General features: G+C 42.1%; 1 protein-coding gene across 1 annotated transcript; it reads left to right on the top strand.

The window, feature by feature from the left end:
- Window positions 1-17781: 17781 nt before the first annotated feature.
- On the top strand, window positions 17782-30054 carry THOC3 (THO complex subunit 3). The gene is made up of 6 exons (XM_068965731.1): window positions 17782-18068; window positions 18802-18958; window positions 20307-20511; window positions 27873-28034; window positions 28152-28252; window positions 29574-30054. Exons 1-6 carry the CDS (start codon window positions 17802-17804, stop codon window positions 29735-29737), a joined length of 1056 nt encoding a protein of 351 aa, XP_068821832.1. The 5' UTR covers window positions 17782-17801; the 3' UTR covers window positions 29738-30054.
- Window positions 30055-72089: the final 42035 nt, after the last annotated feature.

Below are 72089 nucleotides of genomic sequence, written 5' to 3'. Positions count from 1 at the left end.
GATTCTTTCAGGTCTAACTCTCAAGATTTGTTAGGTGTGATAGAAGTAGTATTTTTTCTAGGGCTAATCAGTCTCCATTACTGAGGCAAGACCTTTTTACTTATACTACCCAGGGCCCCATGAATTGTTAGGTTTTCTAATCTGACCGGTAGGATCAGGTACTCTTCTCAGCCCTCTGTGAACTCAGGTACTGTTCTCACTCTTCCTTTTAGACAATTTCTCTTTCATCTCTGGTACTTTCCTTATACATGTGCAACTGGTCAGTTCTCTGCCTTATTCCCAAGACAGACACTCCACAGATGTCTGGGGATTTCTTTCTAGCTTTGTCCTGTCTGTTATTCTGTCTTGTGAGCACTACCTGCTTTTGTCTCCCCAGCTACTCAACTCTGTCTCCTCAACTCTAAGAGTCCAACTATTCCTTCTTGTTTCCTTCTCCCTGTGCCTGGACAGTGCTCAAGGCAGTAAGCTAGGGCAGTCATAGAGCTCACCTTGACTGTTTTCTGTCTTACCTGGTTCATTACCATTATTGCCTGAGGTCCACTCTCTTGAAAACTATTGTTTCATACTTTTTCTGTTGTTCTTTTCTGTTGTGTCAGATGGAATCTGTTCCATTGCTTCATCTGGCTGGAAGCAGAAGTGTCCATTACCTTTTTATTCTGTTATTCTTCTTTTAAAACTCACCGTAGTAGCAATCTTTCTCTGTAAAACCCAACAGCTTGACAAAGTGTATTCCATAACCCTTTGATTACTTTGCTTCTCAAAGCAAAGCATTGCTTTGCTTCTCAAAGCAGGTTCTTCTCAAAGAACTGATTGGTTGCACACATATAGGGAAACTACCAGAGATGAAAGAAATTGCCTAAAAGGAAGAGTGAGAACAGTACCCGAGTTCACAGAGGGCTGAGCAGAGTACCTGATCCTACCTGATGATCTGAGGTGTTGTCAGATCATCCCCATTTTACAGATATGGGAACCAAGCCTCAGAGAGGTTAAGGGACTTGTCCAAAGTCACGTGGTCTATAAATGAGTAAGCCTATGTCCCCACCACACTGTGTTGCCCTTGTAGTTCCCAGGAGGGTCAATAGAGCCCCATGAAGTAAGGCTTGTCTTTGTTATATATTTTTTTAAGTGTTTGGTGGGAGAGATAAATAGATGGACTCAGAATAATATTTTCCAGATCACAGAGCTAATGAGCCTGGTACTTAGAGAGCATTAAAGGTCTCAGTGAGTCATCTTCTAACTGCACTTAACCTTGACTCACTTCCAAGGAAGGGAGTATGTCTTCTAGCCAGATAGGAGAACTGGACTTTTCTAAAGAGCTGTAGAATTGGGGGTCTAAACCCTCTAGAAAAAGAGAACGTTACTGACTGCTCAGTAGCAGGGTGTGTGTGGGTGAAGGGAAGGCAGGAGCACCAGATGGCCAAGCATAGACTTGTGAAAGCTGTGGGTTGAGGGTGCTGAAGTGGGGGTTATAGGTGCAGCTGGCTCCCTATCCCTTTCCACCCATCTCCTGGCTTGCATGATTCTCGCTGCTTCTCCCCTTCTTCTGAGTGAAAAAGGTAGGGAATAAAATAATGAAACCACGAGTAGGTGAGGTGTTAGGGAGACAGCTTGCTAGGGTGGGCAGCACAAATGCCTGGAGGGTGGGGAGGGAGGTGATAGGAGCAAATGTGCATATCTGAGCTCTGAGAAACTGGGTGATGGGGGGTCAGCCTGGGTGTGCAGAGTTGCAGGTGGGGGCACTGGATGGTGATATCCCCGGGACAAATGCTCCTTGGGAAGAAGGCTATATAACCTGTTCCTGGTCATAGGGGAGACTTTGGAACATTCTCATGTTGTTTCTTTAAAGTGAGGTTCTTCTTAGAATCTTTTAAAGTATGGAATGGAGTGGAATGTGATAGTTTTCATTTATTCAGTGCCTATAGTATGCTCAGAACCCGTTTCACATGCATCATTCCATTTCACATCACATTATACTAGCTGCTATTTATTCCATTTCACAGATACAGAATTTGAGGGTCAAGCAGGTGGTGGCTCACTCAAGCATCCTATGCTCTGTTTTTCTTTTAATGTGAGCGACGTAGGAGCTGGAGCCTCATTGAATCACACTCATGTTGCTGGGGTGGGGGGGCGGGTGTCTGTCCTCAGCTTGGCAGATTTGGAGAGGGATGAGAGAAGAGAACAAAGTATTGAAGACTGACATCAAACACAATATTGGATACTCTATCTTATGCATTATGATTGTTTTGACTATGCAATAGCAACTCCCCTTCCCCATGGGAAGCTGGAGCTTTGATTTGCATGTGAACATTCCCAATTTATTTACTTTTTATTTTAAAATTGGAGTATAATTGCTTTACAATGTTGTGTTAGTTTCTGCTGTTATAACAACATGAATCAGCTATATGTATAAATATATCCCCTGCTTCTTAAGCTTCCCTCCCATTTCTTCCCCTGCCACCCACCCCCCATCCCTCTAGGTCATTACAGCACTCCAAGCTGAGCTCCTTGTGCTATACAGCAGTTTCCCACTAGCTATCTATTTTGCACATGGTGGTGTATATATGTCAGCGCTACTCTCTCGATTCTTCCCAACCTCTTCTTGCCCACACTTTGTCCACAAATCTATTCTCTACATCCCTGTCTCTATCCTGCCCTGCAAATAGGTTCATCAGTACTGTTTTTCTAGATTCCATATATAAGCCGTAATATACGATATTTGGTTTTCTTTCTGACTTACTTTATTCTGTATGACAGACTCTAGGTTCATCCATATCACTACAAGTGATCCAACAGTGTTCCCTTTTGTGGCTGAGTAATATTCCATTGTGTGTGTATATATATATATATATGTGTGTGTGTGTGTGTGTGTGTGTGTGTGTGTGTGTGTGTGTATACATATCACCTCTTCTTTTTCCATTCATCTGTTGATGGACATTTATGTTGTTTCCATGTCTTGGCTATTGCTGTTTACAATAAACTGAGATAAACACTGGGGTACATGTGTCTTTTTTTTTTTTTTTAATCTTTATTGAACTTGTTACAATATTGCTGCTGTTGTTTATGTTTTGGTATTTTGGCCATTTGGCATGTGGGCTCCTAGTTCCTGAACCATGGATCGAACTTGCACCCCCTCCATTGGAAGACAAGTCTTAACCACTGGATGCCAATGAAGTCCCACATGTGTCTTTGTGAATTATGGTTTTCTCAGGGTATATGCCCAGTAGTGGGATTGCTAGGTCATATGGTAGTTTTATCTTTAGTTTTTTAGGGAACCTCCATACTGTTCTCCATAGTGGTGTTATCAATTTACATTCCCAACAACAGTGCAGGAGGGATTCCTTTTCTCCACATCCTCTCCAGCATTTATTTTTTGTAGGTTTTTTGATGATGGCCGTTCTGATCAATGTGAGGTGATACCTCATTGTGGTTTTGATTTTGATCTGCATTTCTCTAATAATGAGCAATATGAGCATTTCATGTCTTTGTTGGCCATTTATATGTCTTCTTTGGATAAATATGTCTTCCGCCTGTTGAAAAAAATTATATATCTGGCTATGCTGGGTCTTTGTTGAGGCATACAGGATCTTTAGTTGCAGCATGTGGGATCTAGTTCTCTGACCAGGGATCAAACCCAAGCCCTTTGCACTGGGGGCTTGGAGTCTTACCTACTGGACTACCAGGGAAGTCCCTGTCCAGTTTTGTTTTTTTTTTAGTTGAGCTACATGAGCTGCTTGTATATTTTGGAGATTAATCTTTTGTCAATTGCTTTGTTTGCAAATATTTTCTCTAATATAATGTCCTTCTTTATCTCTATGACCTTTTTCAAAAAATTTAAAGTCTATTTTCTGTGATATTAATATAGTTACCCTTACTTTCTTTTGGTTATTTGCATGGGATATCTTTACCAATCCTTTCACTTTCAATCTATTTTGGTCTTTGGCTGTAAACTATCTTACAGATGGCATAGAGTTGGCACATGTGTTTTGATCCATTTTGCTAGTCTTTGTCTTTTGCTTGGATAGTTTAGTCCATTTGCATCTGAAGTAATTATTTAGAAGAAGGGATTACTTGTGTCATTATGTTATTTATTTTCTATATGTGTTATCCCCTTTTAACCCCTCGATTCCGGCATTACTGTCTTTTTTGTTTAGACAATTTTTGCAGTAAAATGTTTAAATTCCTTTCTAATTTTCTTTCTTTTTCTTTTTGGTATCAGTTGAGTTCAGTTTAGTCACTCAGTTGTGTTTGACTCTTTGCGACCCCGTGAACCGCAGCATGCCAGGCCTCCCTGTCCATCACCAACTGCCGGAGTTCAACCAAACCCATGTCCGTTGAGTTGCTGATGCCATCTAACCATCTCATCCTCTGTCATCCCCTTCTCCTCCTGCCCTCAGTCTTTCCCAGCATCAGGGTCTTTTCAAATGAGTCAACTCTTCGCATCAGATGGCCAAAGTATTGAAGTTTCAGCTTCAACATCAGTCCTTCCAGTGAACACCCAGGACTGATCTCCTTTAGGATGGACTGGTTGGATCTCCTTGCAGTCCAAGGGACTGTCAAGAGTCTTCTCCAACACCACATTTCAAAAGCATGAATTCTTCTGCACTCAACTTTCTTTATAGTCCAACTCTCACATCCATACATGACTACTGGAAAAACTATAGCCTTGACTAGATGGACTTTTGTTGGCAAAGTAGTGTCTCTGCTTTTTAATATGCTGTCTAGGTTGGTCATTACTTTCTTTCCAAGGAGTAAGCATCTTTTAATTTCATGGCTGGAATCACCATCTGCAGTGATTTTTGAGCCCCCCAAAAATAAAGTCTGACACTGTTTCCACTGTTTCCCCATCTATATGCCATAAGGTGATGAGATCAGATGCCATGATCTTAAGTTTTCTGAATGTTGAGCTTTAAGCCAACTTTTTCACTCTCCTCTTTCACTTCCATCAAAAGGCTCTTTAGTTCTTCTTCACTTTCTGCCATAAGGGTGGTGTCATCTGCATATCTGAAGTTATTGATATTTCTCCCGGCAGTCTTGATTCCAACTTGTGCTTCATCCAACCCAGCGTTTCTCATGATGTACTCTGCATAGAAGTTAAATAAGCAGGGTGACAATATACAGCCTTGATGTACTCCTTTTCCTTTTTGGAACCAGTTCTAACTGTTGTTTCCTGACCTGCATGCAGGTTTCTCAAGAGGCAGGTCAGGTGGTCTGGTATTCCCATCTCTTTCAGAATTTTCCACAGTTTATTGTGATCTACACAGTCAAAAGCGTTGGCATAGTCAATAAGGCAGAAATAGATGTTTTTCTGGAATTCTCTTGCTTTTTTTGATGATCCAGTGGATGTTGGCAATTTGATCTCTGGTTCCTCTGCCTTTTCTAAAACCAGCTTGAACATTTGGAAGTTCACGTATTGTTGAAGCCTGACTTGGAGAATTTTGAGCATTACTTTACTAGCGTGTGAGATAAGTGCAATTGTGTGGTAGTTTGAGCATTCTTTGGCATTGCCTTTCTTTGGGATTGGAATGAAAACTGACCTTTTCCAGTCCTGTGGCCACTGCTGAGTTTTCCAAATTTGCTGGCATATTGAGTGTAGCACTTTCACAGCATCATCTTCTAGGATTTGAAATAGCTCCACTGGAATTCCATCACCTCCACTAGCTTTGTTCATAGGGATGCTTTCTAAGGTCCACTTGACTTCGCATTCCATGATGTCTGGCTGTAGGTGAGTGATCACACCATCGTGATTATCTAGGTTGGGAAGATCTTTTTTTGTACAGTTCTTCTGTGTATTCTTGCCACCTCTTCTTAATATCTTCTGCTTCTGTTAGGTCCATACAATTTCTGTCCTTTATTAAGTCCATCTTTGCATGAAATGTTTCCTTGGTATCTCTAATTTTCTTGAAGAGATCTCTAGTCTTTCCCATTCTGTTGTTTTCCTCTATTTCTTTGCGTTGATCACTGAGGAAGGCTTTCTTATCTCTTCTTACTATTCTTTGGAACTCTGCATTCAGATGCTCATATCTTTCCTTTTCTCCTTTGCTTTCACTTTTCTTCTTTTCACAGCTATTTGTAAGGCCTCCTCAGACAGACATTTTGCTTTTTTGCATTTCTTTTCCATGGGGATGGTCTTGATCCCTGTCTCCTGTACAGTGTCACAAACCTCGGTCCATAGTTCATCAGGCACTCTATTTATCAGATCTAGTCCTTTAAATTTATTTCTCACCCCCACTGTATAATCAAAAGGGATTTGATTTAGGTCATACCTGATTGGTCTAGTTGTTTTCCCCACTTTCTTCAATTTAAGTCTGAATTTGGCAATAAGGAGTTCATGATCTGACCCATAGTCAGCTCCCCGTCTTGTTTTTACTGAATGTATAGAGCTTTTCCATCTTTGGCTGCAAAGAATATAATCAATATGATTTTGGTGTTGGCCATCTGGTGATGTCCATGTGTAGTCTTCTCTTGTGTTGTTGGAAGAGGGTGTTTGCTATGACCAGTGTATTCTCTTGGCAAAACTCTATTAATCTTTGCCCTGTGTCATTCTGTATTCCAAGGCCAAATTTGCCTGTTACCCCAGGTGTTTCTTGACTTCTTACTTTTGCATTCCAGTCCCCTATAATGAAAAGGATATCTTTTTTGGGTGTTAGTTCTAAAAGGTCTTGTAGGTCTTCATAGAACTGTTCAACTTCAGCTTCTTCAGCATTACTAGTCAGGGCATAGACTTGGATTACCATGATATTGAATGCCTTGCCTTGGAAACGAACAGAGATCATTCTGTCATTTTTGAGACTGCATCCAAGTAATGCATTTCAGACTCTTTTGTTGACTATGATGGCTATTTCATATCTTCTAAGGGATTCTTGCCCACAGTAGTAGATATAATGGTCATCTGGTTAAATTCACCCATTCCAGTCCAGTTTAGTTCTCTGATTCCTAGAATGTCGACGTTCACCCTTGCCATCTCTTGTTTGACCACTTCCAGTTTGCCTTGATTCATGGACCTAACATTCCAGGTTCCTATGCAATATTACTCATTACAGCATCAGACCTTGCTTCTATCACCAGTCACATCTACAACTGGATGTTGTTTTTACTTTGGCTCCATCCCTTCATTCTTTCTGGAGTTATTTCTGCACTGATCTCCAGTAGCATATTGGGCACCTACCGACCTGGGGAGTTCATCTTTCAGTGTCCTATCTTTTTGCCTTTCATGCTGTTTATGGGGTTCTCAAGGCAAGAATACTGAAGTGGTTTGCCATTCCTTTCTCCAGTGGACCACATTCTGTCAGACATCTCCACCATGACCCACCCATCATGGGTGGCCCCACACGGCATGGCTTAGTTTCATTGAGTTAGACAAGGCTGTGGTCTGTGTGATCAGATTGGCTAGGTTTCTGTGAATGTGGTTTCAGTGTGTCTGCCCTCTGATGCCCTCTCTCAGCTCCTACCATCTTACTTGGGTTTCTTTTACCTTGGACATGGGGCACGTCTTCACGGCTGCTCCAGGAAAGCACAGCTGCTGCTCCTGACCTTGGTAGCTCCTCTCTGCCCCTCCTGAGTTGCACAGCCGCTGCTCCTACACTGTTCTATAGCTATTTTCTTTGTGAGTACTGTGGGAATTACATTTAAAATCCTAAAATTATAACACATTAATTGGAATTTATACCAATTTATCCTCAGTAACATATAAAAAATTTCTCCTTTAGTGTTAATAGCTTTGTCCTCATCCCCTTTAGTTGTTGATTTTACAAAATTACATCATTATACATTATATGCCCCAAAACATAAACTTATAATTCTTTTGAGTACATTACACTCTTAAATTATGTAGAAACTAAATGTGGAGTTACAAAAACATTACAATTCTAGCTTTTAGATTTATAACTTTAAAAAGTGTACTAGTCTCAAATCATGTAGAAAAGAAAATATAGAGTTGCAAACTGTTGTTACAATAATAGCTCTTATAGTTGCCGATGTCTTTTCCTTTATTGATATCTTTATTTCTTCATAGGGTTTTGTGTTATTTCTTATTCTTTCCTTTCATCCTATAGGATTTTCTTGAAAATTTCGTGCAGAGAAGGTCTAGTGGCAGCAGATTCTTTCAGCTTTTGGTTATCTAAGGGTGTTTTAATTTCTCCACCATTTTCAAGGACTGTTTTGATGGATGTAGGATTCTTTGTTCACAATTTTTTGTTTAGCACTTTGAACATATTGACAACAGTGCAACAGTGCAATTTATAGTCTTCTGGACTATAAATTTCTGATGAGAAATCTGCTTATAATCTTATTGACAGTTCCTTGTATGCACTGATTGCTTTTCTCTTGAAGCTTCCATGGTTTCGTTTTTTATTTTCGTTAAAAATTTTTTTAATGAAATGCTGATTTACAGTGTTTCAGGTGTACAGCAAAGTGATACATACATATATATATATATGGTGGCATGGTGAAGTTGCTCAGTCGTGTCCGACTCTTTGCAGACCCCTTGGACTGTAGCCTACCAGGCTCCTCAGTCCGTGGGATTTTCCAGGCAAGAACACTGGAGTGGGTTGCCATTTCCTTCTCCAGGGGATCTTCCTGACCCAGGGATCAAACCTGGGTCTTCAACATTGTAGGCAGACGCTTTACCGTCTATTTTCAGATTCTTTCCATTATAGGTTTTTGCAAGATATTGAATTAGTCCTTGTTGTTTATCTATTTAATATATAGTAGTGTGTACTTGTTAATCCTCAATTCCTAATTTATCCCTCCCCCCTCTCTATTTGCTTTTATCCATTCTGAAAGTGTGAAAGTTTGATTTTAATGTGTCTCAGCATGGGTCTCTTGGAGTTCATCTTACTTGAAGTTTGTTGAGCTCCTTGGATGTTTATCTTCCAGTGAATTTAGGAAATTTTCAATCATTTGTTTATCCAATATGTTCTCTGCCCCTTTAACTCCTTCTCATTCCTCTGGGATGCCATCCCCCTCCCTGCCACTTGCTGGTACGCTTGATAGTGGCCCACAGTTTCCTCAGGCTCTGTTCACTTTTCTTCAGTCAATTTTTTTCACTGTAACAGTGAAAATAATCTTATCTTTAGGGGCTTCCCTGATGTCTCAGACAGTAAAGAATCCACCTGCAATGTGGGAGCCCTGGATTCTATCCCTCGGTTGAGACGATCCCCTGGAGAAGGAAATGGCAACTCACTCCAGTGTTCTTGCCTGGAGAATCCCCATGGACAGAGGAGCCTGGCGGGCTACAGTCTGTGGGGTTGCACAGAGTCAGACAAGACTGAGTGACTAAGCACAGCACACACACACGCATACGCACACACACACAGACAATCTTATCTAAGTCTTTCTTTGAATCCCTGTAGTGAAATTTCCATTTCAGTTCGAAATGTTAGTTTCACAATTTCTTGTTGGTTTCTTTTTTAGGTTTTCTATATTGATATTTCCATTTTGTTCATATATTGTTTTCCTCTTGACTTTCTCCATATCTTCCTTTAATTCTTCAAACATTTTAAAGATAGTTATTTAAAGTCTTTTTCTAGTATATCTGTCATCAGATTTTTGGGGGGACAGTTTCTGTTGATACATCTATTTTTCTTTGAATAGGCCATATTTTTTGGTTTCTTTGCATGGCTTGTGATTTTTTATTCTTGAATCTAATAAAATGGTAATTCTAGAAATCAGATTCTCCCCCTTTCTCAGGATTTGCTGGGTTTTGTTATTGTTTTTATTCATTACTTTTGGTTTTCATTGTTGTCAGCTCTCTCTGTGCAGACAATCAGCCTGAAGTATGAATAAGATCTTCTCAGGTCTCTTCTGAGCTTTTCCCTGAGCACGGCATTTATTTTCCAAGTTTCCCTGTATATGCAGTTGTTTTTTGAGTGTCTTAGTCTTTAATGTCTGGCTCTTAGAAAGTGAAACAGAGAAAAATGAAAAGAGGGGCTGGCCTTTTAAATTCCCTGAAAGTCACTTCAGCCAGAGGAAGACGGGCTTGCAACAAGATGGGGTGGAGGAGGAAGGAGGTATAATGGCTGCCTTCCTTTTTGTCTGCATCTCTGTGATCAGAAGTAGATACCAGCAATCGCAGCACAGATTCCCAGTATTTAGAGGATAGGGTCCTTTCTGCTCACCTGACCTCAGCAAGCTATGCGCAGGTTGTTCGAAGAACACATGGCACGGCTATATGGCATGGGGCTGGAGGTGGAGACGCATAGCTGGTACTGTGCTAAGAGCTGAAATTGAAATTGACTGGAATTTTACTGTCCAAGCCTTCTCCTGGAAATTGCAAGCCTTCACTTATCTCCAGAGTTCCAAAACAGTTAACATCAGACAGATTCTTCTAGTGCAACTGTTGTCTATGTGGGAAGACAGATTCCTAGTTCTTTCTAATCTGCATCTTCCAGAACTCTCCTTAAACATTCTTACAATAATAGCAACGTCAACTTTTTTTAAGGGAGGGGAAATCTTTAGTTCCCAATAATACCTAGGTGTGTATATATATATATATATATATATACACACACACACACACCTGGAACTGTAATACTATCAGTTTTATAATTAAAATTCTAAGCTGCTAAAATCAACCTCCGTACCCTTTCCTTAGTTTGCTTTCCTAGGTTGTCTGATCATTGTCATGAGTCTGCCTTGCCCAGGAGACGCAAACCTCCCCCACCCGGTAATGATCTTTTTGATGTGTCAGCTTGGCTAGGCTACAGTCCCCAGTTAGTCAATCAGACATTAATCTAGATATTTCCTGTGAAGGTGTTTTATAGATGAGCTCCACAGTTAGTTGACTTTAAATAAAGGAGATAATTTTATATAATCTGGGTGGGCCTGAGTCCATCAGTTGAAAGAACTTTAAGGCTGTACAGGGTCGACACGACTGAAACGACTTTGCACACACACATGTGACTTCCCTGAGAGAACAATTCTGCCTTTGGAAATTACCTTCAGCCAGTGCCTGAGACTTCCAGCCTACCCACTCTGACAGCCTGCTCTGTGGATTTCAGAGTTGCTTAGTAACCCCCACAGTGGTGTAAACCAATTCCTTGAAATCAATCTTTCACTAGTTTGCTCCTCTGGTTGAACTGATACACAACTATATGTCGAGGATTTGCCAGAAGTAAGCAGCTCCTTCCTGTTTTCTTTTTGCAACAACAGCTCTTCCAAAGCTCCCACCAAAACAAGACTTAAATTTCAAGCCCCCTCCTTCCTTATCTGCTCTTCTTTCATTGTAGCATGTTTGCCTCAGCTCCTGAAAATTCCCTCTACACATCCTGGCATCTCTGGCCTTACTGTGTTTGACCTGATTCTGCCCTGAATAACCCTTAAATTCCTAAGACTCCAATATATAAAAACATCCTGCAGAGTTTGAACAAAGGTCAGCTCCCAAAGAGAATTTCTGGGTATCAGAAATGACTATAAAAATGGTCCATCTAGGGGCTTCCTTGGTGGCTCAGTGGTAAAGCATCCACCTGCCAATTCAGGAGACACGTTTCGACCGCTTACCTGGAAAGATCCCACTTGTCGTGGAGCAGCTAAGCCTGTGCACCACAACTGCTGAGCCCGTGCTCTCGAGCCCAGAAGCTGCAACTACTGAGCCTACGTACCACGACTACTGAAGCCTGAGTGCCCTAGAGCCTGTGCTGCACCAGAGAAGTCACAGCAATGAGAAGCCCACACTGCACCTGGTAACTCGAGAGCCCCGCTCACTGTAACTAGAAAAAAGCCACACAGCAATGAAGACCCAGCACAGCCAAATAGATAAATTAAAATTTTTGAATTAAAAAAATGATCCATTAATGGTATTTTTAAAAACAATATGAAGGTCATAGAAGCATAGAAATGCTGGGGAATTTTTATAGATTCAAGGAGACTAAAGAGACATGATAACTCAATACAGTATTAAATTCTAGACTAGACCTTGTATTGGAGGAAGAACGCACTAAGGATATTAGCGGCTAAACTGACACAATTGAAATAGATAGTAGATTAAATTCTATGTTATGGTTCAAATTACTAATGTTTATAACTATGCCGGGGATAGGAAACAGAATATCCTTATTCTTAGGAAATATTCACTGAAATATTTAGGTGTAATGAATAACTTAAACTTATTCAAATAGGCAAAATAGTGATATGTATAAGTATAGACAGAGAAAATAGAACAAAATGCTAAAACTAGGAGAATCTGGGCCATAGGAATGGCAGCACTCTTACTATTCTGGCAGCTTTTCTCTAAATTTGTTAGTTTTTTCCAAAATGAAGGGTTTTTTTTTTTTCTTTTAAATAACAGCCAGTGCCTCTGTTCCCCTGAATTTTCTCTCTCCTTTGGTACTCTGACTTCAGTCTCATAGCCCTCAGAAATGTGCTATTACAACTGTCTCAGTGAAGAGCAGAGGGAAACACCACAACCAAGGTTTTATACAGAATATAGAACAAGAACACAAGGGAGAATGAAATAAAAATCATAATATATACCAAAAACACAGAATTAATACAGAAATAGAAAGAATTATATTTATAACAGTTTCAGATGCTAAGAATCAGAGTGAACAATTTAAAGTCAGTAAAACCAGAGTTCTAATCAATATCAGCCATGTGACCTGGAGCAGGACATTTTACCTCTCTGTTCTTCATGTCCTTATCCGGCACTGGGAGATATACTCTCAGTGCATGTAGGGAAAAAAGTGCTAGCAAAATTGTTGCTGGCCAAAATTTTGGCTTTCTCTGCCCACTGGCACCAAATAAAAACTACAGAGACAGAGTTCAGAGGAAATAGAAAGGTGGCTTTAATTCTCAGCAAGCAGAGAGGGGAACACAGTAGGCTCACACCTCAAGAACTGTGCCTTCCGCCCCCATGAGAAGTCTAGGGGCTTATATAAGATGAGGGCTCATAGTCAGGAGTCAGTGATGAGGAACAAAGGTGTTAGGATCTTGATTTCTTCCTTTTGCACTGTTTCAAAGACAGTCATAGGCTGGCATCAATAACCCAGTAACTGAGTCTGGCAGGTCGGTGGCTCTGCAGCCTTCTTTCTGATATGTAACTACAAGGGGAAGCGTGTTGTAAGGGTAAACTCCAGATCCAGGATGTATTCAGTATACAGTCAAAAGAAAATAGGTGTGAATTATAGCTCTTGCAGAGTTAGGGGGCAGAAAAGGAAACTTAGTTACAGACATGCAGAGTTAGGAGCAGCACCGGTGGTTCAGTGATAAAGTCTGCCTGCAACTCAGGAGACACAAAAGACATGAGTTTGATTCCTGGGCCAGGAAGATCCCCTGGGGAAGGAAAGGGCAACCCACTCCAGTATTCTCGCCTGGGAAATCCCATGGACAGAAAAGTCTGGCAGGCTATAGTCCATGGGGTCACAAAGAGTAGAACATGACTGAGCCACTGAGCAAAGTAAAAAGAGCTAGGAGTGTTCAGGCCTGCTCACTGTTCTCTTTATCTTCTCAGGAAAGGGAAAGAAAAAACTTCATTCCTCTTTTTTCCCTTTTCACTGCAATAATATGAAGAAGATTCCTGAAAATGAAAGGTAAGGTAGGAAAACTAGATACCAAATAATCTCCCACCCCAAGATCTTAGTAATGTCATCAGTATTCTTTTCAGTCTGAAAAGCTTTGGGGTCTCCAAGAATTTCTAGCTTTAAAGGGGTAGAGAAGTGAATGGGGAAAGAAAAGGGCCATATTTCCTAAGGCTCCTCTCAGAACCTTGTGCATTATATGTGGACTTGGTATTTAAGACCTCATGGCACTCTCCCATGCTGCTGGTAGAAATGTAGATGTTAGAACTTCAGGTGTTTTGACAATATTTATTCAAATAAACAGTGCATATGTGCACAATGAAATTTGTCTGGGGATGTTCACAGCAGTATTGTCCTAAAAGCAAACTCATGGACATGAAATGTCCACCAAAGTGATCATTGAATAAACTATTATATAATAACCTATATTAAAGACTATATCCATTAAAAGAATGAGACATATGCATATACTTATGATTTCTTAGGGAAATAGATGGGGAAACAGTGGAAACAGTGTCAGACTTTATTTTGGGGGGCTCCAAAATCACTGCAGATGGTGATTGCAGCCATGAAATTAAAAGACGCTTACTCCTTGGAAGGAAAGTTATGACCAACCTAGATAGCATATTCAAAAGCAGAGACATTTCTTTGCCGACTAAGGTCCCTCTAGTCAAGGCTACGGTTTTTCCTGTGGTCATGTATGGATGTGAGAGTTGGACTGTGAAGAAGGCTGAGCACCGAAGAATTGATGCTTTTGAACTGTGGTGTTGGAGATGACAGGACAGGGAGGCCTGGCGTGCTGTGATTCATGGGGTCGCAAAGAGTCGGACAGGACTGAGCGACTGAACTGAACTGAACTGATGATTTCTTATATGTGTTTACAATAAAAAGCAAGTTATGTAAGGAATGTCTACCTTTCCAAAGGCAATCAATTTACACTTAAACTGCTGTGTGGATCACAACAAACTGTGGGAAATTCTTAAAGAGATGGCAATACCAGACCACCTTACCTGCCTCCTGAGTAATCTGTATGCAGGTCAAGAAGCAACAGTTAGAAGGAGATATGGAACAATGGACTGGCTTAAAATTGGGAAAGGAGTATATCAAGGCTGTATATTGTCACCCTGATTATTTAACTAATATGCAGAGTACATCATGTGAAATGCCAGGCAGGATGAATCACAAGCTGGAATCAAGATTGCTGGGAGAAATATCAACAACCTCAGATACATAGATAATACCATCCTAATGGCAGAAAGCAAAGAGGAACTAAAGAGCCTCTCGATGAGGGTGAAAGTGGAGAATAAAAAAGCTGGCTTAAAACTCAACATTCAAAAAACTAAAACCATAGCAGCCAGTCTTATTACTTCACGGCAAATACAAGGGGATAAAGTGGAAAGAGTGACAGATTTTATTTTCTTGGGCTCCAAAATCACTGTGGATGGTGACTGCCATGAAATTAAATGATACTTGCTCCTTGGAAGAAATGCTATGACAAATCTAGACAGCATATGAAAAAGCAGAGACATCACTTTGCTGACAAAGATCTGTATAGTCAAAGCTATGATTTTTCTAACAGTCATGTATGGATGTGACAGCTGGACCATAAAGAAGACTGAGCCCCAAAGAACTGATGCTTTCAAATCGTGGTGCTGGCGAAGATTCTTGAGAGTCCCTTGGACAGCAAGGAGATCAAACTAGTCAATTCTAAAGGAAGTCAACCTTGAATAATCTTTGGAAGGACTGACTAATGCTGAAGCTGAAGCTCCAATACTTTGGCCACTTGATGCAAAGAACTGACTCACTGGAAAAGACCCTGATGCTGGGAAAGATTGAAGGCAGGAGGAGAAGGGGTGACAGGATGAGATGGTTGGATGGCATCACCGACTTGATGGATAAGAGTTTGAGCATGCTCCGGGAGTTGGTGATGGACAGGGAAGCCTGGCGTGCTGTGGTTCATGGGATCACAAAGAATCAGACGTGACTGAGCGACCAAACAACAACTGTAACAGAGCAGAATGAGCACAGCCCTTAGCAGGCAGCCATATCTGTGCCTCATTTCTCTGCAAACTGTAACTAGGCAACAGGTCTCGCTCAGCCATTGGTCAGTGCCTTAGTGGGTCCCCCTCCCCTACAAGCAACAAACTGTCAAATGAGTGACAATTAGGGAAGTGATTCAGCCAAAGGTCAGTAGTCATCAGGTGGAGAGTGAGGTAAGAGGCAGATTCAGGCCTTCTGGAGGGCCCAGGGAACAGACTGGGGACTATGTCCTGCAGAGCTCTGAGCCCTGACTAAGGCCCTCAACTAGCCTTGGCCCAGGTCTTGAGACAGCGGTGAATCTCTCCCCCTTCCCTGTCTCTGTGACCTGATAGCACTGACTGCTTGGGTTGCAGTCTGTGAGACCTGGTCTCTCCCATTTGGGTGGTCTGAGGAGACTGAGGGCCAGTTTGATTCGGTGCCTGGCTCCCTCAGAGATCACAGCTGGGCAAAGTGTGGAAACCTGACCCTGCAGGAGCTGCCAACTGAGATCTGCCTCCTCTTGGTCAGGACTGAGACCTTGGAGAGTGAAAGTTCTTCCTTGGGACCTTGCTCTTTCTTGTCAAGACGGAGAATAACATTGTTTGGTTGGAGATTATAGGAACATTGTTACCTGATCATGACCTGACTTCAAGAGCAAAGGCTCTGGCACCAAGAAGTCAGCAACAACTTACCACGCCCCTCACTCACCTTTTGCTTTTAAAGGGGCTTGCTGAAAGCTTTTAGTAACTTCAGGGTTCTTAGGGCATGAGCCACCCATCTCCTTGTATGAACCTATAATAAGCTTTTGCTTTTAAAGGGGCTTGCTGAAAGCTTTTAGTAACTTCGGGGTTCTTAGGGCATGAGCCACCCATCTCCTTGTATGAACCTATAATAAGCCTTTCTCTGTTCCAAACTCTTAATGTTTTAGTATTGATTGGCCTCGCTCTGCCGTTGCATACATGGACTTGTGATTTGGTACCAAAGCCACCTTTGGAAGGCCTCACAAGAAATTTTACAGTATTTTTTTGTAAGGGGAATTTGGGTACATCAGAGAGAAGTAATCTCACTCTCCCACTTTATTCTCTCATTTTTTTCTACATTTATTATCAAATGCACGTGTTACCTTTTTAAAAAGTCTTGTATTTATGGAAATTTTCAGCCAATTTTTCACCACCGAAACACAGCCCCCAGCTCACTGGCCCTTCTCAAGCGACTTGTCTGCCGCTGGCAACTCACCACCTCTTTCTTCAGTAAGAAAATGCTGGACATGTGGTTTGAGGTATGGGCGTGAGGTGTGGGGACCAGTCCAAGGGGCATGAAAAGGCATTTACTCTTCACTCTGTGTATTTTATGTATTTTTGCATATATATTAATGCGCATATAGAACAGCCTTCTAAACACAAGGAATTTGTCTCAAAATCATCCCAACAGCCTTCTTTCCCCGCAGCAAGTGAAAAAGAGAGTCACTCAGTAGTATCCGTATAGTCCATGGAATTCTCCAGGCCAGAATAGTGGAGTGGGTAGCTGGTTTCTTCTCCAGGAGATCTTTCCAACCCGGGAATCGAACCCAGTTCTCACGCATTAGCGGGCGGATTCTTTACCAGCTGAGCCACCAGGGAAACCCCAAACCTCTCGCCTATTTCCCTAGAGAAGTTCACCAGCTCCTCCCGCAGTAGGAAGTAGAGAGCCTTCGGCTCTAAGTGAGTGGGCTGAAAGGCGGGAGTAACCCAGAAAAAAAGTTTTTAACTGACAGCGAACTGAGGTTTAGAAGAATTGCGTTATTTCTTCGATTAAACAGGGATACAAATATATCTACCAAACAGTAGGTAAGGAGAAAATTAAGAACCCTAAAAACCTCCTAGTGGTTAATGGAAGGGAAAGTCGCTCAGTCGTGTCCGACTTAGGCTACAGTCCATGGGATTTTCCAGGCAAGAGTACTGGAGTGGGTTGCCATTTCCTTCTCCAGGGGATCTTCCCGACCCAGGAGTCGAACGCGGGTCTCCCGCCTTGTAGGCAGACACTTTACCCAAAGAGCCACCAGGGAAGCCTCCTAATAATTAATACTGAAGGAAATTTCAAGCGGAACCGCGACCACTGGAAAAGGTAAAGGCGGGAGCGCACTGCATGCTGGGACTTGTAGTCTCTTCCGGGAGTGGTCCCCAGTGCGGGTGCGCGGAAGCGCGAGTGATCTCTCCCGCGCATGCGTGCGGCGGTGGCGGCAGGGCTGATTGCCTCTAAGAATATTACTGAGCGGGCGTCCCGGAATTCGTCATGGCGATTCCCCAGGCGTCGATGGGACCCTCAGCGCTGGGCCAGAGCGGTCCCGGCTCTATGGCTCCCTGGTGCTCAGTGTCAAGCGGCCCGACGCGCTACGTGCTCGGGATGCAGGAGCTGTTCCGCGGCCACAGTAAGACGCGCGAGTTCCCGGCGCACAGCGCCAAGGTGCACTCCGTGGCCTGGAGCTGCGACGGACGTCGCCTGGCCTCGGGGTCCTTCGACAAGACGGCCAGCGTCTTCTTGCTGGAGAAAGACCGGTTGGTGAGCCGCTGGGACCCGGCCCAGGCTAGGGAGAGAGGGGCTGTGGTGAGGCGAGGTTGAAGAATGGCGTGAGTGAGAGAGGGTGAGGAGAAGGGAGGAGGAAGAAGGGGTGTGGAGGTGAGGGGCGTGTGTGATGCGCGAAAGAGAAGTGTGGGGGGTGAGGCGGGGGGAACGGACTGATGAGAGGTGAAGATGGGGGTGATTGAGAGGAGGGCTGGTGGTTGGGGTCGGGGGACGGTGTATAGGGAGTGTAATAGTAAGGAGGCGTGAAGATGAGCGAGGGGTGCAGGTGAGTGTGGAGAGTAAAGGCCGGTGGTGAGGATGGCGGGGAGACTTGTGTGGTGGTTTGGAGCGGCTGGGACAGAGGTGATGGGCTCCTGTGATGATGAGGAGAGTCATTCTCAAAATGACAGGGCCTCTGTGGAATTGAGTAAGCGGGTTGGGACCCTTGGTGGAAGAGTACGGGTAGAAAACCACAAAGGAGGAAGGCCAGGGAGGGATAAAGAGAAAGGGCATTGGTGTGGACCCGGTCCTCAGAACTGTTCACACAGTGGGGAGGAAGGGAGGGTAGGATATTGGGAAGGGTTTAGGGGAAGTGACTTAGAAGGACTCGACTCTTTACTCATCCAAAATTATGTTGGTAGCCAGATACCTCGTTTTGAATAAGGTTAAGAAGTTACATGGGTAGGCGGGTACATATGGGTGAAGTGGTATCTGGATTTTGTTCTTTCAGGTCAAAGAAAACAATTACAGGGGACATGGGGATAGCGTGGACCAGCTCTGTTGGCATCCAAGTAACCCTGATCTCTTTGTCACTGCATCTGGAGACAAAACCATTCGCATCTGGGATGTGAGGACTACGAAATGCATTGCCACTGTGAACACTAAAGGTAACTGTTCAGAGGGCAGTAGGAAGATGAGCTACTGATAGTCATTCATTTTAAATATCTTCTCTGTGCCTGGCCCTGTTGGTATGGGACATCCTGATCTGAATAAGACAGTCGCCAGCTCCAAGGACCTGAGAGTTTAGTGCAGGGAGAGACATATGTATTGAAAAAACTAACATAATATAACATGGTCATCCTGTAATGGATAGGTTTACAAGGTGGATACTGAGAACAGAAACACTTAAGTATGCCTGGGGAAGATAGGGAAGGCTTCACAGAATTTGAGCAAACCCTTAAAATAGCCATATAGATTTAGTGGTCACCTTGTAGTGGGTAGGCAGCTCTAGCAGGGAACAGCATGTACTAAGGAGTGGAGAATTTAGGAAACTGCTGATAGGCTGGAATGACTGATCTTGGAATAAATGACTTTGACAATTGGGGAGAAAATGACCTGGAAGTTGTGTAGTACATTTATAGACTTCTTCCCCAGATATTGCCTTATAAACCTTGAGGCCATTTATTAAGTTATATTGGCTAAGATGTTATTGATTATAAGCTGCATCAATATTTTATGTTTCATTAGGAAAGAAAATAAAGTTTTACTAGATAGTCATGGTACACCAAAAATTTTGAAATACATCCTGATGCATTTTAAAATACATTACAGGTAATAAGGTATGAAAAAATATGCATCTTAGAATCAGTAAAGTTGATAAAATTTGTGGGCTACTGGACTTTGTTGGCGAGACTTGTACCTGGAGGTGGAATGATATGGTTTCCCCAACTAGGCAACTGGTGATATGTGAGTGATTTAAGTATGCAGATGAACATTAAAAACTGATTGTATATATATTTTAATGCCTATTGGGAAAAAAGAACTAGTTTATAGAATTTATTGCCAAAGTGAAGCTACTTAAAAAATTTGGAGGGGTCGGTTTTAGTAAAAGTCTTGAAAGAAGAAGTATAGCTATTACATGGATAGTTCAGAAATTGTGGAAATGGCATGTGAATGACTGGAGTTTGGGAAGTACAGGCATAAGAGAGAATTAGAGGCCCTGGTGTCAAGTACGCATTTAGATTTTGGCTCTGTTCCTTCATAGTTTTGATACTTTGGCCCATCTCTCTTTCAGTTTTTCATCTGTAAAATGGGGAGGAAAAATGGCCCTTAGAGACATGTGAGCACTAAAGGGGGAAATGTGTAGATGAGCGTGCTGGACTTCCAGTTGGTCCTACTGATGAGGGCCTTAGTGAATGAACTCTGGCGATAGCTCTAGTCTTTCTTTGATAACAAGATAAACTTCTGGAGGATTGTGGGCTAACAGTATCTTGCTGATCATATCTGGGTTCCCAGGGGAGAACATTAATATCTGCTGGAGTCCTGACGGGCAGACCATCGCTGTAGGCAACAAGGATGATGTGGTGACGTTCATTGATGCCAAGACACACCGCTCCAAAGCAGAGGAGCAGTTCAAGTTTGAGGTCAATGAAATCTCCTGGAACAATGACAATAACATGTTCTTCCTGACAAATGGCAACGGTTGTATCAACATACTCAGGTGAGGGGGGTTCTAAGTTTAAGGGACTGTCATGTCTTTGCACTGAGTGCTGTAGTGGATCCCGAGATGAATTAGATGTGAGTCTATCCTGAGGGAGCCAGAAGGACAAACAATTGACTGTTGAACAACATGGATTTAAACTACCCAGGTCCCCTTAATGTGGATTTTTTCAGTAGTAAATACTGCAGTACCACATGATCTGAGATTGGTTGAATCTGGGATGTGGAGCCACAGAAACAGAGCGACCGTGGATACAGAGGACCAGTTGTAAGTTATACATGAGTTTTTAACTGTGTTTGTTCAACCCCTGTCAGGTCAACCCCTGACTTTGTTCAGAGATTGACTGTAGTAATAAGGAATTCTAACCTTTCGAGCACCTTTGAGCTAGGTACCTTATATTTTACTGAGTCTGGAGAGAAATCCTAGGGAGCTGATGATGGCGTGCTTCCCATTTCACAGGTGAAGATCAGGGATCTCAGAGGGGTTAGGTGACTAGTTAGCTAGTGAGCACTTGAACTGGATGTACCTTGAAGTATAGGCAATTTGTACTTTCAAAGTCTCAGTTTGAATATCACTTTCCCTCCAGGGAAGCCCTCTTCATCCCCAAGGTTAGAAGTTTATTTTATGTACTTACATTGGAAGCATTTCTCATTCTCCATTATAAATGCATGTTTATTTCTTTGTGTCTTCTAGTAGACTAAATTCTGTGAATTAGGAGCTGTATTTAACTTGTTTACTGTTGAATCCCTAGTGCCTAGCCCAGTACCTGCTACACACAGTCAGGATCTTAGTAAATATTCTCTAAATGAATGAAGTTGTGGAATTGAAGTTGAGGTATATCATTCTGTTCTTTCTGCTGTCTTGGGTGGACACTGCAAGGCAGGGTGTGCTAGGCTCTGTGTTAGAGAGACTGGGAGTTTGCTGTAGAATCCCAAGGATTGACTGTGGGACTTGGGAGTTGAAGGAGGCAGCTTCTGAGCTTGACCTTGAAAGATTAATAGAATTTTAAGAATCAGCAGAAGGGAACTGCACAATGGACAAAACAAGTATGAATGAACATGGCTTATTTGGAAAGTAATCAGTAGATCAGAATTGCTGGGAGTGGTGGCAGATAAAGTGTCTGAAGAGAGGTCCTGAAACAGGAGGATAAAGTTGAAGTATAATTTGGTACCAGGTTATTCGGCTCTGAAATTCTGTGCTTAGTAACTTGAATTTTACTCTGTAGGCAGTGTTTTTTTCTTTTTAAGCTTTTGTGTTAGAAAATAAAACAGATGTAGAAAACCACAAAATGCAAGTATATAGCTTCAGTTCAGTTCAGTTGCTCAGTCGTGTCCGACTCTTTGCGACCCCATGAGTCGCAGCTCGCCAGGCCTCCCTGTCCATCACCAACTCCCGGAGTTCGCTCAGACTTGCGTTCATCGAGTCAGTGATGCCATCCAGCCATCTCATCCTCGGTCGTCCCCTTCTTCTCCTGCCCCTAATCCCTCCCAGCATCAAAGTCTTTTCTAATGAGTCAACTCTTCGCATGAGGTGGCCAAAGTACTGGAGTTTCAGCTTCAGCATCATTCCTTCCAAAGAAATCCCAGGGTTGATCTCCTTCAGAATGGACTGGCTGGATCTCCTTGCAGTCCAAGGGACTCTCAAGAGTCTTCTCCAACACCACAGTTCAAAAGCATCATTTCTTCAGCGCTCAGCCTTCTTCACAGTCCAACTCTCACATCCATACATGACTACTGGAAAAACCATAGCCTTGACTAGACGGACTTTAGTTGGCAAAATAATGTCTCTGCTTTTCAATATGCTATCTAGGTTGGTCATAACTTTTCTTCCAAGGAGTAAGCGTCTTTTAATTTCATGGCTGCAGTCACCATCTGCAGTGATTTTGGAGCCCCCAAAAATAAAGTCTGACACTGTTTCCACTGTTTCCCCATCTATTTCCCATGAAGTGATGGGACCAGATGCCATGATCTTCATTTTCTGAATGTTGAGCTTTAAGCCAACTTTTTCACTCTCCTCTTTCACTTTCATCAAGAGGCTTTTGAGTTCCTCTTCACTTTCTGCCATAAGGGTGGTGTCATCTGCATATCTGAGGTAATTGATATTTCTCCCAGCAGTCTTGATTCCAGCTTGTGTTTCTTCCAGTCCAGTGTTTCTCATGATGTACTCTGCATATAAGTTAAATAAGGAGGGTGACAATATACAGCCTTGACATACTCCTTTTCCTATTTGGAACCAGTCTGTTGTTCCATGTCCAGTTCTAACTGTTGCTTCCTGACCTGCATACAGATTTCTCAAGAGGCAGGTTAGGTGGTCTGGTATTCCCATCTCTTTCAGAATTTTCCACAGTTTATTGTGATCCACACAGTCAAAGGCTTTGGCATAGTCAATAAAGCAGAAATAGATGTTTTTCTGGAACTCTCTTGCTTTTTCCATGATCCAGCAGATGTTGGCAATTTGATCTCTGGTTCCTCTGCCTTTTCTAAATCCAGCTTGAACATCAGGAAGTTCATGGTTCACGTATTGCTGAAGCCTGGCTTGGAGAATTTGGAGCATTACTTTACTAGCGTGTGAAATGAGTGCAGTTGTGCAGTAGTTTGAGCATTCTTTGGCATTGCCTTTCTTTGGGATTGGAATGAAAACTGACCTTTTCCAGTCCTGTGGCCACTGCTGAGTATATAGCTTAATGAACTATTATAGCATAACACCTGTGTAATCCCACCAAGTCAAGAAATATTACTTTACCTGCCGTCTCAGAAGTCTTTCCATGGGCTTTGTCCTAATCAAAAACTCCCTCCTCGAAAAGCACTGTCTTGATTTTTATATTATTTCTTTATAGTTTTGCTACTAAATGTGAATTTCTGGATAGTCTAATTCTGCCCATTTAAAAAAGTGTGATATGCCTTTTAAGTCAGTTAAACTATGGAGTCTCCTTCTTTCCCTTTGTCTTACTAGAACTTAACTGTTAAAAAAACAGACTGTTAACCTGGGGAGCTTGTCCTAGTCTGGATTTTGCTGATTCCGATTGTTTGCTTATTTAAGAGTCACTTTGTCTTATCAGTTTGGTTACTCAGTACGTTTAGAGAAGGAATGATAAATGCTTGATAATGAGTTAGTTCTCTATCGATTCCAAAGATGATCTGCTACTTTTTTTTAAAAGAAGGATTGTTATGGACCTATGTATTTAAGCATAGTAGATATGTTTCAGTCTGTCATAATCATTATCCTTATTGAAGCTGAATTTATCTTTGGCGCACGGAATCCTCTTCAAGTTGGCTCCTGAGTCATGTTTTGTAACATAATCCTCATAGTCTTCAGTTTCTTGCTCTCTGGTATAACAGGATATGCCAAGTTCATCCTGTGTATTTCCTGTCTCAAATCTTTAATCAGAAAATTCCCAGAGAATCCCTGGATTCTTTCATTAGAAAATATTAAAACTCAGGACGTCCATATTGTTGAGTTGATCATTTCTAGACCTTTCCAGTGGAGAAGGCAATGGCACCCCACTCCACTACTCTTGCCTGGAAAATCCCATGGAAGCAGGAGCCTGGTAGGCTGCAGTCCATGGGGTCGCTAAGAGTCGGGCACGACTGAGCGACTTCACTTTTGCTTTTCACTTTCATGCATTGGAGAAGGAAATGGCAACCCACTCCAGTGTTCTTTCCTGGAGAATCCCAGGGACGGGGGAGCCTGGTGGGCTGCCATCTCTGGGGTCGCACAGAGTCGGACACGACTGAAGCGACTTAGCAGCAAGCAGCAGCAGCAGACCTTTCCAGTAGACAGAGCTAGGAAGTATATGTATGTACTTAAAGACAAAATAATTTGTAAATTCATACATATAACTTCCAGTTAAAATCTCTTTGCTTGCAAGCTAAGTATTCTGACTCTCAGAAGTGCAGGGGATTATAGAATTTGAGTTTCCCATGGTTACCTACTACCTTCATTCCCTGTTACACACACAGATATTTAACAGTAGTACTACCACCACCAATGTGATTACTTAAAATTGTAAGTTTTGCTTTTATAATATGTCTTCTTCCATTAAAAAAAAGTTAATACTACATGTTGTCAGATTACACGGTATTACATTACTTTTAAACATATATAATTTCTACAAGAGACTATATGTATTTAACGTTCACCACCAACCTTGGGCTGGTAAGTCTTCAGTCACTGATTGTCACAGCTTACTCCAGTTTTGATTCCTCAGAAAGTGCTCAAGGGGAGCAGTGTTCCCTGAGTTGATACTTGTCATAACTTATATACTTATACAACTTAAGAGGTACTTATATTGTGCTGCTTCTTTGAACACTTTATAATTGATAGCTTTGCTAGATATCAAAACTTTGATTCATATTTTCTTACTTGTTTTTTCATTTTACTCCATTTTCTTTTGGTGTAAAGGGTTACTGTCAGAAGTCTGCTGATACTCTAATTTTTTGAAAGTCCATTATTTTTAGCTCCTTATTGCAAAATTCAAACTTAAATTGAAGAAAGTAGGGAAAACCACTAGGCCATTCAGGTATGACCCTTATGATTATACAGTGGAAGTGACAAATACATTCAAGGGATTAGATACAATAGAGTGCCTGAAAATCTGTGGACAGAGATTTGTAACACTGTACAGGAGACAGTGACCAAAACCATCTCAAAGAAAAAGAAATGCAAGACAGCAAAATGGTTGACTGAGGAGGCCTTCCAAATAGCTGAGAAAAGAAGAGAAGTGAAAGGCAAAGGAGAAAGGGAAAGATACCCAACTGAGTGCAAGGAGAGATTAGAAAGCCTTCTTAAGTGAACATGCAAAGAAAAAGAGGAAAATAATAGAATGGGAAAGACTAGAGAATCTTCAAGAAAATTGGAAATACGAAGGAAACAATTTCATGAAAAGATGGGCGCAATAAAGGACAGAAATGGCAAGGACTAAACAGAAGCAGAAGAGATTAAGAAGTGGCAAGAATACCCAGAAGAACTGCACAAAAAAGACCTTAATGACGTGGATAACTATGATGATGGTCACTAACCTAGAGTAAGACATCCTAGAGTGTGAAGTCAGATAGGCCTTAGGAAGCATTGCAATGAACAAAGCTAGTATAGGTGATGGAATTCCAGCTGAACTATTTCAAATCCTAAAAGAGAATGCTGTTAAACTGCTGCACTCAATATGTCAGTAAATTTGGAAAACTCAGCAGTGGCTACAGGACTGGAAAAGGTCAGTTTTCATTTCAATCCCAAAGAAGGGCAATACCAAAGAATGCTTAAAACTATCACACAGTTGCACTCATTTCACATGCCAGCAAGGTCATGCTCAAAATCCTTCAAGCTAGGGTTCAACAGTATGTGAACCAAGAACTTTCTGATATCTGAGCTGAATATAGAAAAGGCAGAAGAACCAGAGATAAAATTGCTGTCATCTGTTGAATTATAGGAAAAACAAGAGAATTCCAGAAAAACATCTACTTCTGCTTCATTGACTATGCCAAAGCCTTTGACTGTGTAGATCACAACAAACTGGAAAATTCTTAAAGAGATGGGAATACCAGCACACCTTACCTGCCTCCATCTAGTCAAAGCTATGGTTTTTCCAGTAGTCAAGTATGGATGTGAGAGGTGGACTATAAAGAAAGCTGAGTGCCAAAGAGTTGATGCTTTTGAACTGTGGTGTTGGAGAAGACTCATAAGAGTCCCTTGGACTGCAAGGAGATCGAACCAGTCAATCCTAAAGAAAATCAGTCCTGAATATTCACTGGAGGGACTGATGCTGAAGCTGAAACTCCAGTACTCTGGCTGCCTGATGCAAAGAACAGACTCATTGGAAAAGACCCTGATGCTGGGAAAGATTGAAGGCAGGAGGAGAAGGGGACGACAGAGGATGAGATTGTTGGATGGCATCACCGACTCAATGGACATGAGTTTGAGCAAGCTCCGGGAGTTGGTGATAGACAGGGAGGCCTGATGTGCTGCAGTCCACGGGGTCGCAAAGAGCTGGACATAACTAAGTGACTGAACTGAACTTACCTGCCTCCTGAACACCTGTATGCAAGTCAAGAAGCAACAGTTAGAACCGGATATGGAACAAAGGAGTGGCTCTAAATTGGAAAAGGAGTATATCAGTGCTATATATTGTCACTCTGCTTGTTTAATTTATACGCTGAGTACAACATGTGAAATGCTGTGCTGGATGAATCACAAGCTGGAATCAAGATTGCTGGGAGAAATATCAACAACCTTAGGTTTGCAGATGATACCATCTTAATGGCAGAGAGTGAAGAGGAACCAAAGAGCCTCTTGATGAAAGTGAGAGAGGAGAGAAAAAGCTGGCTTAAAACTCAGCATTCAAAAATCTAAGATTATGGTATCCTTCCCATCACTTCGTGGCAAATAGATGGAGAAAGATGGAAACAGTGACAGATTTTCTTTTCTCGGGTTCTCAAATCACTGTGGATGGTGACCGTGACCATGAAATTAGAAGACACTTGCTCCTTGGAAGAAAAGCTATGACAAACCAAGACAGCGTGTTAAAAAGCAGAGATAGAGGGATGGTATGGGGAGGGAGGTGGGAGGGGGGGTTCAGGATGGGAAACACGTGTGCACCTGTGGCAGATTCATGTTAATGTATGGCAAAACCAATACAATATTGTAATTAGCCTCCAATTAAATAAATTTATACAAAAAAAAAAGCAGAGATATCACTTTGCCAACAAAGGTCCATATAGTCAAAGCTATGGGTTTTCCAGCAGTCATATATGGATGGGTGAGTTGGACCATAAAGAAGGCTGAGGGCTGAAGAGTTGATTCTTTTGAACTGTGGTGCTGGGAGGAGACTCTTGGACAGCAAAGAGATCAAACTAGTCAAAAGGAAATCAACCCTGAATATTCTTTGGAAGGACCAGTGCTGAAGCTGAAGCTCCAATACTTTGGTCATCTGATGGGAAGAGCTGACTCACTGGAAAAGGCCCTGATGCTGGGAAAGATTAAGGGCAGGAGGAGAAGGGGACAACAAAGGATAAGATGGTTGGATGGCATCACCAACTCAGTGGACGTGAGTTTAAGCAAATACCAGGAGATAGTGAAGGACAGGGAAGCCTGATGTGCTGCAGTCCATGGGGTCACAAAGAATTGGACACTGCTTAGCTACTGAACAACAACAAAATGTCTTTGTGTTGGTTAGTCTGGGTTCATATTCTTAAGTATGTGGTGTGTTGTTTCAGTATATTTTTGAAATCTCTTTATTTCAGGAAAGCCTTGATTTACAGTCTTTGATGCTTATTCTGTTGTCTTTGGTTTTCTTCTTCAGCGTCTCCTGTTTCTATCTTAGTACCAGGGTCATTTCCCCCAGTTTGATTGATGTCTGTTTTGTTTTTCAGCTACCCAGAGCTGAAGCCTGTGCAGTCCATCAACGCCCATCCTTCCAACTGTATCTGTATCAAGTTTGACCCCATGGGGAAGTACTTTGCAACAGGAAGTGCAGATGCTTTGGTCAGCCTTTGGGATGTAGATGAGTTAGTGTGTGTTCGATGCTTTTCCAGGTAAGCAACTCTACCAGCACTTTACTTGTTGGATGAGTTAGTTTTATTTCGAGTGAAGTTGGGCCCTCCTCTTTGGATTATTCTAATGTCTCCTCTGTCTGGTCTGCTCTGCTATAGGCTGGATTGGCCTGTGAGGACCCTCAGTTTTAGCCATGATGGGAAAATGCTGGCATCAGCCTCAGAAGATCACTTCATTGACATTGCTGAAGTAGAGACAGGTAACTAAACCCTCACCACCTTAACGAGACTCCTCTGTCATTCATCCCTGGCCGTGAGAACTCCTATCCTGTGTTTTCATCTCTGTTCCTTACTACTTTGCCAGTATTAGCATAAATGCATTTGCCTTCTTAAGGCAAGTGTGTTTATTATGACTATTATCAGGTAATGAGGGAGCAAAGATTTAGGAAAGAGAGGGGCAGGTCTGAAAGAAAGTGATTAAAGAAAACAGTTTGCTTTTTATTCACTTTTAATTTTTCCATTATAATAATATTTTTTCAAAATTTTTAAAATACAGAAAGGAAGAATGAATGAATGGATGGATGGATGGATGGATGAGTGATATCACCATGTAAATACTGCCTCTTTTAGCAATATGGTATATTTCTTTTTGTCTTTTGCCTGTATGTTGACTTACATATTTTACAATTTAAGAAATTATCAAAGCACATTTGTTTTAAAAAGCAACAGGACAGAACTTGAAAATAGAAAAATGAATATCTCTTCAGGTTTATTTTTAATATAACTTTATTGCTTTTGAAAATACATGATACTTTAGTAAAAATTCAAACTATATAGAAAACTTCAAAGAAAGTATGTGTATGTGTGTAGAAACAATATTATAAAAACAGCTTTATCGAAAAATTCACATACCATCTAAATTGACCAATTTAAGTGTATAATTCTGTGTATCCTGCATTTTTAAATCAACACCACACTGTGAACACTTTACTACATTAATCCAGCTTTTAAAAGTGGCTTTGGAAAAACCATGTTTAATTTCAACAAGCAGGCAGGATAAAAATTTTGGAAAAAGAATTTTATTTGCAAGGCAAGTGTGGTTGAGTAGAAAGATCTGTGGCTTCGGACAGACTGACTTTCTGTGTTGACTCTGTTCTTTCTCTCCCTTTTTTTTTTTGCTGCTGCTTCTTTGAGGTGTAACTTAACTGTTCAGTTACCCGTTTCTTTATAAAATGGGGTTTAAAACCATTACTTATGTTGATGGATAAAGTTGTCATACTTTATTAAGATAAGTATAATGCATCTGATTCACAAGACATTCTCAACAAAGAGCTGACATGGCAGTTTTTTTAGGAAGTGTAGGCTAGGGCTCAGAGCATGGGCTGTTAGATTCAGATCCTGCTCCGCCACCCGACTGCCTTGTGACCCCTCTGTACCTCAGTGTTCTCTGTAAAATGGGGTAGAATTGTTTGTATCCTATAGGGCTATTATGCAGATTAAATGAGTTAACATAGGTAAGTACTTAATGAGTGTGGTCTACTGTTAACATACTGATTGATATCCCTATATTGATTTTTATAGGAGACAAGCTGTGGGAGGTTCAGTGTGAGTCCCCGACCTTCACCGTGGCTTGGCACCCCAAAAGGCCTCTGCTGGCGTTTGCCTGTGATGACAAAGATGGCAAATATGACAGCAGTCGGGAAGCTGGAACTGTGAAGCTGTTTGGGCTTCCCAATGATTCCTGATAGGAGGACCCAGCGTATGGCAGAGGCTTCCATTGTATAGTTAGTTTGGTCTGTTCTCTGGGGGTTGGTGGGCACCTAAAGTATTTATGAATTGGTATAAATTGTATCAGTGTTTTGTTCCGCTGCCCATTCCGGTCGTTCCCTGCCCCTTGCAGTGATGACACCAGCATGCCTTGTCCTCTGGGGACTTCCTGTCTTCCTACTGTTGGGTGTGTGGTGGGATTTGTTGGGCTTGGTTCTGCTTGGACAGTATGTAGTTTGAAGAGGTAGGTGAGGAAGGGTGAGATGGGGTTGGAGATTTTTTATAATAAAAAAGAAGTACATATTAATAATTTTGAGAATTGAACATTTAATAAAACTGACTTTTTAATTATGGGACTTCTAGGACTTTAAAAATTATGGTAATATTATCCTTATTATTTTTTTATGTCATTATAGGGAGGTGTTGTAGTACTGTATTTTAAAAAAGTTTCAGATGGGATTTAAAGGTTGTAATCCTGTCATTTAATGTCATAAGCAAGAACTCGATGGTTTGTGGTGTGAACTGCATGGACAGTGGCACTCTGATAACATGTTGAGTCATCGCTCGTTCATGTCTACGTGTACCTGGCCTTATTCTGCAAAGATTTGTAGGCCACAGATTTATGATAAACATTGAGGAAAAATAGTAAAATATATAATTTTTATATATTAAAAATATAAGTAAGAAATAAGAAATTATGATACGACCTATAAATTAGAATGGGAAGTCAAGACTGGGGGGAATTAAAATAGAAACCTGGAGAGAATAAGAACCTAATTGAATGATTGAACTAAAATTTGGCTCTGTACTCCCCGGTGGCAAAGTGAAGAAGGGGCTAAGTCAGCTAATTCTTATTAAAATAAGCACATGCCAGCTTCCTCAGGGAAGGCACAGCTTTTAATAGCTCTTATCACCAGAAGAAATGGCTCATGTAGGGGGTTGTTATCTGTGAGCAGCATCTTGATTTCATTGTGTTTTAATGGATTTCAGCTTTAAAAAGAAAAACCAAATCAAATATACCTCAGAAAGTGATGTTTGTGGAAAAATTTGGAAAAAGCCGGTAAGCAAAAAGAAAACTCATATTTCTAACACCAGGATACAACCATTTTTCTGCTAATAAGCATTTTTATATATACGCTTCTAGGAGTTTTCTTGTATTCATGTTTTTTATATAAAAACATGTTTAGAAAAATCTTGAGGGGTAGACAAATCAAGTATGAGCAGATAAAAGCATACAAGGTGCTCAGCTCCATGTTTGGCAGTATATAAATCACCAAGTCTTAATAGGCATTTTTAATTATCGGACATACCCTGTGTGTCTGGTATTGTAATGACCACTTCACTCAATTTTTGCAACAACCTTCAGAGGTTGGGTGTTACCACATTTCACTACCTCAGGGAGTTCAGCTCAGGGTTACTTATTGAGTGACAGTATTCAGATCTAGGTTTGCTTACAGGCCCATATGCCTCCTGTTGCAATGGCTATTCTGGTTCCATTTGCGCTTCCCATTTGACAGATGAATAAACCTTGGCTCTGAGCTGTTCAGTCTTGGTGCAGGTTAGCAGGTGATCAATTGAGCTCCATCTGCAGGCTGGGTAGTATTTCCTGCAGCCTGGAACAGCCTCTGCCTCCACCTTCCCTGGAGAATGGTTTCTTTAGTTGCAAACCAACTAGCCACCTCATTGTGTAAGATGTTCAGATTTGCTGCGTTGATGACCCCATTGCTAAATTGACTAGAATTACAAGTCAGATTGAGATTATGGTGTCTCTTGCTGAGATCCTGGATTTTCTGTGGCATGAGAGCCAGGGAAGGATGGAACTTACCAAGTGTTAAGCTTGTGTGAGTTGCACGTGTGTGCCTTGAGGATTGTTCCCTCCACCCTAGTGTGTGGAGGGGGAGGGTTGTGCAAGGAGCTGTGTGTGGGGGAGTGGTGGGAGCAGGAAGGTTCCTGGCAGAGTGTTGGGAGGCTAGAGCAGGGTTAGATCCAAGGACCAGGCAGGCAGGAGCAGGCTGTGCTCTCCAGTCAGGAGACTGAGATGCGGAGGGCCAGAGGCTGGGTCACAAGAGGCCATTTCTGGGAGTTCCCAGAGAGGGTGCGGGGGTGGGGGTGGTGTGTGTAGCTGGTTGGGGTGTGGTGTGTGTGTGTGTGTAGCTGGTTGGGGTGTGGTGTGTGTGTGTGTGTGTAGCTGGTTAGGGTGTGGTGTGTGGGTGAGCTCAGTGTGTGTGTGTGTAGCTGGTTGGGGTGTGGTGTGTGTGTGTGTAGCTGGTTGGGGTGTGATGTGTGGGTGAACTCGTGTGTGTGTGTGTGTGTGTGTGTGTGTGTGCACGCGCACATGTGTGTATGTAGCTGGTTGGTGTGTGATGTGTGGGTGAGCTCAGTTGAGAAAGACCAGGAATGACTTCCTAGCTGTTTCCCTTACACACTTAAGCTGTTTACTGTCAGAGGTGTGTTTTCTACTCTTAGAGAGTTCTAGTCACAAAAGGGACCATGAGATGTTGGCCTTCACTGGAAGGAGAAAAGCACACAGGTGGAAATAAGAGGTAAACCTGTCTTTGAAGGCGTGGAGGGTGTACCTGTGGAGGTGCAGCGCACCCTCAGAAGTCCCACGTGTGGGTAACACAGCACCTCCTTTCCTCCTCCGACTGCTGCTCTGCAAATCAGGCGACTTCGCACTTGAGCAGAACGAGGTCTGAATCCCGGCCCCAGCAGGGACTGATCTGAGCCACGCTCCTCATCCGTGAAGCGGGGACCATCAGTCCCTTCTCCTTGGGTTGTTAGGAGAATGAGAGGAGGTAAAGGGTTTGTGAAGCACCTAGCACAGCACCTGGCCCATGGAGATACAGCCCTGCCCTGTGAGGAGGAGCAGCTTCTAACGAGAACACGGGCCACCTGGCTGCCAGAGAGAGGCCATCAGTCTGTCAGCTTTCTCGGCTCTGAACGCCGGCGCTGCACAAGCCAGTTCATCCTTCCAGGAGTAGGTGCTGGGCAGAAAGGAGGCTTATCCATCACACCCTGGGCCTGGTGGGAGGTCCAGAGGAGAAGTGTTAGGTCTGCTTCCTGCAGCATCCGTTGGGGCTCATGATGGATGTGTGTGCCTGTGAACAAGTGGAACAGAAGCGCCGACTGCGTGTGTGACAGTGCGGGAAGAGCAGGGGCGGGTAAAGCTGTGTTAGCTGAGGTTTCTGGAAGGGATTGGATGGGGAGGAGGTGGACACAGTGCGAGTCTTCACTGTGGGGATGTGAATATCGGGCAGAGGATGTGGGAGATGGGGTGCTGTGCGCTGGGGGTGGCGGCAGGGTCCTGGGATGTAGGGTGGGTCAAGTGGAATATGAGAGGGGCTTGGGCTTTCCTGGTAGCTCAGTTGGTAAAGAATCCACCTACAGTGCAGTAGACCCTGCTTCGATTTCTAGGTCAGGAAGATCCGCTGGAGAAGGGATAGGCTCCCACTCCAGTATTCTTGGGCTTCCCTGGTGGCTCAGCTGGTAAAGAATCTGCCTGCAGTGAGGGAGACCTGGGTTCAGTCTGTGGACTGAGAAGATCCCCTGGAGTAGGGAAAGGCTACCCACTTCAGTATTCTGGCCTGGAGAATTCCGTGGACTGTATAGTCCATGGGGGTCCCAAAGAGTTGGACACGACTGAGCGACTTTCCCTTTCCCTTTAGCGGGGAGAGAGGGAGAGTGGATAACTACAGTTTGGACTGCTTGGTAGTGTGGCCTGGTGTGTAGGGCAGAGTCTGATGGGTGTTGGGGGAAGTTCTTGTTCTGTTACCACTAACTGGGAGACTGGTGAAATTGCTTCACCTCTGTAGCTGCAGTTTGCTTACATTTGTATATCTGTAATGGCGGTACAGCTTCTAAGAGTTAAATGAATTGGCCTGTGTCAAATGCCTGGCACACTGTAGATGTTCAGTAAGTAGCTACTGTTGTTCTGTAGGTATTAATACCACATCTGTATAAACCCTTGTACCATACAGAGCTTTCTTGCCTCCTAAGCTCATCACATTTTGTACAAAAAAAGGTGGGGGTTGGATGGGCAGGGATTTGGAGAAAATGAATATTTAACACACCTTAAAATAAACACTTTTGAACTAAGGCCCTTTGTTAACGTTTAGGGACACTGAAATGAGACGTGCAAATTTACTAGCAGTGCACATGTTTGAAATTGTTGCTGACATGGAACCACAAGCTGTTGAACTTCACGAGGCATCCAGCATCTTGTCTCTTATCCCTTAGGAGCAGCAGGCAGAGTGTGAAAGCATGCTCGCCCGACCGGCAGTGTCACAGCACAGAGGCATCGGCTGGAGCTCACCTTAGCTGGAGTGGCAGGAACATCCCTGGGGTCCCTGTGCATTTGCCAGGAACAAGTTGCTAAACTGTTTCCCGTTCCCTTCTTGAGAAAGTTACTGGGATACAGGACAGGCAGTGGTGTGGGTACAGCACAGAATCTGTCAGAACATCTCCTGGAGGACCAAAGGAGATCTGGCAGGGCACAGGCCGATCTGTCCCTGGTCATCACTGTACCTAGAGTGGGGATTAAAGTTAACTTGGAGGAAAGTTTCTCTCTGAAATGAGATCTCACCGTGGAGTTCTGGTGGATGGTGACCAGGCCTGTGAAGATTTATTGGATATTTCTGATGCATTGCATCTCCGCAGTGGCAGCTGAGGTGCTGTGATCAGCACGGAGCAGAGGGAGGCCCCCTTGTTCTCTGTTGACCAAACGTCGGAGCTTCCTCTGAGTGCTGAGCCTGGTACAAGAGAGAAGGGACTATCAGACAGCTGTACCTTGGACCTTATTTTCAGATGAAAACCGAGGTGCAGGGAGGTGATAGAGCTTGCCCAGGGTCACTGGGTTGGCACGCTAGTTTGAAGTTTCTGCTCTCCACTGCTGTGCCCTGCGTGTGGGCCCATGGGCCCAGCAGTTGAGGGTCAGTGCAGGCTAAGTGTGCCTGCACAGCCCTCCGACGTGATGGTGTGGGAGCCTTCAAGGACTCATCATCCACACTGGGGTCTGTCTGTAGCTTTGTGCAAAGTTGTCATGATGCTGAGACCAGAGAAAAGGTTTGGCTTAGTGAACTGAGATGACACACGGAGGGCAAAAGGATTCACTGAGTACCCAACCCTGTGGCAGGCCTGGGCTGGGTGCTGCTGAGAGTACAGCCTATTACAACACATTCCTAGCTCCTATGCTCAGAGTTTTTAATTCCCTTACAAGGGATCAGGGTCCTAGGGTTTCTAGGAGATTCCTAGGGGATGCTACTGCTGATGGGTTTCAAGTTGGCAGGTATCTGTATGTAGGGCCTGACCCAGGGTGCTGCTGGGTATAAGCTTTAGATCCTCCACATGTAGCTGGCCATGTGGCCTTGGCCAGGTTCTCTAACCTGTGTGAGCTTGCTTCCTCATCTGTAAATGTGATCCTACCCAATTTCAAGGTGGCTGTAAGAATGCAGTCAGACAGTGTGTGTAAGCGCTTAGCACGGTGCCTATGGTCAGCGTTCAGTAGGTGGTTTTTATTGTTTTTATTAATACCAATGAGGAGGCAGCTGTAGAAGCACAAGGGAGAGCTGAAGGAGGGGCTGGACCAGGCCATTGGTTGAGGGGTGGAGAGGAGGGGATCTAGGTTCTTTGAGAGGCTCCAAGCCCTGTGGGTTATGACTTAATTGCTAAGTCAGGACTGACTCTTGCAACCTGGTTGACTGTAACCAACCAGGCTTCTCTGTCTATGGTATTTCTCAGGTGAGAGGAGTGGGTTGCCGTTTCCTTCTCTAGGGGATTTTCTCGACCCAGAGATCAAACAAACCGAGGTCTCCTGCATTGCAGGTGGATTCTTCACCACTGACTGAACTGGGAAGCCCTGAGCTAGGATTTGGCTCTAGGTTAAAACCTGCCTGCTAGTCCCTGTCTGGCCACTAGAGGGCAGTGGAGCCAAGGCTGCGAAAGGAAGGCAGCGAGCCAGGAAGGCTGGCATGGATCTGTGCATTCAGCCTTTATTCCTATCCTGAAGCCTAATTGTGTATTTGCATTGCACTGTCTCCTCTCTCCTTGCTCTGAGTACTTGCTGACGTTTTTTGAAAAACACTTCGCATTGCAGGGCACCTCTCATTGCCTGCTCATTTTGTGGCCCAGGATTAGCCATGGCTGAAGCAGCCCCCTTTCTGGCAGCTGTGTTTATTTCTCAAGGGCGAAGGCAGAGCAGAACATGGGGGCCTGCGCCCTGCAGCTCAGCAGAGCCTAGTTTGAACTGCAGTTGCTCTTCTGCCAGTTCAGAACTTGGGGCCTGTTCCATCTTGCTTTCCTCCCCCGCTCCCCAGCCCTTGCCTGCACCCTTTGATCCTGTGGGTGGAGAAATAAAGGGGATTCCAAATCTTTAATCCATTTTTGAAGGCTGGTAAACAGCACTGGTTGAATCATTTCAGAGAAGTGTGGGTGCTCTTTCAAGGTCACAGAAGATAGTGAGGAAAGGAAAAATACTGGAAGCACGTTTCTAATATTTGATGGTGTATCTTGTACCAAGCCCTATCCATCGATGAATTGCTTTATTCCTTGAGAATGACAGAAGGTACCAGTGACAGCAGCCTGGCCCTGTGCTGGTTCTCATGCATCAGCTCTTTGAACCCTCATAACTGCCCACAGGGTGTTCATTCTGAAGAAGCTGAGACTTGGAGAGGTTACAGAAGGATACATAGGGCCAAAGATCAGTGCTGGTGGAAATTGAAACTAGTGTATCTCACTCCAAAATCCAAACTCTATTTCGTTAGCAGTATTGCTAAGTAACTTTAGTCATGTCCGACTCTTCGCAACTCCATGGGCTGTAGCCTTCCAGGCTCCTCTGTCCATAGGATTCTCCAGGCAAGAATACTGGAGTGGGTTACCATTTCCTGCTCCAGTCAGCAATATTGGACCTGGCCAATTCTACTTTTAACCCAGCTCCTTCTAGAAGTGAGGTATATAGATCTTAGGAAGGAGAAGGTAAGGCTTACGACAGAACAGCTTATGACCCCACATGACCTGCTGCTGCTGCTGCTAAGTCGCTTCAGTCATGTCCGACTCTGTGCGACCCCAGAGATGGCAGCCCACCAGGCTCCCCCGTCCCTGGGATTCTCCAGGCAAGAACACTGGAGTGGGTTGCCATTTCCTTCTCCAGTGCATGAAAGTGAAAAGTGAAAGTGAAGTTGCTTAGTCATGTCCGACTCTTCGCGACCCCATGGACTGCAGCCTTCCAGGCTCCTCTGTCCATGGGATTTTCCAGGCAAGAGTACTGGAGTGGCCACATGACCTAGTGGACTAGTTAAGAACATGGTATGAAACCAGATTGCCTGAGTTTAGTTCCTGACTCTGCTGCTTACTATGTCTGTGACCTTGCTTGGGTAAATTCTTTGACATCTGAGTATTTGTGAAACGGGAAGAATAATAATAACCCCCTTACTAGCTTGCTCTGAGGGTTAAATGAATTAATACATATAAGTGCTTAGACTGGGCTTCCCTGGTGGCTCAGATGGTGAAGCCACCAGATGCAATGCAGGAGACTTGGGTTCGATCCCTGGGTTGAGAAAGTCCCCTGGAGAAGGGAACGGCTAACCATTCCAGTATTCTTGCCAGGAGAATTCCATGGACAGAGGAGCCTGGTGGGCTGCAGTCCATGGGGTTGCAAAGAGTTGGACAGAATTGAATGCCTAACACATGTGTGCACGTGGACACACACACACACACACACACACACGTGCTTAGATTATTGCCTGGTACTAAGCAAAAGCTCAGTAAATGTTAGCTCTTAATCTCATCATTTTTAGCCATCATGTCATAGTCACCTCTGTATTCTCACTGCCTGGCATATAGGGGTTGGCAAATGTTTATTGAGTGAAATGAGCCCTTGGATTCAGAAAAATATTTTCTGCCCTGGAGAATGCCAGGTGCTGGCTTGATACATAAATGACTCCATTTTGAACCCTGTCCTCAGGACTTATCAGTGGAATAGGAGAAGTCAGACAGTCTGCCTTAATTCACAAGGCAGAAATATTCCATGGATGCTCTGATGGGGGTGAGAACACGTTTGGAGTGGGGCTGGGGCTGGGGGCCAGTTTCAGAGGAGACAGGCTTTGAATTAGGCCTTGAAAGACGGTGGAGGAGAAGGACGATCGGGTGGACTGGGCCAGAGAATTCAGATTTCTTGAACCCAGTATCCCTCCAACTTCGACAAAGGACCATTGAATCAAGTTGGAGTTTTATTCATCCAACAACTATTTATCTGGGATGGTTGAAATCAGGCACAGTGATGGCTTTTAGCCAGTCTCTGGTGCCCTCACATGACCTGGGCCTAATGGGTGAGCAGGAAACAAGTGATGAAAATTCAGTTTCATGATGGACCAGTATTGACTTGGAGCCCCTTAGGTGCACGTGAAAGACACAGCTCTGACTGCTTTAAGTAGGAAGGAAATTCTCATTGGACAGCCTTGGTCATGTGTATTCACTGTGACCAGGGAGGTTGTATGTCCACCCTGCACAGGATGGGGAGAGTACAGGGCATATCAGTGTTGCCTAAATCACATGGTTGTGGTGGTGATGGTGGGCTGTGGGGGATGTGATTCCCCAAAGAAAATTCAGACGGGGTCACCAGAGGGAGGAAGAATCAATGTTTACATGAAATATACAGATGACCACTATGACTGCCACGTGGGAACAGAGTAATCCACCAGCTAAGAGTCCTGGCTGGGCACTCCAGTTCCCAGAGAATACCACTTACACCATTAACAGCCTGGGTGACCATGGCTGGGTCACTTCACCTGTTGGTCTGTGACTCAGTGTCCCCATCTACAAATTGGGGGTGACGGTCCAGCACTGTGGGCTTGAACCAGTGTGAGAGCATGGGGCAGAGGCACCAGCATGTGTTGCCGCAACTTGGTGCGGCATGAAGTCTGAAGTCTCTGATCCAGCAAATCAACTTCCGGGTATTTAATCAGAGGAAATGAAATGAAAATGCTAACTCAAAAAGGTATCTGTACTCCATGTTCACTGCAGCATTGTTTACAATAGTCAGGATATGGAAACAGTCTAAATATCCCCTGATGGATGAATGGGTAAAGAAATGTATGTATGCATACATACACACACTATATATATGCAATGAAATTAAGCCACAGTGAAGAATGAAATCTTGGCATTTGCCACAACACGGATGAAACTTGAGGGCATTATGCTAAATGAAGTAAGGTAGAGAAACACAAATATCGTTTGGTCTCACTTACACGTGGAATCAAAAAAATAAACCCCAAACCAAGCTCGTAGATACAGAGAATGGATTGGTGGTTATCAGAGGTGGTTGAAGTGGGCCAGATGGTTGAAGAGGGTCCAAGGTATAAACTTTCAGTTATAACATAAATAAGCTCTGAAATGTGATGCACACCATGGTGACTGTAGTTAATACTGTGTTATATATATTTGAATGTTTCTAACAGAGTAGATCTTAAAAGTTCATCACAAGGAAAAAAAATCATAACTATGTTTGGTGACAGATGTTAACTAGACTTATTGTGAAGATCATTTTGCAACATATACAAATATTGAATCATGTAGCACACCTTAAGTCAACGTAATACTATATGCCAATTATGTTGTCGTTCAGTTGCTAAGTCATGTCTGACTCTTTGTGACCCCATGGACTGCAGCACACCAGGCTTCCCTGTCCTTCACCATGTCCCAGAGTTTGTTCAGATTGATGTCCATTGAGTTGGTGACGCCATCCCACCATCTCATCTTCTCCCACTCCCTTCTCCTCCAGCCTTCGATCTTCCCCAGCATCAGGGGCTTTTCTCGTGAGTCGGCTCTTTGCATCAGGTGGCCAAAGTATTGCACCTTCGGCATCAGTCCTTCCAGTGAATATTCAGGACTGATTTCCTTTAGGATTGACTGGCTTGATCTCCTTGCTGTCCAAGGGACTCTCAAGAGTCTTCTTCCACACCACAGTTCAAAGGCATCAGTTTTTCAGCCTTCTTTATGGTACAACTCTCACAACCATACATGACTACTGGAAAAACCATAGTTTTGACTCTACAGCTCTTTGTTAGCAAAGTGATGTCTCTGCTTTTTAATATGCTGTCTAGGTTTGTCATAGCTTTCCTTCCAAAAGGCAAGTGTCTTTTAATTTCACGGCTGAAGTCACTATCCACAGTGATTTTGGAGCTCAAGAAAATAAAATCTGTCACTGCTTCTACTTTTGCCCCTTCTATTTGCCATGAAGTGATGAGACCAGATGCCATGATCTTAGTTTTTTGAACATTGAGTTTTAAGCCAGGCTTTTCACTCTCCTCTTTCACCATTGTCAAGCGACACTTTAGTTCCTCTTCTCTGTCTGCCATTAGAATTGGTATTATCTGCATATCTGAGGTAGGTTGTTATTTCTCCTGGCAATCTTGATTCCAGCTTGTGATTCATCCAGCCTGGCATTTTGTATGATGTACTACACTACTTTACTGACAAAGGTCCGCCTAGTCAAAGTTGTGGTTTTTCCAGTAGTCATGTATGGATGTGAGAGTTGGACTATGAAGAAAGCTGAGAACTGATGCTTTTGAGCTGTGGTGTTGGAGAAGACTCTTGAGAGTCTCTTGGACTGCAAGGAGATCAAGCCAGTCAATCCTAAAGGAAATCAGTCCTGAATATTCATTGGAAGGACTGATGCTGAGGCTGAAACTACAATGGTTTGGCCACCTGATGTGAAGAACTGACTCACTGGAAAAGACCCTGTTGATGGGAAAGATTGAAGGCAGGAGAAGAGGATAACAGAGGATGAGACAGTTGGATGGTATCACCCACTGGATGGACATGAGTTTGAGCAAGCTCTGAGAGTTGGTGATGGGCAGGGAAGTCTGGTGTGCTGCAGTCCATGGGGTCACAAAGAGTCGGACATGACTGAGTAACTGAACTGAACTGAATTCTAAATATAAGTTTAATAAGCAGGGTGACAATATACAGCACTGTACTTCTTTCCCATTTTGAAGCCAGTCAATTGTTCCATGTCCATTCCCAACTGATGCTTCCTGTCCTGCATACGGGTTTCTCAGGAGACAGGCAAGATGGTCTGGTACTCCCATCTCTTAAAGAATTTTTCACAGTTTGTTGTGATCCACAAAATCAAAGGCTTTCACATAGTCAATGAAGCCAAAGTAGATGCTTTTCTGGAACTCCCTTGCTTTCTCTATGTTCTAATGAATGTTGGCAATTTGATCTCTGGTGAAAGTAAAGTCCAATGCTGTAAAGAGCAATACTGCATAGGAACCTGGAATGTTAGGCCCATCAGTCAAGGTAAATTGGACATGGTCAAGCAGGAGATGGCAAGAGTGAACATTGACATCTTAGGAATCAGTGAACTGAAATGGACTGGAATGGATGAATTTAATTCAGATGACCTTTATATATACTATTGTGGTCAAGAATCCCTTAGAAGAAATGGAGTAGCCCTCATAGTCAACAGAAAAGCCTGAAATGCAGTGCTTGGGTGCAATCTCGAAAATGACAGAATGATCTCGGTTCATTTCCAAGGCAAACCATTCAATATCACAGTAATCCAAGTCTATGCTCCAACCACTGATGCCAAAAAGCTGAAGTTGACTTGTTCTATGAAGACCTAGAACTCCTTCTAGAATTAACACCAAAAATAATATCCTTTATACCATAGGGGATTGGAATGCAAAAATAGGAAGTCAAGAGATTACTAGAGTAACAGGCAAGTTTGGTCTTGGAGTACAAAATGAAGCAGGACAAAGGCTAACAGAGTTTTGTTAAGAGAACACATTGGCCATGGCAAACACCCTTTTCCAAGAACACAAGAAGATGACTCTACACATCGACATCACCAGATGGTCAATACTGAAATCAGATTGATTATATTATTTGCAGCTGAAGATGGAGAAGCTGTATACAATCAGCAAAAATAAGACTGGGAGCTGACTGTGGCTCAGACCATGAGTTATTTATTGCCAAATTCAGACTTAAATTGAAGAAAGTGTGGAAAACCACTAGACCATTCAGGTATGACCTAAATCAAATCCCTTATGATCATACAGTGGAGGTGACAAATGGATTCAAGGGGTTAGATCTGGTAGACAGAGTGCCCAAAGAACCTGTGGACAGAGGTTTATAACATTGTACAGAAGGCAGTGACCAAAACCATCCCAAAGAAAAAGAAATTCAAGAAGGCAAAGTGGTTGTCTGAGGAGGCTTTACAAGTAGCTGAGAAGAGAAGCAAAAAGCAAGGGAGAAAGGGAAAGATGCATCCAACTGAATGCAGAGTTTTGAGAATAGCAAGGAGAGATAAGAAGACCTTCAATGAACGATGTGAAGAAATACAGGAAAGCAACAGAATGGGAAAGACTAGATATCTCTTCTAGAATCCTGGAGACATCAAGGGAACGTTTCATGCAAGGGTGGGCGTAAAATGGTATGGACCTAACAGAGGCAGAAGATATTAAGAAGTGGTGGCAGAAATACACAGAACTATACAAAAAAGGTCTTAAGAACTGGGATAAGCAGGATGGTGTGGTCACTCACCTAAAGCCAGATATCCTGGAGTGTGAAGTCAAGTGGGCCTTAAGAAGAATTACTACAAACAAAACTAGTGGAGGTGATGGAATTACAAGCTGAGCTATTTCAAATCGCAAATAGATGTTGCTGTTAAAGTGCTGCACTTAATATGTCAGCAAACTGGAAAACTCTGCAGTGGCCATGGGACTGCAAAAGGTCAGTTTTCATTCCATTCCCAAAGAAGGGCAATGCCAAACTGTTCAAACTACCACACAATTGGGCTCATTTCACCTTTTAGTAAGGTTCTGCTCAAAATCCTTCAAGCTAGACTTCGTCAGTATGTGAACTGAGAACTTCCAGATGTACAAGTTGGGTTTTAAAAAGGCAGAAAAACCAGTGTCAAATATACCTAAATTTTAACTATGCCAAAGCCTTTGACTGCATGGATCACAATAAACTGTGGAAAATTCTGAAAGAGATGGGAATATCAGACCACCTGACCTGCCTCTTGAGAAACCTGTATGCAGGTCAGGAAGCAACAGTTAGAACTGGACATGAAACAACAGACTGGTTCCAAATAGGAAAAGGAGTACGTCAAGGCTGTATATTGTCACCCTCCTTATTAACTTCTATGCAGAGAACGTCATGAGAAACGCTGGGCTGGAAGAAACACAAGCTGGAATCAAGATTGCCGGGAGAAATATCAATAACCTCAGATATGCAGATGACACCACCCTTATGGCAGAAAGTGAAGAAGAACTAAAGAGCCTCTTGATGAAGGTGAAAGTGGAGAGTGAAAAAGTTGGCTTAAAGCTCAACATTCAGGAAACGAAGATCATGGCATCTGATCCCATCACTTCATGGGAAAAAGATGGGGAAACAGTGGAAACAGTGTCAGACTTTATTTTGGGGGGCTCCAAAATCACTGCAGATGGTGATTGCAGCCATGAAATTAAAAGACACTTACTCCTTGGAAGGAAAGTAATGACCAACCTAGATAACATATTAAAAAGCAGAGACATTACTTTGCCAACAAAGGTCCGTCTAGTCAAGGCTATGGTTTTTCCAGTAGTCATGTATGGATGTGAGAGTTGGACTGTGAAGAAAGCTGAGCACTGAAGAAATGATGCTTTTGAACTGTGGTGTTGGAGAAGACTCTTGAGAGTCCCTTGGACTGCAGGGCGATCCAACCAGTCCATCCTAAAGATCAGTCCTGAGTGTTCATTGGAAGGACTGATGTTGAAGCTGAAACTCCAATACTTTGGCCCCCTGATGCGAAGAGCTGACTCATTTGAAAAGACCCTGATACTGGGAAAGATTAGGGGCGGGAGGAGAAGGGGACGACAGAGGATGAGATGGTTGGATGGCATCACTGACTCAGTGGACGTGAGTTTGGGTGAACTTCAGGAGTTGGTGATGGACAAGGAGGCCTGGTGTGCTGCGGTTCATGGGGTCGCAAAGAGTGGAACACAACTGAGTGACTGAACTGAACTGAACTGAAAAAGTAAATGAAATCTGAAGTCTCTGAATTATTACTTGACCAGTTCCAGGGCACCTGTCCACAGGTAGCCAAAGCCCCCTGGGTCCAGTTCTCAATCAGCCCCTTACTAGCTACATTTTTTCCTCAATGAATTGAAGGTCATCATTCCTGCCTGCCAGCATTATTGGGAGAAGTGATGAGGTGATGTGTAGACAGTGCCTGGCACATATTGTTCTATAACTAATGATAGATGCCTTCTCAGTACAATTATTACTCCAGAGCACACTAGGAGTCCAGGTGCATCTCTGGCAGTGCAGACCACGTGCTCTGAGAACAAACAACCATCCTTCTGGATAAAGGGTGCCTTTGGCCAGCAGCCAAGAGCCCTGGGAGGCTTTGTACAGGAGGCTTTGTAGCCTGGCCCTTCCCGCCTTCCTTTCAACTTGGGCTGGGTACAGCCTCACAGAGGTTCATGTTTCTCTCTTAATTACCCCTCAGGCTCTCCTCTCAGCCTGTCTTTCATTTCCACCACAGGCTTTCAGCCAGACAATTTGAACAGAATCTCATCTGGAGTGTGTTAACTCCTCCCCCGTTGCTGGCAGAGATCGAGTATCAGCTCTGCATTAGGACAAGTTGTAAGTAAACACACATTTGCTCTAATGTGGCCCCTCCTCCCATTTGATAGCCTTACCTTAGATTTGCATGGTTTCAAATCAGGGAACACAAGAGTGTTTGGGGAAGACCTTAGAAGTAATTTAACCCAGTCTACCCATTGTACAGGAGAGTAAATTGAAGATATTTTGTTAAGTTGCTCATGTGCACGGAGATAACTTGAGGATATGAATGGAGCTGAAAATGAGGTCCTCTGACTCTCAGTCTGAAACACTTACCACAATAACCTGGTCCTTAATCATTCATCCTCTCCTTCAATAATATATATTGAATATCTATTACTGTAATTCTAGACCCTATGTACTGAGCATGTGAAAATAAGTTGAGTAAGAAGAAATGTTTGCCCTTGAACTGATTATGATCTCTTCATCAGTCTACTCTTTCCACCCATCCGTGAATACATCTTCTTATTTCTTTCTCTGTTCATCCAGTTATCAATGCGTCTATAAAACCCCAAGTCTGGTGCTGGGGGCCAAGATAAGTAACGATTTTGCTCTTTAGGTTTTCACCCGTTGTGGAGGAAGGCACACAGAAAGCTGCCCCTAAGGTGTGTATGCAGGGCTCTGTACACAAAAGGAGACTTTCTCTTCTGCCTCCTATTTTTGAGAAGGCTTCATTCTGCGTGAAAACAGAGCTGCGCTTTGTATAGAAGTCTCCAGTAGGAGAGATGGGAAAGGACCTTCTAGGCTGAGAGAACAACAGGGAAAGGCATGAGGATGTCTGGTGGGTTCAGGAGGAAGAGGAGTTCCATTGCACTTGATTGAGCTGATGGTTATTAGCGAGGAGCATGTGTGCTAAATCGCTTCAGTCATGTCCGACTCTTCATGACCCTATGGACAGGGTCCTCTGTCCATGGGATTCTCCAGGAAAGAATACTGGAGTGGGTTGCCATGTCCCCCTTCCCGATCCAGGATCGAACCCGCTTCTCTAATGTCTCCTGTGTTGGCAGGCAGGTTCTTTACCACCTGGGAAGAGGATATCAAAGGTTCTTTTCAAAGGACCTTGGATACAATACCTGGAGCTAGAATGTCACCCTTTGGGCATTTGGAAACCATTGCAGAGTTGTTGTTGTTTTTAGCAGAAAGTGATTTTGGCCAGTGTACATTTTAGGAAGATCACTCGAAGCAATTGGGCCAAAAGTAGGAGCCTAGAAATACAGGAATGTCTAAAAGCTGTCCTAACAGCCCTAACATCATGGCCTAAATCAAGGTATTGATGGTGGACATGGGACCTACGGGTGGGGTTTGAGCAACAAATGGAGGAACAAAGAACTTGATGGTGACTTATCGTATGTAGACCTTCAGAGAGGGCGGTGAATCAGAGAAGACTTTGAGACGTCTGACTGAGTGCCAGGTGACAATGCCACTTTCTGAGTTCAAGATCATAGGAGGAAGGGGATTTTGAGAAAATAATGTATTCAGTTTTACACATGTAGGGTACGGTTAGTTTAAGATCTCATATGCCTCACATGAGAGGTGGGGCTGGGGGTGGGTGTGGAGCAGTCCCAAGTGTGGAGTGTCGGTTGCACACAGATCAGCCGACGTAAAGCCGGAAGAGAGGTTGGGCCTTAGACCTGCTCACTGGAGGGGACAGGGCTGCCGACTGCAGCTAACTGTCCCAGAGAGTGAGGAGGGGAGGATTTAGACTGCAGATTTTGGTGATTGTATCAAGGCTACTCACGTTCTTAACCTTAGGGAGAGCTGGGGGAACTGGAGGTATTTGGAAACTCTGCTGTCTTTGCAACCCTTCCAAAGTGTAAAATGGTTTCAAAATAAAAGTTAAGAAAAAGACCTAAAGTGGATTGTACCAGATGCATCATAATATAAGCAATACCTTTTGTTTTAGGCATGAAAATGAATATTTAGAATGGAAAAAGCAATAGTTACAAACATCACAAAATTCAGAAAATAACATAATATTTGTATTAATTGCCTGTCTGGCACATCTGTGTAATATCGCAGACTCACTTCTGGCTTCTGTTCATCAAACCCTGTGTTTTCTAGAACTGCCTAAGTACCTCATTCGGAGGACAGAGGTTCATAGACTAGATTCCTGTCACATTTTAGCAATATCTTCATTATTATTATTATTTATTTGTTTTTTATTGAAGGATAATTGCTTCTTTGTTGTTTTCTGTCAAACCTCAACGTGAATCAGCCATAGGTATACATATATCCCCTCCCTTTTGAACCTCCCTCCCGTCTCCCATCCCATCCCACCCCTCTAGGTTGATACAGAGCCCCTGTTTGAGTTTCCTGAGCCATACAGCAAATTCCCATTGGCTATCTATCTTATATAAGGTAATGTAAGTGTCCATGATACTCTTTCCATACATCTCACCCTCTCCCCATGTCCCTAAGTCTGATCTCTATGTCTGTTTCTCTGTTGCTGCCCTGTAAATAAATTCTTCAGTACCATTTTTTTAGATTACATATATATGCGTTGGAATGTGATATTTGTCTTTCTCTATCTGGCTCACTTCACTCTGTATGATAGGTTCTAGGTTCATCCACCTTTTAAAAATGGCTTTTTTGATGTTCATATTGACATATAATAAAGTACACATATTTAAAGTCTGTGGGTTTGTAGGTTTTGGATATACAGTCTGTCGTGAGATCCATCCCCACAGTCAGAGCAGTGAACATACTCACCTCTTAGAACCATTTCTTCATGTCTCTTTATCTCCTTTCTCCCTGCCTCCAAACCAGGTGATCACTGATTTATTCTGTGTCACCATAGATTAGACTGTACTTTCTAGAGTTTCATATAAATAGAATCATACAGCATATACTCTTTTTGTCTTACTTCATTCAAAAAGCATTCTTATTTTGGGATTCATCCATGATATTGCTTGTATAAATGGTTATTTTCCTTTTTGTTGCTAAATAGTATTTCATGATGAATATACCATGAGTTGTTTATCCATTTCCTGTAGATGGTCATTTGCATCATTTCCAGTTTTTGGCTATTAGAAGCAAAGTTGCTAGGAACATTTGTACGTAAGTCTTTGTATGGATATATATTTCTTTTTCTCTTGGAAAAAACACCTAGAGGCAGAATGACTGAATCATATGTAAATGTATGTTCAAGTATATGTTTAACTTCATCAGCTTTAGAGTTCTGGTTCCTCCATATTTCCACCAACAGTTGCTATGGTCAGCCTTTAATTTCAGCCCCTCTAAAGGGTGTGTAGTGGTACCTCATTGTGGTTTTAATGAGCATTCCTTTAATGACTAATGATGTCGAGCATCTTGGCCTGGCGTGTGCAGTTCATGGAGTCACAAAGCATTGTATGCGACTTAGTCACCGAAAAACATCTTTGCAAGTGCTTTTTTGCCATCTTCATATCGTCTTTGGTTAAAAGTCTGTTCAGATGTTCTCCCTATGTTTTAAAATATTGGATTGTTTGTTTTCTTGATGTTGAGTTTTGAGAGTTCTTTATTCTGTGTGTGTCCTTTATCAGAAATATGTTTCACAAATGTTTTTTACTTGTTGTTTGTTAGTTTTATTTTCTTAAAAGTGTCTTTCAAAGAGCAGAAGTGTTTACTTATGATGAAGTCCAGCTTGTCAATTTGTTCTTTTACAAGTCATGCTTTTGGTGTCAGCTCTAAGAAGTCTTTGATATGCTGTCAACCCAAGGCCACAAAGTTTCTTTTCCTAAGTTTTCTTCTGGTAGTTTTGTAGTTTCAGCCTTTACATTTTAATTTTTAATACATTTTTGAGTTAACTTTTATAGATGTGACAAGTATGGATCCAAAGGTTTTTTTGTTGTTGTTTGTTTGTTTTTGCATATGACTTTCCAGTTGTCCCAGAACCACTTGTCGAGAAGGCTATCTTTTTCTCCTCTGCATTTCCTTTACACTTTTGTCAACACCTGTATATGTGTGGGACAATTTCTCAGTCTTCTGTTCTGATCTGTATGGTTACTCTGATGCTGATACTACGCTGTCCTGATTAATATGCTTGCATGCTAAGTCGCTTCAGTCATGTCTGACTCTGTGACCCCATGGACTGTACCCCATCAGGCTCCTCTGTCCATGGGATTTCCCAGGCAAGAATGGAGTGGGTTGCCACTCCATTCTCCAGGGGATCTTTCTGACCCAGGGATTGAGCTTGTGTCTCTTAGGTCTCCTGCATTGGCAGACAGGTTCTTTACCATTAGCGCCACCTGGGAAACCTCCTGATTAATATAGTTTTATAATAATTCTTGAAACCAGGTGGTCTTAGCCCTTCACCTTTGTTCTTCTTTCTTCAGAGTTGTATATGTGGATTTCCTTTGCATTTCCATATGACGTTTAGAATCAGGTAGCCTGTTTATACAAAAAGCTTTCTGACATTTTGATTTAGCTTGTATAGAGTATATGGATCAATTTGGGGAGTACTGACATGTTAATAATATTAAGTATTCTGACCCAACAACAAAGTGTATTTTTAGGTCAGTTGTGTCTGATTGTTTGCAACCCCTGGGAAACCCCATGTACTGTAGCCCATCAGTCTCCTCTGTCCATGCGATTCTCCAGGCAAGAATACTGGCGTGGGTTGCCAGTTTCTTTTCCAGGGGATCATCCCGACTCTGGGATGGAATCAGGGTCTCCTGCGTTACAGGAGGATTCTTTACCAACTGAGACACCAGGGAAGCCCACTTTTAGGTTTACTGTTTTCCTTTAAATATATCGCCCCACGATCTTTCTCCTTGCCTGCATTATTCCTGATGAGAAGGCTGTGTTATTCTTGTCTTTGTTCTTCCATATGCGACATGCTTTTCCCCTCCTCTGTTAGATTTTGTCTTGTTTACTGGTTTTGAGCAATTTTATTATGTATCTTGGTGTAGTTTTCTTGCTGTTTCTTATTCTTGGCATTTGTTGAGCGTCTTGAATCTGTGAGCTTATCTTCTCATCAAATTTAGAACATTTTGGATGTCATTAACTATTTTTCTGTCTACCTCCTTCTTCAGAAACTCCAGCTGCATATACATTAGGGCCTTTTCAGTTGTTCTATAGTTTACTGGTACTCTTTTAATTCTCAAAATTTATTTCTTTTTCTGTGTGTTTAATTTTAGGCAGTTGCTATTTCAAGTTCACTAATATTTGCTTCTGCAATAACTAATTTGCTGTTAATTCCACCAGTATATTTTTAAGCTTAGACATTGTAGTTTTTATCTCTAAAAATTGGGGTCTCTTTAAAAAATATATCTTACATGGCTCCAGTTAACTTTTTAAAATATGGAATATTTTAAATATATAGTATATTATAATGTGGTATTATATTAAAATATATTCTAATGTGATATATTAGTTGTTTAAATGTCCTTCTTTGCTAATTTTAACAGCTGTGTCAATTCTAGATTGGTTTTAATTGATTTTTCTTCTTTTTATGGGTCGTATTTTCCCTCCTCTTTTCATGACTATTAACCCTCTTGCTGGATGCCAAACACTGTGAATTTTACCCTGTTGGTTTCTGGCTATTTTAATCTATTTTAATAATTAAAAAAAATCCTTCAACTTTACTTTGGAAAGCAGCTAAATTACTAGTTTCTTTTGTGTGTCTTGCTTTCCAGATTTGCTTCATGGGACTAGAGCGTGGAGAGTGAAGGGTTAATCATTCCTCACTGTAAAGGCAAGCTGTACAGTCTGGCTGGTAGGAACAGCCCTATTTCCAGCCCCATGACCCCGTGTGTGGCCAGGGCTGTGCCTCTCATGCCCTGGACGTTCTTTCCCTGGCCTCACGTAGTTTCCTCACGTGCTTGCAGGCACCGCTCTGCGCTCTGCTAAACGCTGCAGAGGCCTCGAGCGTTCTCTTTCTGGTGCTCTCTCTCCTCGTGGGTACTCTGCACTGAGTACTGAAGACACCCCAGTCTCTCTCGACTCTCAGCTTGGTCTTTCAGCTCAAGCTGTTTGCCAGCTTTTGCCTTCCTTCCCATTCCTCACACCGCAGCCTGGACTCTCTCTCCAGGCCGTGAGGTAGGGCTCACTCCGTTTTGTTTTCTGTCTCTCATGGGGGTCATTATCCTCTGTTGCCTTACGCCCTTACTGTCTTGAAAACTGTTGTTCCATGTTTTTGGTGGTTTTATTTTTCAGTTGTGTCAGATGAGAGAGTAAATCTGCTCCATTACCTCATCTGGCTGGAAGCAGAAGTGTCCATTACGTTTTTATTCTATTATGTTCCTTTCAAAACCCTCCTCTGAAGCAATCTTCCTTTGTTACAGCAAAAGCGTGAGCAGGCTGCGTGCTCCTCATCCTGTGATTGCTCTGACCCTCAAAGTGAGCCTGTGAGGTGGGTGTCAGATCATCCTCATTTCATGGAGAAGGGAGCCGAGCCTCAGAGAGGTGGAGAGACTTGTCCAAAGTCACCCAGTCTATAAAAGATTAAGCCACATTCCTCCTCAGTGCTGCCCTTGTAGCTCCCAGGAGGTATTGTTATGGTTTTTAAAGTATTTTGGGGAAAGAGGAGAAAAAAAAAGATGGGATCCAGGTCACAGGGCTAATGAGCCGGGAGCAGGAGAGTGTCAGGGCTTCCGTGAGTGGTTTTCCTACTGCACCTCTCCTTGACCCACCTCAGAGAAGGGGACTGCGTCTCCCAGCTAACGCACCCTGCCAGACAGGGTGACTGAGAGGGATGGGGGAAGAAGGGAGCGCCAGAGGGCCAGAGGGTGTGCGTGGAGGGTGTGGCACCAGGGGGCAGGGGTGCGTTCCAGCCAGTGCCCAGGGCCTCCTGCCTTGTGTGATCATCCCTGCTCCCACCTTTCTCTGCGTGAGAAAGAAAGGTGGAGGAATAAAATAATGAAGACGTGAGTAGGTGAGGTGTTGGGGAGACAGCTTGTCAGGGTGGGCAGCACAGATGATTGGAGGGTGGGGATGGAGGTGGTGGGAGGCAAACGTGGAATCGGAGCTCTGAGAAACTGGGGGGGAGTGCGGTCCGCGTGGGTGTGCAGAGGGCCAAGTGGGGACAGCAGAGGGTAACATCCCGGGGGCAGGTGCTTCTTGGGGAAAAAAAAAAAGTGATGTGGTCTTTTCCTGGCCCTGGGGAAGACTTTGGAATGTTCTTGGGCAATTTATTTTTAGTGAGATTCCCTTTGGACAATTTTTTTAAAGTGTGGAATGGCGCATAATAGTTACCATTTGTTAAGTGCCTATTGTATGCTCAGAATCTGTTTCACATGCATTGACTCAATTCAGATCATGCCCTATTACTTTCCGAGTTGAGGACTGTCACTAACCCCATCTGACAGGTGAGGAATCTGAGTCTCAGGGATGTGGTGGCTACCTGAGCACTTTCTGATTCGATCTCTTTATTTTAAATGAGAGAGATGAGCGACATAAAGAGGGAATCAGAACCTGCTTACACAGAAGTCACCCAAGGGTTTTTGTTTTATTTTTTTTTTCAAGGTCTGCCCTTCAGTTTGGCAAACTTGGAGTAAGGTAGGGGTGGGAGGTTGGGAAAGAAATTAGGTATTACAGACACACTGCCAAAGAAGAAACTTGGTGTACATTGTCAGCACCCAAGCAGGTGCTGTAAATCTAGCACCTTTCCTGGCTTAGGGTAGGTATTTGGTGCTAGCTGTGCCAGGCACACATCCCATCTCCCTGGCAATACTTCTTGTGCCGGGCATGAGCATGTGACCCAAACTAGGGCAATCACTCCTTTTCTTGGGATTAAAAAAAACTGGAGCTGACAACTCTGTTTATCTTATTAGCATAGTGTCTGACTATAATCTGAAAGACACATTCTTCAGCCCAAGACACTGAAAGAATTGAACAGATAGAAACAAGGGAAAATAGGAGGTTCTAATGACATCTCTCCCTTTCTCCCTTCCCAAAGCTATGGGACTATAGAAACACTGCCTACCCCTACAGCTTGACTCCAGAGGGGAACACTTGGCCTGGGCTAGGCCACTCAGCACATCCATTCCTCCATTAAAGAAACTGCCAGAGATGGGTGGTACCAAGCTGTCTCAGTGAGAATTAATTAAGGACCTTAACTTAACTTCCTTGGTGGCTCAGACGGTAAAGCATCTGCCTGCAATGTGGGAGATCCAGGTTCAGTCCCTGGGTTGGGAAGATCTCCTGGAGAAGGAAATGGCAACCCACTCCAGTATTCTGGCCTGGAAAATGCCATAGATGGAGGAGCCTGGTAGGCTACAGTCCCTGGGGTCACAAAGAGTCGGACACGACTGAGTGACTTCACTTTAACTGAATGTTGAGGCACAGTTTTTCTGTTTGTTAATATTGTGAGTTACATTGATTGGCTTTTTAAACATTAAACCCACCTTGAAATTCCTGGCATAAAATCCACTTGGTCATAATATATTATCCATTTAGTATATTAGATTCAAATTGCTAAAGTTTTTTAGGCTTTAAAAACAAATTGTGCTTATTGAGAGTTATCAGTCTGTAGTTTCCTCATAATGTCTCCTTTTGGTTTTGCTGTCTGGTAATGCTTGCTTCATGGAATGAATTGGAAACCATTGCTCTTCTTCAATTTTTTGGAAAAGTTCATATAGAACTGGCATTTTTTTACCCTGTAGATGTTTGATAACATTCACAAATGAATCCCTGTGGACCTTGAGTCGTGGGAAGGTTTTAACTACAATTTGAATTTCTGAAATATATGGGAAGCTGTCCTCTTAACTGTTTCTTCTTGAGTTTTTGTGTTTGTGTCCTTCAATTAATTTGTTTGTTTCACCTAAGTTTTCAGGTTTATTGTTATAAAATTATTCTCCTATCCTTTCTATACCTGTAGAATCTATAATAATCTCACCTCTCTCTTTTGTAAGTTTAGTAATTTTGTTTTATTTATTTTTTCCCCAATTCATCTGGCTAGAAGTTATCAATTTTATTGATCTCAAACAACTAGTGTTTTCTTTTATTTTTTATGTTCTTTTTCCATTTTGTAGTTCCACTCTTTGTTGTTTCATTTCTTCTGCTTATTTTTGGGTTTAATTTCTCTTCTTATTCTAGTTTTATACTAGGGGAAGTTGAATTCACTAATTTAAAATCTCTATTATTTCCTAACAAAGGCATTTAGTGGTTTAGCAAAATAGTGGTTTAGCAGCCTTGCACAGATTTTGATTTCTAGTGTCTTTCTGATTTCTACTTTGATCCATGGGTTACCTAGAAATGGAATATTTAGTTTCCAAATATTTGGGGTCTTTTTTCCCCAGAGATCTTTTGACAACTGGTTTTTAATTTAATTCTATTTTGGTGAGAAAACTCACTTTTTATAGCTTGCTTCCTTTTAAATTCATTAAGACTTGCATTATGGCCCAGCGTGTGGTCTGTCTTGGTAAACGTTCCATGTGCACTTAAGAAGATGTGTATTCTGTGGCTTTTGGATGGCCTCTTCTGTAAATGTTTAATCAGGTCAAGTTGTTAAGTGTTGCTCAAGTCCTCTATATTCTTGCTGACTTTTAGTCTCACTGTTCCATTAATTATTGATGGATTTGCAGTTTCTGACTAAGACTGTACATTTGTTTATTTCTCCTCGCAGTGCTATCAGTTTTCATTTTATGTATTTAAAAACTCTGGTATTAGGTGCATAACTGTTTGAGGTGGTTATGTTCTTTTGATTAATTGGCCCCTTTACTTTAAATGGTCTTTTTCTCTTGTAATATCCTTTGCTATGAAATCTACTTTGCCTAATATTAATATAGCAACTTCAGGTATCTTTTGACCTGTGTTAGCATACTGTATCTTTTCTATCTTTTTACTCTTAACCTATTGGTGTCTTCATATTTAAAGTGTGTTATTTGTAGATAACATGTAGTCTAGACTGCCTTTTTATAAAATGTAATCTGATAATCCCTGCATTTTAATTTTAGACCACTTACACTTTAGTGTGATTATTAATATGGTTACATGTGAGTTCATCATCTTGCTATTTGCTTTCTGTTTATCTGTTCTTTTATCATTTTTTGCCCCTGACTTCTTTTGGATAAATTTTAAAATAATTTACGAATGTGAATGAATGAATTATATAATTCACATTACTGGGCTATTCAGTTCAGTTCAGTTCAGTTCAGTCACTCAGTTGTGTCCGACTCTTTGCGACCCCATGAATCACAGCACGCCAGGCCTCCCTGTCCATCACCATCTCCCGGAGTTCACTCAGACTCACGTCCATCGAGTCAGTGATGCCATCCAGCCATCTCATCCTCTGTCGTCCCCTTCTCCTCCTGCCCCCAATCCCTCCCAGCATCAGAGTCTTTTCCAATGAGTCAACTCTTCGCATGAGGTGGCCAAAGTACTGGAGTTTCAGCTTTAGCATCATTCCTTCCAAAGAAATCCCAGGGTTGATCTCCTTCAGAATGGACTGGTTGGATCTCCTTGCAGTCCAAAGGACTCTCAAGAGTCTTCTCCAACACCACAGTTCAAAAGCGTCAATTCTTCGGTGCTCAGCCTTCTTCACAGTCCAACTCTCACATCCATACATGACCACAGGAAAAACCATAGCCTTGACTAGACGGACCTTAGTCGGAAAACTATTGGCTATACTTTTTGTTTTATTACTTTAGTGATTATTTCAGTGTGTATAATACACCTCTTTACCTTTTCATGGTCTATCTTCAGGTACTGTTACACCACTTCATGTATAGTATAAAAAGTTTACACTAGTGTTCTTCCACTTTTCCTTTCATATTCTTTATGCTATTAATGTCATGTATCTTACTTTTGCTTATGTTTAAACTCCAGAATATATTATTATTACTGTTTAAACAGTAAAATATCTATTAAGGATATTAAAAAAAATAAGAAAAAAATATTTTGTACTTACCCATATAGTTATCGTTTCTGTTGCTCTTCATTCCTTTGTGTAGATTCAGATTTCCATCTGGTATTATTTCTCTCTGCCTAAAAGTCTCCCTTTATCTTTCCTGTAGTGTGGGTCTGCCAGGATGAATTCCTTCATAATGCGTCTTCATTTTTGCAAAATACTTTCGCTGGGTATAGACTTTGTTGACAAGATCCCTGAGTGCTTCAATGATGTTGCTCTGCTGTCTTCTTAGTTGCCATGATTTTGATTAGCAATCTGTGCCATCTTATCTTTGTTCCTCGCAATATGGTGTGCCTTTTATCTCTAGTTGCCTTAAATAGTTCTCTTATTTACTGGTTTTGATCAACTTTATTATAATGTACATTGGTACAGTTTTCTTCAGAAGTAGGGTGTGTGTTTGTGTGTGTATGAGCTCTTTGAACTTCTTGAATCTGCGGCTTTACTGGTTTTACCAAGTTTGGAAAAAATTGGTTGTTGTTTCTTCAAAATTATTTTTGTTTCCTCACATCCTCCAGTCCTTTGGTGACTTAAATTATATGTGTGTTAGTCTTCTGGACTTATTCAGATTATCTATTTCTGTTTGAGTGAGTTAATATAGATTGTGTCTTTCAAGAAACTGCTGCGTTGCATATGAATTATCAATTTTGTCGGCACAGATTTGTTGATACTCTTAATGTTTTCCCCCTTTTCTTTCTGTGTTTTATTTTGAAGAGTTCCTATTGCAATATCTTCAAGTTTACTAGTCTTTATTTCTGCAATATTTTATTTGCTCTTAATCCTATCCTGTGTGTTTTAAAATAGCTTTTAATGTATTTCTTTGAATTAGTGTCAGTTAGTGGTCAAATTTGATTTATTAATTATTCTCCTCTGTATGGTTTGTGTTTTCCTACCTCTTTGCATTTCTAGTAATCTTTCATTAGATCCTAGATGTTTTGAATTTTACCTGGTGGGTGCTGGATATTTTTGTGTACCTATACCTCTCCTTTTATTTTGAATAACAAAATTAAAAAGATTTTATTGAGAAATACAAAGTATCTGAATACATCTAATGTGTGTGGAGACTCATGACAATACCTTGCAAGTAAGCAAGTTTATTCTGTGGGTTAAACTTAAGCACTTGCCTTCCAAGTCTTTTGTTCATAGTATTACACATTTTTTTTTGCACTAATTTGTCTGCTTGTTCAACATCCCAATGTTATTTTCAGCAAAATTTCCTCATTCTTGAAGAGAGGTATCAATTCCAAATGCTAGGATGCATGTTTGTAACTGAGCTTTCTATTGTGTCATAAAAGCCCCTGCACTGCTGTTTCTTCTTGGCATTTTGTCACATGCCTCCAGTAGACATTACAAAGTTTTATGGGAAACACAGATTCACCTCTGTGCCTTCAGGGTCCTTGGCCTCTTTCCTGCTATGTCTTGTGTTTCAGAAGAAGAAACCAACTTGGGCAAATCATCATCATCTTTCATGATTTCTGTACTGTGTATATCCAACCAAACAACCAGCCAGATATTTTATCTTTTACAGCAAAATTGCCTTACAGCCAATTAGTTATGTGGCAAGAGTATTTTCAGCAATGCATGTGACAAAGATATTTACAGCAGAGAAGATTATGATAAAAATTCTGGGCACGTGATAAATTCAGTCAGACTCTCTCCATTCCCTTCATCTTTACCTTCTGGGCTCTTGGGAGGTAGGCTGGACCTGCTCATCACTTCCTTGCATAACCTCTCTTTTATATCATATATTTTCTTATTTCTCTGTGCTGAATCCCAGGGGATTTTTTCAGATCTGTTTGCCAGTTTATTAATTCTCTCTTCCTCTTGTTCAATCTGCTCTTTAACCTATCCATTGAGGTAGTAATTTCAACAATGGTATTTTTCATTTTTTAGTGTCAGTCTTTATTCAATCTGCCATGTCATTTTTATAGCCTGTTTACTAGTTTGTTTTTAAATTTTCCTATTTATTTATTTAAATATTTCGTGTATAATCTTCTAAATCTTTGATCTGGAATGTAGTGAAGTTACTTAGAAACAGTTTGATCTTTTCGGTTCTTGCTTTTGTGATTTGTTAGGAAGGTCTAACAAGTTCTAACAATGCCCTAAGCATTGTTAGGGCAGTGCTTAATCTAGGATGAGTTATTCTCCATAAGTAAAGAAAGACGCTTATGATTGCTCTACCTAATGCTCTGTGAAACTTTAGGCAAGAGGCATTGTTTTCAGCCTTATATGAGTGCCAGGTTCTGTTAGTTCCCACACTTTTAGATAGTTCTTTCCATAGCCTCAGGTATTTTTCTTGTGGGTATGAGTTGATCATTACTCTGAAGCAGGGAAAAGTCTAACAGAGGTTTGACAAGAGAACATGCTGGTTATAGCAAACACCATTTTCCAGCAACCCAAGAGATGATTCTATACATGGGCATCACCAGATAGTCAGTAATGAAATCAGATAACGTTCTTTGCAGCCGAAGATGGAGAAGCTCTATACAGTCTGTAAAAATAAGACCTGAAGCTATGGCTCAGATCATGAGCTCCTTATTGCCAAATTCAGACTTGAATAAAGTAGGGAAAACCTCTAGGCCATTCAGGTATGACCTAAATCCAATCCCTCATGATTTTATAGTGGAAGTGATGCGTAGATTCAAGAGATTAGATCTGATGGAGTACCTGTGGATGGAGGTTTGTAACATTGTATAGGAGGCAGTGACCAAAACCATCCCAAAGAAAAAGAAATGCAAAAAGGCAAAGTGTTTGTCTGAGGAGGCTTTACAAATAGCTGGGGAAAGAAGAGAAGCAAAAGGCAAGGGAGAGAGGGAAAGATATACCCAACTGAATGCAGAATTGCAGGGAATAGCAAGGAGAGATAAGAAGGCCTTCTTCAAATAACAATGCAATGAAAAACAGGAAAACCATCGAATGGGAAAGACTAGAGATCTCTTCAAGAAAATTAGAGATCTCAAGGGAGCATTTCATGCAAGGATGAGCATGATAAAGGACAGACATGATAAGGCCCTAACAGAGGCAGAAGAGATTAAGAAGAGGTGGCAAGAATACACAGAACTAGAAAAGCCTTAATGACCTGGATAACCACGATGGTGTGGTCACTCACCTAGAACCAGTGGGCCTCAGGAAGCAATAGAATGAACAAAGCTAGTGGAAGTGGCAAAATTCCAGCGGAGCTATTTAAAATCGTAAAAGGTGATGCTGTTAAGGTGGACCTGTGCACTTCAAGCCTGTGTTGTTCAAAGGTCAGTTGTTCTAATATGCTTAGACTGCCATAACAAAATACCACAGACGGGGTGGTTTAAACAACAGAAGTTTATTTTCTCATGGTTCTGGAAGCTGGAAGTCCAAGATCAAGGTGCTAGAAAATTTCGTTTTTGATAAAGACTCTGTTCTTGACTTGTATATAGTCACCTTATCACTATGTCCTCGCATACCTTCTCCTCTGCGTGTGATACCAGTTGCATTGTATCAAGACTCTACTTTATGACCTCATTTAAGCCTTAATTATTTCCTTTAAAAGCCCATTTCCATATACAATCACATTGGAAGTTAGGACTTCACATACAAATTTTGGGTGGGACACAATTCAGTCCATAAAAAAGTTTTTTGTTCATTTTTAAAGTGGGTTGTTGTATTTGTTGTTGTTGACATATTTTCTTTATATATTGACATATGTTCTTTATATATTCTGGATATTAATGTATTATAATGTATATGATTTACAAACATTTCCTCTCGATCCATAGGTTGCTTTTCAGTCTGCTGATTGTGTCTTTTGATGCATGGAAGTTTCAACTTTTGGTGTCACTCAGTTTACCTATTTTTATTTTTGTTGCCTGTGCTTTCGGTAATGTATCCAAGAAATCAGACAAATCCAGTGTCATTAAGATTTCCCTCTATGTTTTCTTCCAAGAGTTTCTTCATTTTTCTTTTTTTTTTTTACACGTAGCTATCCAACTTTACCAACATTTAAAAAAAATGACTTTCCACATTGAATGATACTGGCTCCCTTGTCAAAAATTATTTGACCATATATATATGAGGATTTATTCTGGGCACTCTATTCTATTCCATTGGTCTATATGTCTGTATTTATGACAGTACCACAGTGATTCCCTGGTGGCTCAGATGGTAAAGCGTCTGCCTACAATGTCAGAGACCTGGGTCTGATCCCTGGGTGGGGAAGATCCCCTGGAGAAGGAAATGGCACCCCACTCCAGTACTCTTGCCTGGAAAATCCCATGGACAGAGGAGTCTGGTAGGCTACAGTCCATGGGGTTGCAAAGAGTCGGACATGACTGAATGACTTCACACACACACACACACACACACACACACACACATGCCAGTACCACACTATTTTAATTCATTTATATTTGTAGTAAGTTTTGAAATCAGAAAGTGTGAATTCTCCACCTTTATTTTTCTTTTCCAAGATTGTTTTGAATATTTGGAGCTCCCTGAGAGTCTATATGGAATTTAAGACAGATTTTTCTACTTCTATAAAAAAGGCTTTGGGATTTTGATAGAGAAACATTGACTCTACAGATCACCATTGGTAGTACTCTTAACAATATTATCTTCTAACCCATGAGCATGGCTTGTCTTTACATTTATTTGTGTCTTCTTTTGTTTTTTTGAGCAACATTTAATAGTTTTTAGTGTACCAGTCTTTTGCCTTCTTGGTTAAGTTTATTCCTACCTATTTTATTCTTGATGCAGTTATAAATGGAATTGTTTTCTAAATTTAGGAATTTGAGAGTAGCTTAGCTGGGTGGTTCTGGTTCAGAGTCTCTCATGAGGTTGCTGTAAACCTGTTGGTTGAAGCCAGTCATCTCAAGACTTGAATAATGCTGAAGAATCCACATTTAAGCTCATTGCATGGTCTGGGTGCCTTGGATCCTTGCTTCATTGCCCCATCCGTAGCCTACCTAAGTGTCCTCGTGGCATGGCAATTAGCTTTGACCAAAACAGGGTACCTTAGAGCCACAGAGTGCTAGAGAGTGCCCAAGATGGAAGCTGTAACCTTTTATAACCTACCTGTGGCAGTGACTTATGTTCCTTCTGCAGTGTAGTGCTGGACACCATAATAAACACCAACCCTGGCATAATATGAAAGAGGACTTCATTAGTGCCCCCTAATTAGGGTGCGGAGGAAGTGATCATTGTAATCTGTCTTGGAGGCTGGCTGCTTCATCATCCAATATTCAATCTGTATCCAAACTTCTCCGTACAGCCTATTATTAAAAACTTTTTGTTTGGTGTTGGGGTATAGCCAGTTAACAATGTTGTGATAGTTTCAGGTGAACACTGAGGGGACGCAACCATACATGTACCTGTATCCATTCTCCCCCAAGCTCCCATCCCGTCCAGGCTGCCACATAACATTGAGAAGAGTTCTGAGTGAGTGCTGTACAATAGGCCCTTGTTGGTTATTCATCTTAAATATAGCAGTGTGTGCATGTCCATCCCAAGCTCCCTAAATATCCCTTCCCCTTGGCAACCATAGGTTCATTTCTAAGTCTATGAATCTCTTTCTGTTTTGTAAGTTAATTTATATAATTTCTTTTTAGATTCCACATATAAGGGATGTCATACAATATTTATCCTTCTCGGACTTAATTGCATTCAGTATGACAATCTCCAGGTCCACCCATGTTGCTGTGAATGGAATTATTTCATTCTTTTAAATTACAGCCTATTTTAAAAAAACTAGTATCCATGGTATTTGGTTGTCATATACGTTTATATGTCATCTAGTTTTTAAAATCTAGAACGTTGACTTTCTGAAGAGGCCAGGCCAGTTGTCTGTCTTGCAAAATATCCCATAGTCTAGTTTTGCTGATTATTCTTACTTGACTTCTTCCTCCCTCTCGTGAATTCCCTGTGGACTGAAAGCTCAGTCTCAAGGTTTATTAGATTCATGTTAAATATAATGGCAAGAAGACTTGATAGTATAAGCTGTGTACCTCTTTTGAAAGTCCTATTATTATAATAATCTCAGAAAGTTCTTCCATTAGTGGGACTAAGTTTCCTCATTTGATTCCATCTCTGTCTCAAACAGACTTTCCCCCAGGCCTCTGTTGTGAGTGCCACCTTCACACCTTTGTCTGAGGCACTTGGTGCCTTCGCTTCATGAGCTTTTCTAGAGATTTATGGTGCTAACTGAACGCATTCCCCCACAATTGAGGAGAAGCTGTTTCTTCTGGACTGCTAAGAGAGTTATCATCAATATCATCAATCCACTTTCTTTCCAGCATCCCTGATTTTGTTGCCATTATTTCCTTTCCTGTTCTCTTAGTCATCATGAATGAATGCTCCTTAAAGCCTTATTTGTCAGCCTACCAAAGACCAGAAATTTATCTCTGCTCAAGCTCATAAGCTTAGGATTCTGTCACTTTAACTAAAGCTCTAACCAGTGAAACTACTCTTTCCCTTTGCAGACGACAAACATGAGGCCCAGAGAGGGTTTTGCATGTACCCAGACTCTCACAGCTCGTGGTTGGGATGATGTCAGGATTGGACCTCAAATCTGCCTGATTCCACAGCTGCTGTTGTTCCCCAGGCCCTGGTACGTGCTTCAGACCCAATCTTACTGCTTCTAACAATTAGACATTTTAGTAAATCAGAAGTTAATAAAACAGTTCAGTTCAGTCGCTCAGTCATGTCTGACTCTTTGCGACCCCATGAATTGCAGCACGCCAGGCCTTCCCGTCCATCACCAACTCCCAGAGTACACTCAGACTCACGTCCATCGAGTCAGTGATGCCATCCAGCCAGCTCATCCTCGGTCGTCCCCTTCTCCTTCTGCCTCCAATCCCTCCCAGCATCAGAGTCTTTTCCAGTGAGTGAACTCTTCAATGAGGTGGCCAAAGTACTGGAGTTTCAGCTTTAGCCTCATTCCTTCCAAAGAAATCCCAGGGTTGATCTCCTCAGAATGGACTGGTTGGATCTCCTTGCAGTCCAAGGGACTCTCAAGAGTCTTCTCCAGCACCACAGTTCAAAAGCATCAGTTCTTCAGCACTCACCCTTCTTCACAGTCCAACTCTCACATCCATACATGACCACAGGAAAAACCATAGCCTTGACTAGGTGGACCTTAGTCGACAAAGTAATGTCTCTGCTTTTGAATATACTATCTAGGTTGGTCATAACTTTTCTTCCAAGGAGTAAGCGTCTTTTAATTTCATGGCTGCAGTCACCATCTGCAGTGATCTTGGAGCCAAAAAAAATAAAGTCTGACACTGTTTCCACTGTTTCCCCATCTATTTCCCATGAAGTGATGAGACCGGATGCCATGATCTTTGTTTTCTGAATGTTGAGCTTTAAGCCAACTTTTTCAGTCTCGTCTTTCGCTTTCATCAAGAGGCTTTTTAGTTCCTCCTCACTTTCTGCCATAAGGGTGGTGTCATCTGCATATCTGAGGTTATTGATATTTCTCCCGGCAATCTTGATTCCAGCTTGTGTTTCTTCCAGTCCAGTGTTTCTCATGATGTACTCTGCATATAAGTTAAATAAGCAAGGTAACAATATACAGCCTTGATGTACTCCATGGAGAACTGAATCTTGATGGCTAAACATTTATACAAAAGTCTGACAAAAATCAGAAGTCAGAGTATTTTGTTTGGCATGGGTAGGAGGTGAATAGTCCTTTATACTGACTGGAAGGCTAGTGTCTACATCTGAGGCCTCCCCTTTCCTAGAATGACACAGTAAGTAAGCCGTGGAGAATCATAGTGATGTGTCTTAGTATCCAAAAATTTAGTCTCGGAGGTTATTATGGGCTGAATTGTGATATCCTCAAATTCGTGTGTTGAAGCCCTAAACCCTAGTGCCTCAGGATGGAGACAGGGCCTTTAAAGAGGTAATTAAAGTGAAACAAGGTCATATGAGTGGCCCTGACCTAATGTGGCTGGTATTGTTTTAATAAAAGGCAGTGAGGATGTGGACAGTGGGAAATACCAGAAACGTGCAGAAACACAGGGAAGACGCTCACTGAGCAAACCGTGAGGCTGCCATCTACAAGCCATGGAGAGAGGCTCAGAGAAAACCGAACCCACTGGCACGTGATCTTGAACTTCTAGCTTCTAGAACTGAGAGGAAATAAATTCCTATTGTTTAAGCCACACAGTCTGTGGTCTAACCCAGAGAGATAGTTGTTGACTTCTTACCTTCCTCATTTCATAACAGAAATATTGGTTTTGTATTAGTCTGGGTCAACACTATCTTCTATAGCAAATATGCCCCCCTCCAATATAAAATGGGTCATATAAAATCAGTTTATTTTTGTTCAGAATAGATATTTCTGATGGGTGCACATTTCTCCTTCAACTGCTGATGCAGGGACTTAGGTTCCTGCCATTGAGTGGCTCCACCATCCAGCTTCAAAGCCTGACCGCCAAGATGCTTGCCTGCAGCAGGCCACAGGAAAGCATGGAGGCCATGGGGGACAAGGCAGGGAAGGGCTTTGTGGGCAGTCCTGAAGTGATGTGCACCACTTCTGCTCACATTCCTCTGGCCTGAACTCGGTCACTGGGCTGCACGGAGCTGTCTGGGACCTGCAGCTTAGCCGTGGGGCCAGGAGGAAGAAGACGAGGCTTGGGGAAACCCAACGAGTTTTGGCCACCAGTATAAGTCCCAGAGAATTACCGTTCCCTCATCGTATTATTCCAGTGAGATAGGATACTCCAAATAACTTCTTTAGGCCTCAGTTTCAACTATGACTTCCTGGCTCAAAGATTTTTAGGAAAATGCCTTTTGTTCTACAGCTCCTCAGAGAGGCTGTATAGAACCAAAGCAAGCCAAAACCTTATGCTGACTCTCATTGCATTCTTGTGTCAGGGTGGCATTTTCTGGATTCATTGACCAAGGTCATGAAGGCTGAGGGAAGAACCCTGAAAGGAAGTTCTTCCAGGCTCCATTTGAGAGACACGAGACAGAGGAAGTGAAGTCTTGTGGTTGCATACAGCAGAGTTCAGATTTGAAACCAAGTCTGGTTGGCTCAGAGTTTTAGGGCAGAGTGTAGTTGCAGTGACTTTTGCTTTCAATAAGTAGGACCATTGTTATAGGTTACTCTATCCTCAGTTAATAGGAATTCATGGTTGAGTCTCAATTCTGTCTGTAAATATCTCTTATTGTTTCTTATCTCTTATCAAAGCTTTGTGGTCTTGGGTGGGTTTCTTAGTCTTTTGGAGCCTTTCAGCATCTGTGATATGGGATTGTTAGTAGCTAGTTCATGGAACTTTCTTATGGGCTATAGAAGTTGGTTCTTGGGATGGGCTTTCTACAGTGCTCCTAGGATATAGAAAAGGGGACCTGGTGGCATGTCTGTTGATGTGAGGCTGGAGTTAGACATACATGCCGTGTATACATAGGAACTATGGGGACTGCAAGGACTAGAGGACACATGACAGGTGCCATTGGAAGAGACAAGGAGCAGCCGCAATTCATCCCCAGCTGACTGTCTCCACATGTGGAAACCAGACCTCAGGGTATAAAGCATTGATTTCCCAAGAGAGGCCAAAACCCTCAATTTGTTTATGAACTCTCTCAACTATTAAATGTTGGCATCTTATTAAAACAGAAATCCTGTGAACCAAACAACAAGTTCTTGACTGCAAGTGAGAGGAGATTTTTGTCATGGAGCTCGCAGAATGTGCCAGGCTCTGTGCAGGCTTGGCAGGAGACAAGGCAAGTTGGCCTGACCTCCCCAGGGGGGCCATAAGCCAGCGGTGAGAGAGCCTACATGAGAGGGTGGCACTCTAATAGGATTTGGTGTAATGGGATTTGACCTGCATTATCTTTGAACTCCTTAGGCCTGGGTCTGCAGAATGTTCTTTGTAGCCGAAATTGAAACAATAAAGCAATTTATGGCACTCAGAGATGTCTTGGGAAACATTTCCAGGGCTTTAGTGTTTCCTGAGGATTTTCACTATCTCACTTGATCCATTCTGTTAAATGAGCAGTAATACATCTTCCCTGGTGGGGCAACCAGGGCTTATAGAAAATAAGGGTCTGAGAGTCACATGAGCTGGCCTGGGACCCCAGCCACAAGGTGGCTCAGGTAGAGATGGGGATGGCGAATGACGGGTTTGAACACTGGGTGTTTGTGCTGAGCTGGTTGGATCTTCTCTCAACCCTGTGAGATCAGCCTCATTGTCTCCACTTTAGAGCAGTGACTGAGGCTCAGAGGGCTGAGGTGACTCGTCTAGAGACACAAGCCAGGACACTCATCAAAGACACCAAAGAGTGTCCGTGAGCTCCTTGAAGTCACCTGCGAAATGTTTCCTGTTTGCGCTTTTGTCTGTTTCTAAGAGAAAAGATTAAAATCTTCAACAGATTCTTGAAGGGATCAGTGATTCCAAAATGATAAAAAGTCACTAATTTAAGCCAAGGTCTTTCTGACTCCACAGCCTAGACCCTGAGATCCCTCCATGGGATCCTGGTTAAAAGAACGTTCTTTCAACCAACTGATATAATCTCTGGGTCTGGGTCCCAGCTCTACCCCTTACTAGCTGCAAAGACCTCATTTCCTCATCTGTAAAATTTGGATTCATTTATTCAATAAATATTTTATCAGACTTCCGTACTGACTCAGATACTGTTGTGGGCCCGGAGGACACTGCAGTGAACAGTTCCTGCTGTCCTTGATCTTATGTTGTAGTGAGGCGATAAAGACAGTGAACAGGAGGATTGTTAGGTGGTGCTAAGTGTTAATGGAAACAAGAGTAGTGCGGTAAGGGTATCAGGTGTGCTGCTGGGTGAGACCGAGCACTGTCATATAGTGAGGGCAGGGAAGCTCCTCTGATGACCGTCTAAGCAGAGACCTGAATGAAGAGAGTGTCACGGGGCTACTGAGGGGACAGCCTTCCATGCAAAGGGGGAAAATAATAATTTGCCACATGTGAGGGAAGATGAAGAACTATTTGTGGCTCACAGGATAAACGCTGGAATTCTTATACTGGCATTAAAAGCTTTCCTCAGTCAGGTCCCAAATTATTTTCTGATCATCTTCTAAGTTTCCCTCCTCATCCCTCATGGGTTTGCTTGCTTGTTTTTTTTTTAATTAATTTTGATTGGAGGATAATTACAACATTGTGATGGTTTTTGCCATGCATCTACATGAATTGGCTGCAGGTATACATGTGTCCCTCCCATCCTGACCCCCCTACTCCCACCCCACCCCATCCCTCTGGGTTGTCTCAGAGCACTGGCTTGGGGTGCCCTCCTTCATGCTTTGAACTTGCACTGGTCGTCTATCTTACTTATGTACATGTTTCAATACTATTCTTTCAAACCATTCCACCCTCGCCTCTCCCACTGAGTACAGAATTCTAATCTTTACGTCTGTGTTTCCTTTGCTGCCCTGCAAGTAGGATTATCAGGACCATCTCTCTAGAGCCAAACATCCTGGAATGTGAAGTCAAGTGGGCCGTAGGAAGCATCACTACGAACAAAGCTAGTGGAGGTGATGGATTTCCAGTGGAGCTATTTCAAATCTTGAAAGATGATGCTGTGAAAGTGCTGCACTCAATATGCCAGCAAATTTGGAAAACTCAGCAGTGGCCACAGGACTGGAAATGTCAGTTTTCATTCCAATTCCAAAGAAAGGCAATGCCAAAGAATGCTCAAAACTACTGCACAATTGCACTCATCTCAGACGCTATAAAGTAATGCTCAAAATTCTCCAAGCCAGGCTTCAGCAATACATGAACCGTGAACTCCCAGATGTTCAAGCTGGTTTTAGAAAAGGCAGAGGAACCAGAGATCAAATTGCCAACATCCACTGGATCATGGAAAAAGCAAGAGAGTTCCAGAAAAACATCTATTTCTGCTTTATTGACTATGCCAAAGCCTTTGACTGTGTGGATCACAATAAACTATGGAAAATTCTGAAAGAGGTGGGAATACCAGACCACCTGACCTGGCTCTTGAGAAACCTCTATGCAGGTCAGGAAGCAACAGTTAGAACTGGACATGGAACAACAGACTGGTTCCAAATAGGAAAAGGAGTACATCAAGGCTGTATACTGTCAACCTGCTGATTTAACTTATATGCAGAGTACATCATGAGAAATGCTGGGCTGGAAGAAGCACAAGCTGGAATCAAGATTGCTGGGAGAAATATCAATAACCTCAGACATGTAGATGACACCACCCTTATGGCAGAAAGTGAAGAACTAAAAATTCTCTTCATGCAAGTGAAAGAGAAGAGTGAAAAGTTGGCCTAAAGCTCAATATTCAGAAAACAAAGATCATGGTATCCTGTCCCATCACTTCATGGGAAATAGATGGAGAAACAGACTTTATTTTTTGGGGCTCCAAGATCACTGCAGATGGTGACTGTAGCCATGAAATTAAAAGACGCTTACTCCTTGGAAGGAAAGTAATGACCAATCTAGATAGCACATTGAAAAGCAGAAACATTACTTTGCTGACAAAGGTTCGTTTAGTCAAAGGCTATGGTTTTTCCTGTGGTCATGTATGGATGTGAGAGTTGGACTGTGAAGAAAGCTGAGTGCCGAAGAATTGATGCTTTTGAACTGTGGTGTTGGAGAACACTCTTGAGAGTCCCTTGGACTGCAAGAAGATCCAACCAGTCCATCCTGAAGGACATCAGCCCTGGGATTTCTTTGGAAGGAATGATGCTAAAGCTGAGACTCCAGTACTTTGACCACCTCATGTGAAGAGTTGACTCATTGAAAAAGACTCTGATGCTGGGAGGGATTGGGGGCAGGAGGAGAAGGGGACAACAGAGGATGAGATGGCTGGATGGCATCACTGACTCAGACTCACGTGTTCACTCAGACTCACATCCATCGAGTCAGTGATGCCATCCAGCCAGCTCATCCTCTGTCGTCCCCTTCTCCTCCTGCCCCCAATCCCTCCCAGCATCAGAGTCTTTTCCAATGAGTCAACTCTTCACATGAGGTGGTCAAAGTACTGGAGTCTCAGCTTTAGCATCATTCCTTCCAAAGAAATCCCAGGGCTGATGTCCTTCAGGATGGACTGGTTGGATCTTCTTGCAGTCCAAGGGACTCTCAAGAGTGTTCTCCAACACCACAGTTCAAAAGCATCATTTCTTCAGTGCTCAGCTTTCTTCACAGTCCAACTCTCACATCCATACATGACCACAGGAAAAACCATAGCCTTTGACTAAACGAACCTTTGTCAGCAAAGTAATGTTTCTGCTTTTCAATGTGCTATCTAGGTTGGTCATTACTTTCCTTCCAAGGAGTAAGCATCTTTTAATTTCATGGCTACAGTCATCATCTGCAGTGATCTTGGAGCCCCAAAAAATAAAGTCTGACACCATTTCCACTGTTTCTCCATCTATTTCCCATGAAGTGATGGGTCTGGATGCCATGATCTTCGTTTTCTGAATGTTGAGCTTTAAGCCAACTTTTTCGCTCTCCACTTTCACTTTCAAGAGGCTTTTTAGTTCCTCTTCACTTTCTGCCATAAGGATATGTGTATTAACGTACAGTATTTGTTTTTCTCTTCTGACCTACTTTATTATGTGTAATAGGCTCCAGGTTTATCCACCTCATTAGAACTGACTTAAATGTGTTCCTTTTTATAGCTGAGTAATATTTCATTGTATATAGGTACCACAACCTCCTTATCCATTCGTCTGCCAATGGACACCTAGGTTGCTTCCATGTCCTACCTATTGTAAATAGTGCTTCAGTGAACATTGGGGTACATGAGTCTGTTCAGTTTTGTTTTCCTTGGGGTATATGCCCAGTAATGGGATTGGTGGGTCATATGGTAGTTTTATTCCTAGTTTTTTAGAGGAATCTCCACACTGTTCTCCATAGTGGCCGTACCAGTTGTGTTACCACTAACAGTGTAAGACACCCTCTCCAGCATTTATTGTTTGTAAACTTTTTGATGATGGCCATTCTGACCAGTGTGAGATGATACCTCATTGTAGTTTTGATTTGCATTTCTTTAATAGTGAGGGATGTTGAGGATTTTTTCATGTGTTTATTAGCCACCTGTTTGTCTTCTTTGGAGAAATGTCTGTTTAGGTATTTTGCCTACTTTTTGATTGGGTTGTTTGTTTTTCTGATATTAAGCTGCATGAGCTGCTTGTGTATTTTGGAGATTAATTGTTTGTCAGTTATTTCATTTGCTATTATTTTCTCCCATTCTGAGGGCTGTCCTTTCACCTTGCTTATAGTTTCCTTCGCTGTGCAAAGCTTTTAAGTTTAATTAGGTCCCACTTGTTTATTTTTGTTTTTATTTCCATTACTCTAGGAGGTGCATGGATTTATCTCTGGACTTTCTATTTTGTTCCATTGATCTATCTATCTATCTATCTATCTATATATATATATATATTTCTGTCCTTGTGCCAGTACCATACTGTCTTGATGACTGTAGCTTTGTAGTATAGTCTGAAGTCTGAAAGGCTGATTCTTCCAGCTCCTTCTTATTTCTCAAAATTGCTTTGGCTACTTGGAATCTCTTGTGTTTCCATACAAATTGTGACATTTTTTTGCCCTATTAATAGTTCTGTGAAAAATACCATTGATAGTTTGATAGGGAATTGCACTGAATCTGTAGATTGCTTTGGGTAGTATAGTCATTTTCATAATATTGATTCTTTCAGTCCAAGAACATGGTATATCTCTCCATCTGTTCATGTTGTCTTTGATTTCTTTCATCAGTGTCTTATAGTTTTCTGCATGTAGGTCTTCTGTCTCTTTAGGTAGGTGTATTCATAGGTATTTTATTCTTTTTGTTGTAATGGTGAATGGGATTGTTCCCTTAATATCTCTTTCTGATAGAAAGCCCAGAGATAAACCCACATATCTATGGGCACTGTATCTTTGACCAAGGAAGCAGAAATATACAATAGAGAAAAGATAGTCTCTTCAATAAGTGATGCTGAGGAAACTGCACATGTGAAAAAATGAAATTCGAACACATCCTAACACTGTTCACAAAAATAAACTCAAATTGAATTAAAGACCTAAATGTAAGACCAGAAACTGTAAAACTCTTAGAGGAAAACATAGGCAGAACACTCTTCGACCTAAATCACAGCAAGATCCTCTATGACTCACCTCCTAGAGTAATGGAAATAAAAACAAAAATAAACAAGTGGCACCTAATTAAACTTAAAAGCTTTGCACAGCGAAGGAAACTATAAGCAAGGTGAAAGGACAGCCCTCAGAATGGGAGAAAATAATAGCAAATGAAATAACTGACAAACAATTAATCTCCAAAATACACAAGCAGCTCATGCAGCTTAATACCAGAAAAACGAACAACCCAATCAAAAAGTAGGCAAAATACCTAAACAGACATTTCTCCAAAGAAGACAAACAGGTGGCTAATAAACACATGAAAAAATCCTCAACATCCCTCGCTATTAAAGAAATGCAAATCAAAACTACAATGAGGTATCATCTCACACTGGTCAGAATGGCCATCATCAAAAAAATCTACAAACAATAAATGCTGGAGAGTGTGTGGAGAAAAGGGAACCCTGTTGCTCTGTTGGTGGGAATGTAAATTGATATAGCTTCTATGGAGAACAATATGGAAATTCCTTTAAAAACTAGGAATAAAACTACCATATGACCCACCAATCCCACTACTGGGCATATACCCCAAGGAAACCAGAATGAAACAGACACATGTAACCCAATGTTCACTGCAGCACTATTTACAATAAGTAGTACATGGAAGCAACCTAGATATCCATCAACAAATGAATGGATAAAGAAATTGTGGTATATATATATATACACACACACACACAATGGAATGTTACTCAGCTATAAAAAGGAATGCATTTGAGTCAGTTTTAATGAGGTGGATGAACCTAGAGCCTATTATATACAGTGAAGTAAGTCAGAAAGAGAAAAACATATATCATACATTAATGCATGTACATGGCACCTAAAAAGATGGTGTTGATTAACCTGTTTGCAGAGTAGCAGTGGAGACGCGGATATAAAGAACAGACTTGTGGGCACAGTGGGGAAGGAGCGGGTGGCACGAAGTGGGAGGGCAGTGCCGAAACACACGCATCAGCACATGGAAAACACAGCCAGCGGGCATTTGCTCTCTGACACAGGGAGCTCAGACCTGCAGCTCTGTTACTAACCAGACGCGTGGGACGTGGCGGGAGGTGGGAGGAAGGTCCAGGAGGGAGGGGACATATGTATAACTATGGCAGATTCATGTTGATGTAGGGCAGAAACCAACACAATATTTGTTGTAAAGCAATTATCCTCTAATTAAAAATAAAGTATACAATTCAATGATTTTTAGTATATTCCAACAGTTGTGTAGCCATCACCACAGTCAACTTTAAGACATTTTTATCACCTCAAAAAGAAATCTCATACCTTGTATGTATCACCTACAACTCCCATCACCAATTCCCCCTCCCTCTTTCTCTGTGGATTTTCCTATTCTGGACATTTCATATAAATAGAATCTTAACTATTTATATGATAGATTAAAAAGATTTATGGCCTCAAAGATTTCAGGGTTCTCTGTATGTCAAGATACAGATTGTTCTAAGTGAAATATTTGATCTGCAAACACGTTCTCTCAAGTATGAAATCTTTTCATTCTCTTAACATTGTCTTTGAAAAGAAGAAATTCTTAATTTTGATGGTGTCCAGTTTATCAACTTTTTCTTGTACTGTACTGGTCTTTCTTTTACTGTTGTGTAGCAAAGACGTCTTTGCCCAACCCATGATTCACAATGATTTTCTCATATGTGTTTGTGTAGGAACTTTTTCTTCTAAAGAGAGATTGGAAATCTGTTTGTCATGTGAAATATCTCAGTTTGTGTTTTTAAAATAAAATATGTCTATGGGATAGAAAAGAGCCACGAACTACCAGTTTTGTATATTAGGACCCTC

Source organism: Capricornis sumatraensis, chromosome 2 (assembly GCF_032405125.1).
Source record: "Capricornis sumatraensis isolate serow.1 chromosome 2, serow.2, whole genome shotgun sequence".
Lineage (NCBI taxonomy): Eukaryota > Metazoa > Chordata > Mammalia > Artiodactyla > Bovidae > Capricornis > Capricornis sumatraensis.
This window is presented reverse-complemented; position numbering and strand designations above follow the sequence as displayed.

Excerpts from the sequence above, each read along its gene's own strand:
- THOC3 (XM_068965731.1), top strand. The coding sequence starts at position 17,802 with ATGGCGATTCCCCAGGCGTCGATGGGACCCTCAGCGCTGGGCCAGAGC. Across the intron at positions 28,035-28,151 it reads TGTGTTCGATGCTTTTCCAG|GCTGGATTGGCCTGTGAGGA; the intron begins GTAAGCAACTCT and ends GCTCTGCTATAG. Across the intron at positions 28,253-29,573 it reads CATTGCTGAAGTAGAGACAG|GAGACAAGCTGTGGGAGGTT; the intron begins GTAACTAAACCC and ends TGATTTTTATAG.